This window comes from Pseudophryne corroboree, chromosome 1, assembly GCF_028390025.1.
Source record: "Pseudophryne corroboree isolate aPseCor3 chromosome 1, aPseCor3.hap2, whole genome shotgun sequence".
Taxonomy (NCBI): domain Eukaryota; kingdom Metazoa; phylum Chordata; class Amphibia; order Anura; family Myobatrachidae; genus Pseudophryne; species Pseudophryne corroboree.
Window position 1 is genome coordinate 1,083,913,693 of NC_086444.1, and position 72,089 is coordinate 1,083,985,781.

The following is a 72,089-nucleotide window of genomic DNA, read 5'->3' on the forward strand; positions in this document are numbered from 1 at the left end:
GTAAGCGTTGTTGCGACCCGGTGGGGAATTGTTGGAGCGACTCTTTCTAATATGCGTTTAAGACGCTGTTAAGAAAAGTCACTCAAAAAAACATAGTAAGACTATAAAAATAAAATAATAAAAGCTTCAGGCTGCTATTAACAGCAGCCCAGTGACCATGGTCCGGCTCCTTCTACACCAAACAAAAAACTGATTTGACTGAGTCAGTGGGCGGGATTATATGGTGAAGCCCCGATGCATCCTGGGAGGCCAGAAAGCTCGTTTGGTGCCATTTCCGCTGTCGCTCCGGCATATCCCATTGTTATCCTGTGGATAACCTGTGGACCCAGCCAGGGAAACGCACACTGTAGTGTCAAAGTCGAAAAATATTGAAGAACACACAGCACGTATAAACTGCACACACATGCCCACTGCGCGTGCACTTGTTCCGCCGTGCGTGCACATATCCGCAATTTGCGTATGGTCGCTCCCGCGGTCCTGCGCGTGGTGTGGGTATTTACGGCGGAGTTTGTGAACGCATGGAGAGCTATCAAAACATTACATATTTAATCCAAATAGTGCACATTGTACACATAGTCCCCCTGCACCACATCAGAAAGTATCAACAGTTTAAATGATTCCAGAACAAAGGGATTCACCTTTACAGGATAAGAGGGGACAGACTAAGGTTATAAGGTGGTGTTTGGTATCCAGCTGTAGGGTATTTTAAGGGTAACATTCCGGTGTTGGTTTGCGGAAGATCGCATGTTCCTGCGGATAGTTAGGTGCAGAATATAGATATAAACTGTATTTACTGTATATTAAGTATGCGGCGGGAATCCAGAGACCACCCACAAGAGCAGTTGGGAAAGACATCGCCTACCTTTTCAAATCAACCTATGACCTCTCCTGTACTGTAAAAGTGCATTCTTGTGTCCAATGGACAACGGGATTACAGTATCCATTGTATTGCTTTTGGAAGACTTGTATAAATAAAGCCTGCTGCAGCCCGGCCTGACATAAGACTCTCAACGTTATCAACCTGATAGCGGAGGACCAGACGGGGAGGCGCATGCGAATATTCTCACGTATGTACATTGACTGTAGCCATTTAATCTGTTGTATTGTAGTGCATAATTTGTATTGTTAACCCCCTTTCAGAAATATTACTCTGTGGTGTCGGAACCCAGTGATTAACTACAAATCGGTGTTGTGTTTTCCTTTTCCTGCTAAGGTTTAAGAGTGTATTAGTAACGAATCGCATTGCTGCATAAGGTTTAAAGTGAATCTCTGGGTGCGTGCACGCTGTGTGTACTTTGTACCCCCAGCGCGGCATTTGTACGCTAAAGCCGTACAGTGATACAGGACTCTGTACGCAATCAGTGTATAAAGTACAGAGCGTGTGTATTAAGTATAGCGGCCGCAGCGGCTAAAGGTTTAAAGTGTATTTAAGGTATAGCTTTATGTTTTAAGATAAAATCGACATTATCAATTGGGGGCATCGTCCGGTTTTTCCACATACCTGCAGCCTAGCAGGTTAAAGCAGACTTTATCTATCAGCAAAGGGCGGACAGGTATCCTACGTAAACCTTTTTCTGGCCGGTGGATACACTGGAAACCTTATTTTATTGCTGATTAGATGGCGTCTGCTCTGCATGGTTTGTAGGGGAAAAAGAGTGGGGGGAGGGGTTACAGGCTAGTGCAGGATCTAAGGGGGATAAACAAGATAGTTGAGAGCCAATTCCCCGTAGTGCCAAATCCAGCTGTCATTCTCATGCAAATTCCCCCTACTGCATAATTTTTCACTGTCATTGACCTCTGTTCTGCCTTATTTTCTGTCCCTCTGCACCCTGACAGCCAATACCTGTTTGCATTCACATACAGGGGAGTACAGTACACCTGGACTCTCCTACCCCAAGGTTTCATTGACAGCCCAAGTATTTTCTCCCAGGCTTTGCATGACTGTTTACAATCCTTTCAACCTGAGAGCGGATCAGTATTAATACAGTATGTCGATGACTTATTGCTGTGTTCTGATTCACTCGAATCATCCTTGAAAGATACGAAACAGCTTCTGTTTCACCTTTCTAATATGGGACACAAGGTTTCAAAGGATAAGTTGCAGCTGTGCCAGACCAGGGTAAAATATTTGGGACATTGCTTGACGCAAAGACTTAGACACCTCACCGCTGATAGAATACAGGCGATTCGCAACATGACTCTGCCACAAACCCAGCAACAGATTCGCACCTTTCTTGGAATGTGTGGGTACTGCTGAAACTGGATCCCAGGGTTCTCCATACTGCCTTTACCTTTGCAAGAGATGGTCTCTTCGAACAAACCAGATCGGATCTCGCACACAGATGAGTCCGAACTGGCATTTGAGAGACTCAAACAGTGCCTATCACAGGCACCTGCATTAGGCATGCCAGATTATGGGAAACCCTTTAAATTGTACGGTACGGAAAGTGCTGGGTGTGCGGCAGGTGTCCTAACCCAGAGACATGGTGATGCCAGCAGGCCGGTAGCTTACTACAGTGCACAGTTGGACACCGTAGCGCGGTCTCTCCCCACATGCTTGCGAAGTGTTGCAGCGATAGCTTTGCTAGTAAGTAAAAGCGAAGACGTAGTGTTAGGACACAACCTGACAATCCATACACCTCATGCAGTGTCAGCCTTACTGAACTCCGCCCAAACCAGACATGTCTCATCGGCACGGTTTACAAAGTGGGAATTAGCACTAATGGCCCCTGTAAACATCACCATAAAGAGATGCAGCGCACTAAATCCTGCAACTTATCTGCCAAGTGTGCCTGGACAGGCACAAAGGGTGGAGGATGAGAATGATGGTGAAGGAGGATTTAGTGCAGACACTGATACGCATGATTGTATGGAATACCTGAACCAGACTTTCACTGCAAGACCTGACAATAGTGACAACCCACTGGAAGGCGTAGATTTTACTTTTTACACTGACGGTAGTTGCCACAGACAGACGGACTCGGGAGACTTGTGCACTGGGTACGCAGTTGTAGACGAAAGAAGTATCATAGAAGCTGAGCCCCTGGGCCCACCGCACTCAGCACAAGTTGCTGAGCTGGTTGCCCTAACCAGAGCGTGTGAATTGGCCAAGGGTAAGTCAGCCAATATATACACAGATTCTAGGTATGCCTTTGGAGTAGTGCATGATTTCGGGGCCCTATGGTGCCTCAGAAATTTTATGACGGCAGCTGGCACACCTGTAGCGCATGCGTCCCACATAAAAAGGCTTCTAACAGCGATACAAGAACCAGACAGAGTGGCTGTTATCAAGTGCAAAACACACACTTACAACCAAGACCCAATCTCACTTGGCAACAGCCGGGCATACGAAGCTGCTAAAGCAGCAGCCAGCACCCCCATACAAACAAGCAAACAAACAAGCATCACATTACTGATGACATTCAACACAATCAACACACAAAAATTAATTGAAATGCAAAATTTGTGTTCTCCACAGGAAAAGGCGGTCTGGAGGTCAAAGGGGTATGGCCAGGAGTCCTCAAGACTCTGGTCAGGTGGACAGGGTAAGGCAGTGGCCCCCAGAGCATATCTTCCAAGCTTAGCTGAGGTGGCACACGGTCTGACTCATCTGGGTAAAGAGGGTATGTGTAAGCTGGTGAGAGCCTACTGGTGTGCGCCAGGATTCTCTTCTCATGCGGGTAAGAGAGCAATGACATGTCTTACTTGCTTGAGGAAGAATATTGGAAAGTCAATACCAACAGAACCATCCCATATCCCTCCGACAGACGGCCCTTTTCAGGTAATACAAATTGACTTCATACAGTTACCACCCTGTAGGAATTTAAAATATGTGTTAGTCTGTATTGATGTGTTTTCCAATTGGGTAGAAGCGTTCCCTGCTGCCACAAATACTGCTACGTTCACTGCAAAGAAAATTGTGCATGAATTTGTGTGTAGATATGGTATCCCTAGAATAATTAAAAGCGATAGGGGTACCCATTTTACAGGTGAAGTCTTTCAGGTTATGTGCAAACTGATGGGAATTAATAGCAAGCTGCATACTCCGTACCGACCACAGGCGAATGCGAAGGTGGAGAGAGTGAACAGCACTATTAAGAACAAGCTGAGCAAAGTGATGGCTGAGACTGGATTGTTGTGGCCAGAAGCTTTGCCACTTGTATTGTACAGCATCAGAACCACTCCCAGGTCCCCCCTTAACCTATCACCCTTTGAGATTCTTTTTGGCCGACAACCTCATGTAATGATAGACCCCCAGGATGATTTGAAATGCAATAACGAAGTGACTGTAAAATATTTGGTTAAGATGAGCAAGCAGCTGAGGAATCAAAATAGGAATCTAAAGCTGGTGATTCCTGACCTGGGGATTATGTAATGATTCAAAATTTTCTATGCTCAGGTTGCCTCATTGACAGGTGGGAAGGACCATACCAAGTCTTGCTAACCAGCACGACAGCATTAAAGGTTGCCGAAAGAGAGACTTAGGTCCACTCGTCCCACTGTAAAAAGGTCGCTGACCCAGAGAGAACCCGTGACAAAGAGCAGAGTGTAGAGAACATCGTATCACTGGAGTGTCTGTTCTGGGAAGGTTGAGAGGCAGTACTGTTGAGACGGCACCTGAGCGCGGAGAACAACAAGACCAGAGGCGGTTGTCGCACCAGTTTTTTTTTTATTATTTTCTCCATCTCCCACTACCCTCCCTCTCTCCTTCTCTTTCTCCCCCTTCTTGTTTCCCTTCTCTTCCCTTAACAAGATGGACTTACCCCAAGAGACTGCGTTCTGGGTTTTCCTGTTAATCCTGTTGTTGACCAGGACAGTCTGTTTCGGTGAGGGTCCCAGAGAGGTCGAGAAAGGATCTGGAATGGGTTCTGATGGCGGGGATGGATTTGTAGAATCTCAAGAGCAACACATCACTCGAGCAAAGGCGAGTATCAGAAAGCGATCTGGTAGCCAGGGAGCTCGGAGGCACTGTGAAGGGTTATTGGCTGAGGAAAATTGCATTTGTAGGAATTGTGAGAACATAGTCGAGGATGGGTGCATCCAGAGATGTCAGTCCAGCCTTAATATCAACATGGACCGTCATCCGTTGAGTGATTACCACTCACTAGTGGGTAAGGTCTTAAACCAGACAGAATGCTGGGTGTGCTCACAAGTACCTCAAGGTCAGAGCAAGTCAGGATTAGTACCGTACCCTTTAGCAATAGATGAGGTCCTCGTATTACGGGGTGGGAGACCGGTGGACAAGAAATGTAATATTTCTAGGCCCCCTAGTTTGAAGCTCCACCAGTATCATGTAGATAGATTCTTATTATGTTTCAATATTTTCAATTACCGAAAACCGGGAAATTGGGAAGTGACGTAGAATAACCAGACAATGACCTTTTCACACAGAGCTGATAGGATACCCATAGACTCGCAACTCGCCAAATAGCCAACAGTGGAAGGTATTTTCGGTATAGGTATACTCGAGGAAGCAAGACCATGTGGGTTGGAGAAGTATCACCAGGGTACTGTGCTCATATCATCCAGCCCGATACTTGTACTGAGCAGATGGGAGAACTAGGGATTGGGTTTTTCACTTGTAAAGTTTGTAATATGGTAATGTCATATTCTGTCCCCTATGTTCTCCCCGATTATGCCTATTTCATATGTGGGAGGAAGGCGTATAAGTGGCTTGCCCCGAGCTCAGAAGGATTGTGTTATATTGGAAGAGTGTTGCCAGAGGTTATGACCATAACCCATGATAAGATGAAAGAGGTTCACCGCAGTGCTCAGACTCCTTATACTCATACTCACTATGAACACATCGTCAAGAGACACCTCATAGAGAGGACAGAGCACGTAGCCTCTGATTTGATCCACGAATCCACCGAGATTCAATTCCTTCTTGCATTAGACATCACCCGTACTGCCAGAGGAATTATAAATTATAGGTATATCCATGCGCTAGCGAACCTGATAGATAATATCACTGAGATGTATGACGACACCTTCAGGTATACGGGAAGGGAGTTACAAGCTTACAAGACAGAACTGATCCAGCACAGGATGGTCCTCAATTATATCACAGCCGTGACGGGTGGGTACTGTGTCACATTGGCAACTCAGTATGGTGTGAAGTGCTGCACGTATATTACAAACAGCACTAACGACCCCACAGAGATTATCGATTAAAAGATGGATGATATATTGCAGTTGAAGTGGGAGTTCCGGAGGAGAGACAACCTTACCCTGACCGCTGTGGGTAATGAGCTGACCGGCTGGGTCTCATGGTTGAACCCACGAAATTGGTTCTCAGGTTTAGGAGAGTGGGCTCAAAATGTTATTATGAGTGTAGGAAAGTTTCTCCTTTGTATCCTGGGGGTTGTCATAATTATTGGCTTGATATTTAGGTGTGTTCGAATTCTAACGCGGCGCAAGCACGGCACAAAATTGATGAGTCTAAGGAGCGGGGGCGCTGAAACAGCAGCAGATTTAATTTACGACCCATCCATAGAGACAGTGTTATGACAAGGATTGCAAATGAATTCCATGGCCTGTTTCTTTCACCCGTTTTTCATTTGTCTCCCCCTCTGCCCAGATACACCCATCCGGAAAAGACATCGACCATACCCAAGAATGTTTATGAAAATGTTATGTGAATGTATTTTAGATATGTGTCTTATCGTCATCTCTACAACCTTCAGTTAATGACACACATAGTCGACAGGTGATATCCACATATACTAGCACTCACATATGTTCCCCCTCCATGTATCATCAACTAAATGTGCACCCCATTTGTTGGAACAAAAAGCCGAAAAGAGCTCGGTAGTGTTTGTTGGCCCACTTACAGACCCTTAATACGGGATAAGAAGGATTTAATGTATACTTCGCAATACCTCGAAGCTTATCTAGAACATATACGGCACGATGATACATGCCCCTCAGACATGGATTCATACATACATGCTTTTTACTATCCCACTAGGTCATACATTTCCCGCCTACAACTCTCCTCCTACCATCCAATCGTCTGTAGATATTGTATTGATATTTTTCTGTTTAGTGATTAGATAGTGGCAGTTATTGTTGACTGCCAAAGGGTGGACTGTCAAAGTCGAAAAATATTGAAGAACACACACCACGTATAAACTGCACACACATGCCCACTGCGCGTGCACTTGTTCCGCCGTGCGTGCACATATCCGCAATATGCATATGGTCGCTCCCGCGGTCCTGCATGTGGTGTGGGTATTTACGGCGGAGTTTGTGAACGCATGGAGAGCTATCAAAACATTACATATTTAATCCAAATAGTGCACATTGTACACATAGTCCCCCTGCACCACATCAGAAAGTATCAACAGTTTAAATGATTCCAGAACAAAGGGATTCACCTTTACAGGATAAGAGGGGACAGACTAAGGTTATAAGGTGGTGTTTGGTATCCAGCTGTAGGGTATTTTAAGGGTAACATTCCAGTGTTGGTTTGAGGAAGATCGCATGTTCCTGCGGATAGTTAGGTGCAGAAGCAGAATATAGATATAAACTGTATTTACTGTATATTATGTATGCGGCGGGAATCCAGAGGAGACCACCCACAAGAGCAGTTGGGAAACACCTACCTACCTTTTCAAATCAACCTATGACCTCTCCTGTACTGTAAAAGTGCATTCCTGTGTCCAATGGACAACGGGATTACAGTATCCATTGTATTGCTTTTGGAAGACTTGTATAAATAAAGCCTGCTGCAGCCCGGCCTGACACAAGACTCTCAACGTTATCAACCTGATAGCGGAGGACCGGACCGGGAGGCGCATGCGAATATTCTCACGTATGTACATTGACTGTAGCCATTTACTCTGTTGTATTGTAGTGCATAATTTGTATTGTTAACCCCCTTTCAGAAATATTACTCTGTGGTGTCGGAACCCAGTGATTAACTACAAATCGGTGTTGTGTTTTCCTTTTCCTGCTAAGGTTTAAGAGTGTATTAGTAACGCATCGCATTGCTGTATAAGGTTTAAAGTGAATCTCTGGGTGCGTGCGCGCTGTGTGTATTGTACCCCCAGCGCGGCGTTTGTACGCTAAGTCCGTACAGTGATACAGGACTCCGTACGCAATCAGTGTATAAAGTACAGAGCGTGTGTATTAAGTATAGCGGCCGCAGCGGCTAAAGGTTTAAAGTGTATTTAAGGTGTGTTTAAGGTATAGCTTTATGTTTTAAGATAAAATCGACATTATCAGTAGTATAGGTATCCTTAAATACATAACTCTGTCCCAGCCATTTTCTTCTATTCCTGTCAGTTGTAAAGTTTCCATCTTCATTCCCCATGCTTCTCTCCAGCACTATCCTCCCTTCATCTCTCTAGTGCCACTCTCCACTGTGTCCAGCATCAATTCTCGTCTCTCTAGCACTATACTCCTTGCATCTCTCCAGCGACATTTCACCTGTCTGTCCAGCGTCATTTCCCTGTCTCTCCAGTGATATCCGTCCTGCATCTCTCCAGCGTAATTTTCCCAGTCTCTCCAGTGCTATATCCTCCCTGCATCTCCCCAGCATCATTTACCCTGTATGACATGACGCGCCACCTCGCTGCTGTCTCTAAGGGGTCATCCCAGGACTGCCTGGCACTGAAATTGAAGAGTAATACTGTACTGTATGTAAAGGCAAGTGCCGGGTGGTTTGCACGGAATCGGTGGCCAATAAGTGGGGCGACCCAGCAGGCAGTGCAAGCCGGTCCCCAGATGTGCGTATTGGACTGGTCCAGCGGGAACATACACAGTGACCTGCTGGGCCAATATGCCCATGCACAGTGCTAAAACCACAATATCTCTCCACAAAACTTTTTTTATTATTTAAACACTTTGCATGGATTTGTGTTAGGCTTTTAACATGCACTGATCAGAAAACCATATATCAGAATCATTGTTTGTTTTCCACAAATAAACACCTACAGCTGCTAATCTCACCATGAATTTGTTCATAATTGTCTTGGAAATAAAAGACGTTGGTAAATACTAAGAGTAGAGTTCTACTGAAACACCTTATATTGGAAGGTGGTCTCACGTATCTAAGGGTTAAATTTACTAAGGTGGAAGTTTTTTTAGAACTGTTGATATTGCCTATAGCAACCAATCAGATTCTACTTACCATTTATCTAGCTGCTTATACAAGATAATAGATAGAATCTGATTGGTTGCTATGGGTAACATTACCATTTCTAAAACAAACTCCCACCTTAGTAAATTTACCCCTAGCCGTCTATAAAAGACCTCTTATAGTGAGATAATAATGGAAACATCTAAAACTACAAAACATATGTTAATAGATGTATGAGACACAGGCAGTGTGGTCCATGAACAGCTTATAGATTCTACATGGGTAAAAAATAACATACCGCACTCCTCTTTCAACAACTATATCAGAAAAAAAGAACAGCTTCAAGACCAAGGGGTCTATTTATCCAGTGCCAGATTAAGGTCCACATGGGCCTGGAGCTGAAATTTATGAAGGGCCTATTTTGTGAGCCACTGTAGTGGATGTGATCAGTGCTGCAGGGGTGTTACTAGTGATATAGGGGTTGTGACCAATGTTGTGGAGGTATGGTCGGCATAGGGGGTGCAGTGTGTGCTGTAGGGTGTGACTATAACCTGCCTTCAAAAGCCTCTATCCCCCCAATTTGTCCATTCTGTATTATGTGGAAATTGCAGTTTCACCTTATTTTAAGATAAGCTTTCATATATTTTATCTCCTGTATGTTTGTTACCTGCATTTTATATTGTAGATATTGGTGGTCATTCCGAGTTGTTCTCTCGCTAGCAGTTTTTAACAGCCGTGCAAATGCTATGCCGCCTCCCACTGGGAGTGTATTTTAGCTTAGCAGAAGTGCGAACGAAGGGATCGCAGAGCGGCTACAAAATAATTTTGTGCAGTTTCAGAGTAGCTTCAGACCTACTCCTAGCTTGTGATCACTTCAGACTGTTCAATTCCTGTTTTGACGTCACGAACACGCCCTGCGTTCGGCCAGCCATGCCTCCGTTTCCCCAGCCACGCCTGCGTTTTTATCTGGCACGCCTGCATTTTTCTGCACACGCCCTGAAAACGGCTGTTGGCATACCTCCTAACTTTACCTCCACAGAAGGAGGGACAGCAACGAATGCCTTCGGCGCGAGCCCGAATTTAGGGGCGTGACCTCACAGTAAGGGGGCATGGCCTATCAGTTAGGGCGTGGCCTCATGACAAACGCCGCTATTGAAAACCACGCAGCCCATTTTTGTCATTATGGAGGCATGGACAGTGCTCAGTGAGCTGCTGGCCATGCCCCCTGCCCCTCTCTGCCAGGAATAGACGCTGTACGCATGCACACAGCATCTATTCACCGCTGCTCTGATCGGTGACGGGGGGGGGGGGGAAATCTCCCAACTTCCCCCACCCGCGGGACACTGTGACCTGCGGGTGGAACAGCAGGACAGACCGTGAAAAACGGACTGTCCCACCAAAATGGGGATAGTTGGGAGGTATGTGTTGGGGGAGTCGGAAAGAAGCTGCAGTGGGAGAGGGATCATAGCCGCACCTGGAGGTGGTGGTGGTGGAGGGGGCTATGAAGTAGAGGAAATGGTGCCAGCCAGAGGGAAAGCGGTCAAGATCCCGCCGGACGGAATCCCGGCGGTCGAAATACCGACATCGGAATCCCGACCGGCACAATCCCGACATATTCTCCCTCCGTGGGTGTCCACGACACCCATAGAGGGAGAATATAATAGTGTGCCGAGTGTAGCGAGGCCCCGTGCCCGCAAGGGGCTGTGTTCCGCTCACCACCCCTGTCGGGATTGTGCTGGTCGGGATTCCGGTGTCGGTATTTTGACCGCCGGGATCCCGTACAGCGGGATTTCATACTGATCCCAGCCAGAGCAGGGGCGGAGACTGTTAAACTAGTGTGTGTGTGTGTGTGTAGAGATTTGGCAAAAAATGACAAGCTAGACAGCAATACATTACTAGATGGATAGCTAGATAGATAAATAATATATAGATAATATAATTAGGCACATGTTCAGTCAGAGGCAGTGCATACCTTTTCCAGAGGCACTGCAGGACACTGACATCCCTTCTCTGAGCAGCAGCGGCTGCAGCCAGTCACCTGTGATCAGTAGCTGCTGGGTAGCTCAGTCACAGCAAGTGTCAGGGCCGCCTTCACGGAGCAGAGCTGGGTTGGCTGCTGCATACAGTGCACACTTGCACAGCAGTTATTCAAGCGGTAATGGGGCGGTGGCGCGGACGTAGTTACCATTTCACGGCGGGATGCGATGTCCCGACGGGGCGACGGGGCCCTGGATGTGACAGGATGCGGGGGGGGGGGGGGGGAGGAGGAGATGAGAGGAGATGATGCAACGCCATCACGATGCTGCCGCGCTGGAGATTCAGATACTGTGCGGCGCAGGGAGGGCTTGTGAAGCCTTCCACTGCGCCGCTATTAGCACAATTATTAAGTCCGTCTTTTCAACCCCGGGCAAGAAAAGCAGGGGAAAGGGGTTTGCTGTTTCAGTGGGCGGGGCCTTAGGCTGCTGTAACAGGAAAGAAAAATATTCCTGTGTACAGCAGCGCAATGCAGCAGATGCTGTGGGCCTATTTTGATGGGGCGGCCTGGAGCTGCAGCTCCATCCGCCCCATTGTTAATCCGGCCCTGTATTTATCACCATCCGCATCTGATGATGCGGATGACAGGTGATAAACTAGACCAAACTCGCACTGAAATAATTGAGTACATCGCATGGACGTATCAATTATCGCATGCAGGGACAAAACATGCAGGCAAACTCTGTCCCTGCGATGCCTCCCCCGTAGCATCATCGGGGTATTTTTCATAAATAAATACTCCAATGTCCTGCTGCGCATGCGCCGCCGCCCATCGCTACCGCAGGGTTCCCCCCCAGTTGCTACTACCCCCGCGCTGCAAAAAGCACCCCCCCCAGATTTTATACTTACCAGTTGCACAAGCCGGTGTCCGCTGCTCCAGGAGGCTGCCGGGCGCCGGGTCCGTCTTCTGTGCTGTGACCCCCGATACTATAAAGCAGGGATGGGGAACCTTCGGCCCTCCAGCTATTGTTGAACTACACATCCCAACATGCCCTGCAACCATTTTAGCATGGCCAAATAGCAAAACTGTATTAAGGCATGCTGGTATGTGTAGTTCAACAACAACTGGAGGGCCGCAGGTTCCCCATCCCTGCTGTAAAGTGAGCTGCCATTTTGCAGCATCACTTTACTGCACCGGAATCACAGCACAGCACATGGAGGACCCGGCGCCCGGCAGCGCTCACCGGAGCACTGATCACCGGCTCCTAGGACAGGTAAGTATGGACACACAGAGCTGATCATTGGAGCCTGATCCCCGCACTTTCTCTCTACCAGAAATAGGGAGGGGACGCTCCTGATTGGACAGGAGAATCCTTCGCCCGAATGCAGCATCCTGAGAGGCAAAGGTATCTAAGGCATAATGTCTAATGAATGTGTTAATTGATGACCATGTGGCTGCCTTACAGAGTTGCTCAGCTGAGGGTGGGCTGCCCATGAAGGACCTACCAAATGAGAGTGGGCAGAGACATTATCCGGGATCGGGAGATCAGCTTGAGAGCATGCTTCTGAGATAGTCATCCGAAGCCATCTAGCCAGTGTTTGGTTATTGGCAGGCCATCCCCTCTTGTGAAATCCGTAGAGGCCGAAGACTGGTACGATCCACGTAGATCCTTAGAGCACGAACTACATCCAATGATGCATCTCCTGCAGAGAGGTCCGGTACCTGAAAAGCTGGAACTACAATTTCTTAATTAAGGTGGAACTTAGAGAACACCTTAGGAAGATGTCCAGATTTAGGGGGTCATTCCAAGTTGATCGCACACTGCAACTTTTTGCAGCCCGTGCGATCAACTAGACGCCGTCTATGGGGGAGTGTTTTTTTGCATAGCAAGGCTGCGATCACTTGTGCAGCCCTGCTATGCAAAAAAAGTTTTGTGCAGAACAAGACCAGGGTATGAGTTACTTACCCTGTGGAAAGAATCCGGCATTGAAGGTCCCGGAATTGACGTCAGACATCCGCCCTCCAAACGCCTGGACAAGCCTGCGTTCACTGCACCACTCCCAGAAAACGGTCAGTTGAAGCCCCGGAACGCCTTCCTCCTGTCAATCTTCTTGCGGTCGCCGCTGCGACCGCTTTCTTTGCTAGCGGCGTCACTGCCCAGCGACGGCTGTTGCCGGGCAACGACGTGCCTGCGCAATGAGGCCACAGCGCATGCACAGTTCTGACCCGATCGCATGGCCGCGACGAAGCACAGAATGCGATCGGGTCAGAATGACCCCCTTAGTTCCAAGAACTGCTCTATCTGGATGAAATACCAGAAATGGAGGACAACACGATAGCACCCCTAAATCTGATACTCTAGTTGTCTAGCTGAAGCAATTGCCATAAGAAACAACACTTTTAACTGTTAACCATTTGAGATCCACACGATTCAGTGGTTCAAATGGGGCAACTTGAGAACTAGCTCTAGGTCCCAGGGAGATGTAGGGGGAACAAAAGGAGGTTGAATGTTAAGCATTCCTTGGAAAAAAAGTGCGACCATCTTGTAGGTTTGCAACTTTCTTTTGAAACCAGTTACAGTTAATGCCAACACTTATACCTTCAAGGAAGCTAGTCTTGTCCATTCCAGCTTGAAGAAAAGCTAGAACTCTTGAAACTCTGAAAGACTCTGGATCATATTTCTTGACAGCGCATCATTGAAAATACGCATGCCATATTCAGTAATGGATGCAAGATGAGGATGGTTTCCTTGCTTTAAGCATCGTCTGAATTACTTCTTGCGAGAAGCCTCTCGCTTTTAAGATGGATGTTTCAAGAACCACGCCATCAAAGACAGTCGATACAGGTGTTCGAAGAGACATTGACTCTGAATAAGTAGATCTGGACGTTGAGGCATTAGGAACGGAGTATCTGTGGACAGCCTCTGCAGATCTGTGTACCAATTTCATCTAGGCCACACTGGACCTATTAATATCACGGAGCCCCCTTCCTGTTTGAATTTTCGAATCATCCTGGGCACCAGAGAGATCGGTGGAAACACGTATGCCAGATGAAAATTCCATTTCACTGATAGAGCATCCACGAAGATCGCTTTGGGAGCCTTTGTTCATATGCGGGTACTTTCTTGTTCTGACGAAAGGTCATGAGGTCTACTTCCGGCAGTCCCCACTTGTTTACCAGAATCTTAAAGACTTCTGGGTGTAAGGGTGCAAGAATGTCGTGCTGGCTGAGAAAATCCTCTTCCCAATTTAGGACTCCTGGTATGAATATTGCTGACAAGGCTGGATGATGAAGTTCTGCTCACCTTAACGTGCGGCTTACCTCCTTCATTGCACTTTGACTGCGAATGCCTCATTGGTGATTGAGGTACGCTACTGCCGTGGCATTGTCCGAGTGAATCTGAATTGGCTTGCCGTGAAGAATATCTTTTGCCTGGGTAAGTGCCATGTATATGGCTCGAAGTTCCAGAATGCTGATTGGCAAGCAACTTCTTCCCTGGTCCAGCGTCCCTGGAACAAGTACTGTTCTGTCACGGCTCCCCAGCCCTGAAGACTGGCGTCTGTTGTCAGAACCTCCCAATCTGAGATCCAAAAGGGTTAACCTCTGTCCAGATGGGATGTCTGTAGTCACCAGGCTAATGACAGACACACTTCCTGAGGAAGAATTATAGTCTCAGTTTTCATTGTCTGATGCTGTCTGTTCCACTTGGAGAGAATCAGATCTTTAATGGAATTGAGAATATTCTACCATATCAAATGTCGAGACCATTGACCCCAGAGTTCGCATTGCTGCATGGATGGAGACCCTCAGACTGTGTAGCAATCCCTGAATCCTTGTTTGTGTTTTTTTTTGTTTGTATTGTGGTTATTTTGTTCAGAGGTAGAGAGATTCTCTGAAGACTGGTATCCAATACAGCCCCCAGATGCGTCATCCGTTGTAACAGGACTAAGGAGGACTTTGCCCAATTTATGAGCTAACCATGAGCCTCTAGGCAGGCTGTTGTCACTTGAAGATGGCAGTGAAGAATTTCCTAGGACTGAGCCAGAATTAGCAATTCATCGAAATATGGGAAAATCCTTATTCCCTGATGATGCAAATCAGCTGCCATAACCACCATGATTTTTGTTAAATACCCTGGGAGCTGTAGCCAGTCCAAAAGGTAGCACCTGAAACTGGAAATGTTGCTAGAGGATAGCAAACCTGAGATAGCGCTGATAGGAAGATGCTATAGGTACATGTATGTAAGCATCCTGAATATCCAGGGACACCATAAAATCCCATGGCTCCATAGCCAGGATAATGGAACGCAAGGTTTCCATATGAAATCGAGGCACCCAAATATACTGTACTTGTTCAGAGCCTTGAGATTGAGAATGGGTTGGTTGGATGCATTTGGTTTGTGAACTAGAAACAGTTTGGAATAGAAACCTCGTACCCGCTGTGCTGTAGGAACCGGCACTATTATTACCCCTGACTGCAGTAGTTTCTGAACGGCATCTTTTAGGGCCCTGGTCTTCGATTCCACAGGAGATGGGCTGGTACAAAATAATTTTTGAGGAGGGCTTTTCTTGAAGGAAAAAGCGTAGCCATGAGACCCCGCTTCTTGCACCCAGGTATCTGTGGTGGACTGTAGCCAAACCTGTGCAAAAATAAAAAGTCAGCCTCCCACCCTGGGATCCCCCAGGTGGAGGCCCGCACCATCAGGCTGATGACTTCTGGTTAAATAAACTGGGCATCTGGATGACCAGGCCTGTTTCGTCATAGACCTACCCGATTTATCTGATTAAGACTGCTTGCTATAAATCTTTCCTCTTGATGTACCTTGAGCCCAAAAGGACAGGAAAGCAGGAAATCTGGGTTTAGCCTTAACTGAAGAAGGAAACTTCACTTTTTTAGAGGCTGCTTCAGACACAAGAATGTTATCAAATTATGTGCCAAACAGAATATTTCCAACAAAAGGCAAAGATTTCAGAACCTTCTTGGATTCCAAGTCAGCCTTCCATGCACGTAGCCAGACAGCTCTGCAAGCTGCTACTGAGGAGTATAATGCTTGAGAAGCTACTGTACCCATATCAAAGGCTGCTTCTTCCATAAAAGCAGCTGTCTGCTTTATAAATGCAATATGGGATATCTGTTCTCTCGTTGCTGTTGAAAGATCATCTTCCAAAGCTTCTGCCCAGCCTGCCACAGCTTTGGCTACCCAAGCTGAAGCCATCGATGGGCTAGTCACTGCCCCTGTCAAGGAAAGTTTTAAGAAACCCATCAATCTTTCTTTCAATTGTATCATTTAATGATGTCGAAGGCAGATGTAATGTAAATTTGCGCATAAGTCAGACTACGTGTGCATCTACTTTGGGAGGAATCTCCCTTTTTAAACTGTCCACAGTAGGAAAAGGATAATAGGAACCCCATTTCTTGGGAATTTTAAATTTCTTACTGGGTGTAACCCATGCCTCTTGCATTATTTCCTTCAGCTGATCTGAGTTAGGAAATTCTGCTTATACTGTTTTAGGACATTTAAAAATAGGAGCCTTAGATTTCAAGACAGGCCCTGTTGTCTCCTCTATTGACAGAATGGATTGACAGTATATCTACTGAGGAAAGTCTGTCCCCCTTGATGCAGATTCAGAATGGGAGGATTCAACTTCATCCTCTGAAGTGTCCTCTGATTCTGACATATGTGTAGACTGTGAAGCTGTAGCCCCATGTCTATCATATTTCAAATCCTTGGGTTTGTCAGCCTGTTTTTGCTGAAAAGCACCCAAGGCCTGAACTAAATCCTGGAGTTGATGTGGTATGATCCAAGGAGCATGTTGCTTATAAAGGTTAAGCGGGTACTCTAGACCTGGTACTGTAGTCAGTGGCGTCAGAAGGTGGGTGCGGGGGGTGCATCACCAAAATGCCTTCTGCTCTCACACTCACAGGTGCCGGGTGCTGAAGTGTGACAGTTGCTTGCAGCACTCGGCTCCTGTGATCCGGGCGCTGACACTGCACATCTACTGTTCAAAAGGGGCAGCCCAGCTTCTTCAGATGATGCTAGGCTGCCCCCGGAGTGATGTTACCTGCTTCCCCCTGTGAGGCCACACCCATCCGACTTAGGCCACGCCCATTTTCATCTGCGAGCGCGCTTCCGCGCGCAAGAGGATGCAGAGTGTGCACTGGGTATCACCAGACCCAGTGACGCCTCTGACTGTAGCTGACATCATACGCGCGGCTAAACTGGATAATTCCTGTGCAAAGGATGCCCAGGGAGGTTCCTGTGATATAACAGGTACCTGGCTAGAAACCGATTTACTGAGAGTTTTTATGGAAATCATAACAGTTTGCACATAACCCATCTTGTACCATGACCTGAGCAGTTAACCCCGCTTTGCATGACAAACATGATGTTAATGTAGGTTCATCTTCACCCTTGCCTTTCTTGGACATAGCAATAATGAACCACACACACAGTGTATAACAACGCATGAGTATGGCAGTCCTCACTTTAAATTTCTTAAAGTGAAGTACAATCAAACCCTACCCTGTAGGTAGGTAGGAAAAAAACAGTAGTTAGGAAAAATCATTACTGCATTACCTTATGGAAGAGGGCAGGGTATTCAGATGCACAGCGAATAATACAGCAGTAATTGTTCACAATCGCTCATTTTCATCAGGCACTTATTCAACTACTCAGTACCGCCAAGGTATGTAGGAACTCAGTGCTGAATCAGCTGCCTCGGAAGAGTGTGATACAGGTAGACTTAATCCCCGCTTCTGTATTTGACAATGTCGCTAACAGATGGCTGAGAGGACACAGACGCACCAGTGAACACAGCCGCACAGCAACTTCTGACTGAACTGTATTGTTTAAGCATCTCAGACAGAAGCGGAAATATCAGTTCATGGCGGGAAACTCGGAGGAAACTGGTCATGAACTGGGAGGGAGGGACATCCAGGGGATCGTCTTACTCCCCTCTGCTGACATCAACCCCAGGGATCGCGACCTCTACTGTTCTCCAGAACCTATCATCCCTGCGGCCTAGCGCTCGTGCACCCGAAGTGGCAGCCGTGTTAGTGACTGTCCGGTAGTCTCCACTCGAGACAGTAAGACTGTGTTATATGAGTCTTAAACCGCTAATCGGAAAAGATGCCTTACCTTCTCCCTTTTCTCCTGCTACAGCCTGGGATCATCAGTATGGACTTGCTAGCACATCCAGCTAGCGCCCCTGCCGAAATAGCAGTGTACTCGGAGGTAACAGTTGTCGCAACCCGGCTGAGAGTTGTTGGAGCGTCTCTATTATGCGTTTAAGATGCATAGAAAGATCACTCAGAAAAGGAAAAAAGACTATATAAAATTACAAAGCTTGTGGCTGCAATAAAAAATTTAAAAAATTAGCAGCTCAACTGTTTACAGTGGTCCGGCTCCTGATGCACCAAACAAAAAAAACTGAATTTCCTGAGCCGGGAGGCGGGGATATAGGGGGCTGGCTGTTGCATCCTAGGAGTCTGAAAAGCATAACTGTTTGGTGACCATTCCGCTGTCGCTACCTAATATCCCGAGGTATATCCTGTGGATACCTCTGTGGACCCTGAAGGAGAAACATTGCCTGTTTGCATGAGTATTGGCATAGCGTGCGACTCTGAATCAGCCCCATAATGGTGATAATTTTTGGTGTTCAAAACAAAGATGATCTTGTCATTGCTATTCGTGAAGTTTTGGACATTCTGGGTGTATAGGGCCCTCTAACTTATACTGGATGTCTTCTGAAACATACTACTTCCATTTTGTCCTCAATTCAGTTTTGTGGGGTAGTGGAAGGAACTTCGCTGTGACCTGATAATACATTTCTTATAAACATCATTTTCCAGTAGTTTAACCTTTGCCATTAATTGAGATACTAAGAGGGAACAACTACTCTACAGATACCAGGTGGTGTATTTCTGAAAGATGGACCGAATGCTTGAGAGCATATGTGGGGATGGCATTCAGGCTTAATTTGGCATCAACGTGAATTCTGATGGCTGTAAAAAAGTGTTAAGAACTACTTTTGAAAGGTTTCCAGTCAGATTGTCCTAGGCCTGAACTTGTGTCCTTAATAGAGTTAACAAAGATGATTTTAGATTATCTCAGTAATTCAGCTGTCAATACGGCTTTAATTGAATCTAGGATTTCTGCTTTGGTGGTAGTTGCCAGAGGAGTTACAGATAAAAAGATCTCTGGAGTGAAGGTACTGTATTATTTAGAACTGGGTTTGACAGTAATATCTGTTACGCAAATGGAGACAATAGTGCCTTTCTCCCAGGTAGTGGTTTCACATGTAAAAGGCTGAGATTGTGTCCTTCTTTTTGCCAGTAGGCAACAAGTAACAGGAGTTAAAAAAGACAGCTTTCCACTTCTATCAGAAGGAGATCGAGGAGAGGCAGACTGCACACCCACTCAATTACGGCTTTTGTGGAAGCCCACGTCCTGTTTTTCTGGATCAAATCTAGTTCAAACCTCTGGGTATTTGGGTGACAGGGGTCACGGAGAGGTGCTACATCCTGAATCTCACAGTGACTCAGGCCAAATAATTTTTCAATTGAAAAGAGAAGTGTCTGGCTCTCAAACTGGCCATATCTATACTTCTCTCTTTGGAAGCAATTTCTCCAGTACTAATGAGGAACAGAAAACCATGAACTTCTGCTTATGCCTTGAAAACCATGTTTCAACTGCAGCATTTGATATTGGTGGTCAAAGGCATAGAGGACAACAAATGTTTGCCTGCAAAGGATTTCCAAGATTCATATCTACTTATGAAACATGCATCATTACTTACTCACATTTGGACTCCAATATGCTCGTTTTCAGTTCAGTGTTCCTTTTCCAGTCTTGCTACAGTGCCAAGAATCTTTACAAAAATCACTGTGATAATTTTGTACTTACTGTGATCTCAATTTGTCACCATTGGCCAATATTCAGATGACCTTCTTATTAAAGGCAATAGACCAGAAAAGCATGGTTGCATCCTGAATTATTGCAAATCCAACCTGGATGCTATTTCGGTATCAGGCAGCAGACCATGGCCCTCATTCCGAGTTGTTCGCTCTCTAGCTGCTTTTAGCAGCATTGCAAACGCTAGGCTGCCGCCCTGTGGGAGTGTATCTTAGCTTAGCAGAATAGCGAACAAAAGGTTAGCAGATCTGCTACTAAATAATTCCTTGCAGTTTCTGAGTAGCTCCAGACCTACTCCTAGATTGTGATCACTTCAGTCCGTTTAGTTCCTGCTTTGACTACACAAACACGTCCTGCGTTCGGCCAGCCACTCCCCCGTTTCTCCAGCTTCTCCTGCGTTTTTAACTGGCACACCTGCGTTTTTTAGCACACTCCCTGAAAACGTCCAGTTTCCGCCCAGAAACACCCACTTCCTGTCAATCACACTACGATCACTTGAGCGTTGAAAAAACGTTGCTCGAGCTTGTGTAAATCTACAAAGTTTTGTGTAAAATTACTAAGCGCATGCGCGCTGCTTACCATGCGCATGCGCATTTTCCACCTAATCGCTCTGTTGCGAAAAACGGAAACGAGCGAACAACTCGGAATGACCACCAATGTCAGAACTCTAAAGATCTTAGTGAACAGAATATTGGGGGTAATTCTGAGTTGATGGCAGCAAGTTTGTTAGCAGTTGGGCAAAACCATGTGCACTGCAGGGGGTCAGCTATAACATGTGCAGAGAAAGTTAGATTTGGGAGGGTTATATTGTTTCTGTGCAGGGTAAATACTGGCTGCTTTATTTTCACATTGCAATTTAGATTTCAGATTGAACACAACCCACCCAAATCTAACTCTCTCTGCACATGTTATATATGCCTCCCCCCCCCCTGCAGTGCACATGGTTTTGCCCAACTGCTAACAAATTTGCTGCTGCGATCAACTCTGAATTACCCCACATTGGTGGTCATTCCGAGTTGTTCGCTTGTTGACGATTTTCGCTATGCTGCGATTTGTTGATAAATGTGCATGCGCATGGTACGCAGCGCGCATGCGCTTAGTTATTTAACTAAAAACTTAGCAGTTTTGCTGTTGTCTTTGCGGCGCTTTTCAGTCGCACTGCTGATCGGTGAGTGATTGACAGGAAAGGGGCGTTTCTGGGTGGTAACTGAGCGTTTTCCAGGAGTGTGCTAAAAAACGCAGGCGTGTCAGGGAAAAATGCGGGAGTGTCTGGAGAAACGGGGGAGTAGCTGGCCGAACGCAGGGCGTGTTTGTGACGTCAAACCAGGAACTAAACGGACTGAGGTCATCGCAATCTAGGAGTAGGTCTGGAGCTACTCAGAAACTGCAAGAAAATATTTAGTAGCAATTCTGCTAATCTTTCGTTCGCTATTCTGCTAAGCTAAGATACACTCCCAGAGGGCGGTGGCCTAGCGTGTGCAATGCTGCTAAAAGCAGTAAGCGAGCGAACAACTCGGAATGAGGGCCATTGGCTCTTCTGAGTTCTGTGCTCCTCTGTATGAATTTTATGGGAAAGATTGTTTTCTCTTTTTGAAGCAATACAGTTTGCCACATTTCACAGCCAGACATTCTGAAGAGTTGGACAAACTCCAACCTACTGGCTGCACATCTCATCAGGTTGTCACCTGAAATTAATTAGTTTCTGAAACTGTACAGTGAGAACTTGAATAAAGGTTGTCCCTTTTCTATCATCAATAGGATGATCTTAACAACAGATGCAGATCTTCAGTGACATGGGACAATGGGGGTTATTCAGATTTGTTAGCAAACCAAAAAGGTAGCAATTGGGCAAAACCATGTTGCATTGCAGGTGGGACAGATGTAACACATGCAGAGATATTTAGATTTGTGTGTGTTATAATGTTTCTGTGCATAGTAAATACTGGCTGCTTAATTTCTACACTACAATTTAGATTTCAGTTTGAACACACCCCACCCAAATCTAACTCTCTCTGCACATGTTATATCTGCCCCACCTGTAGTGCAACACAGTGGCGTGCAGTGAGGTTAGTGGCTGGTGAGGCACTGCAGTCAAAATGTCATTATGAGTACAGACGGTGACTCCTACCACTGCCAACTTAATCCCCGTTACTGCCGCTGCCCCTACCAACACTTCAACAGAAATAATCTATAATCTATGTGATCATAGTAGCGGTAGGTACTGGTTGGGAGTAGTAGTAAGGACAAACATAATTTCAGCGGGATCTAGTTGGCATCCCAAAGTACGAATGCCGGTCATCAAGAGACCAGTGCCAGAATCCTGAACATAAGTATGATGAGGAGGGTTAGGCTGCTAGGGGGAAGGGGAGAGGAGTAGGGTCAGGCTGTGGGAGGGGAGGTTAGGGTTAGGCTGCGGGAGGGGTAGGTTAGGGTTAGGCTGTGGGAGGGGGAGGTAAGGGTTAGGCTGCGGGAGGGGGAGGTTAGGGTTAGGCTGTGGGAGGGCGAGGGTAGGGTCAGGCTGCGGGAGGGCGAGGGTAGGGTCAGGCTGCGAGAGGGGAGGTTAGGGTCAGGCTGCGGGAGGGGAGGTTAGGGTTAGGCTGCGGGAGGGGAGGATAGGGTCAGGCTGCGGGAGGGGAGGTTAGGGTCAGGTTAGGGGAGGTTAGGGTCAGGCTGTGGGAGAGGACGGGGAGGTTAGGGTCAGGCTGCGGGAGGGGAGGTTAGGATCAGGCTGTGGGAGGGGAGGTTAGGGTCAGGCTACGGGAGGGGAGGGTTAGGGTCTGGCTGCAGAATGGGAGGGTTAGGCTACGGGGAGGGAGGGTTAGGCTGCGGGGCGTGGTTGGGTTAGGGTTAGGCCTTCGGGGGAGTTGGGGTTAGGCTGGGGGGGGGGGGTAGTGTCAAAGTCAGAAAAATGTCTCAATGCACGTTGCCATATTTGCACCGCACACTGGTCCGCGCTGCGCGTGCGTACGCTCTCCCGTGGAGGCGCATACCCGCAATAGCGTGCACTCGCAGGCGCGGTATGCGTATTTACGGTAGAGTTTATATAGTCGTAGCGTGCGACTCATTCGTTACATATTTTCACAATTAATGTAGTTTATAGATCATGGTCCCTTTGATAGATTCTGAAAGTTTGGTTAAAATACAATGTCCCAGAGCTGAGGAATCCCTCTTTATATCGTACGAAGGGTCTAACAGGAATCATACAGCAGTGTTTGGTACCCATCGGAAGAGTATTTAATTAGCAATATTCCGGTGTTGGTTTGGAGCGTATTAATCGCTCGTGCGAATAGTTATGGACATAAGAAGTTTATGTCCATTTCTATTAATTACACATACTCAGGTATGCGGCGGGAAACCCAGTTTCCCACCCACCTGAGCTGTTGGAAATCGTCACAGCCCACCTGTATGAATCACCCTATGACCTTTTGTTATGATGCAGGGCCGAATTCCTTCGGCCAATGGACAATGGGATTGTAGGACCAGGAGATTGCATTGTGTGTGGGGCATAAATAGGCAGGCCGACCACATCCAGCTCTCACTCTCTCATCAACGGTTATCTGCTGATAGCCGGGAGCTGGATATCGAGGCGCAGGCGATCATACCCTTTGTGCGTAAGTTTCTCTCCGTTATCATTGTCTTTCTGTGAGCCAATCTCTCTCTCTCTCTCTCTCTCTCTCTCTCTCTCGCTCTCTCTCTCTCTGTCCTGTTCTCTCATATCTCCCCTAGACTAGGCTAGTATTGTATTGTATTAGATAGTATTGTATTGTATTGCATTTAGGTCAGTGTAGTATTGTCTTTTTGTATTTATTGTTTAGTTCTGTGGTTAGGAAGTCTCTGTTATATTGTAATGTATCATTTGTACTGTTATCCCCTTTTACAAGTATATTAGATATAATACAGTTAATAGGCTTTGGAACCTAAACCAGCATCTGTGTATTTCCTATAGTGTTAAGTGTTCACTTGAGCGTCGGTGACGCTCAAGCAGCTTTGTAGTTAGTCAGGTTACACAAGGTTGCACTTACACCCTGTACTCACATTAAGGTATTCAGTGTATTTCATTGGTATAAGGTTTTATCATAAAGGTATAGTGTTGTGAGCGTCTGCATCGCTGGTGACCTCCTCGTGGTCTCGAGCGTAAGCTACGCCATAGCGAATCATTACCCTAGACATAACCAATAACGTGTCCTGTGATCGCTGGGCCGTGAGCGAACGTGACGCTTGAGCGTCTCGCCTACGGCTGAGCGATCGTTACGCAACTAGCGTACCATTACGGTACTTCTTAAGTAAACAGCGTACAGTGTTCTTAGCTTCATAAAGGGTTGTTATACGACAAAGGAATTTAGCATTGTCAATTGGGGACTCGTCCTATCCTTCTCATATCTGCACTAGGTAGATCAGCAGACATTATCCCTCCAGCAAAGGGTGGGAGGTTGTCTCATAGTGCTGGCGGGATAAGCGTCTGCTTCGCTTAGATAAAGAGTGCTGAAGGAATCCGGGAACCGGAAGTAAGAACAAAACGCTTGTGTCTTTTTAAAACTGTTTATTTTTCTTTTGTCTTGCGTACGCACGCATATATCTGCATTTCTGTTTCATTTTCGTATATCACTATTCCTGTTTGCCAATTTTTTAGTTGATAGAAAGTGCTAAAAAAGAGATTTGCTGTTATTTAATAGTAGAGGTAATAGTTAAAGTATAGAACAACACACGGTTTGTCTGAGATACAAGGCAGTCAGTGTGGATTGCGGTAGATGATCAGGGATCATTTACATTGATAAAAGTATATATTGTGTTACGGTGGATCCTTTGCATTGCGTACACGTGTCGCTAACAAAGACTAGCGTACGCAATCCAAAAGGCAGACGCACGCAGCGTACATTACGCAACGTAGCGTCCGGTTACGCTCACGTAGCTCAAGTCACGATAAAGTGAAGTAACGCAAAGGCGATAATTAACGCGAAGCGGTAAATAACGCAAATCTATTTTTGGAAAATCTGAAATTTAGTTTAACAGATCCTGCTCCTAATTGGTAACACTTTTGGCCTAAAGACAATTTCTGCGCAGAAATAGATATAGAAACAAAAGTGTACATGTGTTGAGTGAGTGTGTTTTGTATACAAAAGTTTATATAACTTTAAGGTGGAACCAAAAGGAAAGCCGGGTACTCGTCAAGGGACATACGTGTAAGTGACATATACGGTGGCCAGGGAGGCATCCCTGGTTAAATAATATTTGAGCATTAGAGTATAGCGGACCATAAGGTAACAAGACCAGGAGGTCATAAGGTAACAAGACCAGGAGGTCGTAAGGTAAAAGGTCCGCTATAAAAGTCCAGTGGCACAACGCCTGGGGTGTTGGTGCAGAACCCATATAGGCCATAAGCTCTTGCTGAAGGAATCGCGGCCGGAAACATCGATTCCATTGATCTTTCAGTACATGACAAGTAGTGCTTGTGTACTGAACGATTGGACCACACGTAATTGTGTGCAGTAGTTAGTAATCTGACCTAATACCATTAGAGTAAAGTGGTCACAAACGCTATCTGTACATTCTGACGTGATTTGTGTAATTTTTTATTTTTGGAAGGGAAGTTCGCTGGTCACTCAGGAACTATCTAACAACCCCAACTTTACTGGAAAGAGTAAGTGTCCTGCGGGTAACCCTCATATGTTCCAGTAAACTGAAGGTTCCATAGGGGCCCTGTATCGAGTACGCCAGCACCATATCGGTGTGATCAGGTCGTATTGGTCGAGGTGGGCGAGTGAGTGGGGTACTCGGTAAACCGCCACCGCCGGCCTACTGTGGAGTAATTTGGTTGTCTGTAAAGGCTTGCTGAAAACCTTGATACAGAGATCCAAGGAGGACTAAGCAACACCTGCAGACTATGGGGGCCAGTTGCTCAGGTAGGGGGCGATCAACCCTGGTTCAGGTTGATTCTGTGAACCGACCAATTGGGTCGGCACGATATGTAATGTGTGAAAAATATGGAATTCACACCGAATCTTTATGTGATGAATGGGAGAGAATGACTGTACAAGACAGGGACAAATTCCCAAGAATAGGTAGCTTCAGTCCAGAAGTGTTACAAAATTTAAGGAGGAGGATATGTCTCGTAAAATCAACAAAGAGACGAATTCAACATCATGATTGTTTACAGTTATGGCACCAGGAAGGTGAGATACAGAGAGGTTTGGCTCTGGCGGCAGGATCTGGGGCAGTCAGGAAGTTGATTGCCACAGCTCCTCCTCCACCATACATTGCAGGAGAGAGGTTGATTGCGGAGAGAAACGCACTGGGTTGTAAAACACAAACTCTTAGTAACACTGTAAATGTTAATGATGTTAACCAAATAACTCATGCAAGTATTAACCCGTGCAAGATGTACCCTGTTTTGAACCTTCCTCAGGAGTGTGATCAAGAAGACGATTCAGCAACAATTTCAGCTCTCTCTCTTGCAGCCACCATAGCAGAGACCACAGTAGGCACAGCGACACCCACGAGATTAGTGAAAGCCCCTAGCGGAGGGATAGGTGAGGTCGTGTCAACGGGTAAGTACGGCACCATGCACTACACTGAAACAATTGTACCACAACAAGCTGTAGAATCTACACAGGAAGAGGCTGTTAGAATTGCTCCTGTAAGGGTAATAGCAGTTCCCAATGGAAAAACAGATGTGTCTGGAGCCACTCCCATAAGGAACATTGCCATGTACACTCCATTTTCCAGAATGGAATTAAGAACAATAGTGTCCGAATTTCCTGACCCCAGGAAGGATTTAGTTGCTAGCCAAAAATACATCAGGGATCTAGGTAACACTGTAGAACCCAACAACAAGGATTGGCAGATACTGCTAAGAGCTTGTTTACCTTCCAATGTTGATGCAACTCAGTTTTTAGCTGATTGTGCATTGGATAAAGATGTACCGCTTACAGACGTGTACAACAAGGATAATGTAAAAATGATAAATTTACAGCTAAAAGAGTATTTCCCAGCCGTTGTTAAATGGAATAAAATATTTTCCATTAAGCAAAAGGAGTCCGAAACGGCAACAGAATATTTTCACCGGGCACTATTAGAAATGGCAAAGTACACGGGTATAGAAGACATAAAGACCAACCCAAACCATCGGGAAGTAGCAGTATCTGTACTGATGGATGGTTTGAAAGAAACATTAAAAGCTAGGGTACAGACCACGCAGCCATGTTGGCGAGGTCTGTCAGTGTCCACATTGAGAGAGGCTGCTATTGATCACGACAGAAACATCACTAGGCACAGGGAATCGCAAAGTGATAAGTTGATGTCCGTAAGTATACAGGCGCTGACCACAAGGCAGCCTGCGTATGTACCACCGAATCCTGTGGGTAAGGCAAGTGTAATAACATGTTTTTCTTGTAACAGACCGGGACACTTTGCACGAGAATGTAGAACAAAGAATGTACAAAGATCTTTTCAACCCCCTAGACAACAACACAACACACGACATTGGGAGCAGGGTCCACAGAGGCGGAGTTTTGAGCCACATACAGGGGAAACAAAAAGATATCCCCCGAACAGAGATTGGCATGCCTCTGGTAGTTCCCAGCTAACTCCCTCACAAGTAGTTGCTGCCAGCGGGATTCAGGGAGGTCAGCATACCCAATAGGGGTGTGGCCATACCTGTAATCTGCACCCAGTTAAGTTGATTGCTAGTCTTGGAAGCGAACCAGAAATTGCAATCAATGTGGCTGGTAAAACTTTAAACTTTCTTGTAGACACAGGGGCGGCCAAGTCAGTGATAAATTCGACAGTGGGCATGAGAACCACTGGTAGGACAATTCCAGCCATGGGAGTAACAGGAGTAGTCCAGCACTACCCTGTTAGCAAACCAGCCGAGATTACAATAGGGCCTTTGCATACCAAGCATTCCTTTTTGCTGGCTGCATCGGCACCAACTAATCTCCTGGGGAGAGACTTACTATGTAAAATGGGTTGCGTCATTTATTGTACTCCTGAAGGTGTATTCTTGGACATTCCTGAGAATCACGCTCAGGAAGTACGAGACATGTTAGACTCCCCATCAAAATTAATGTCACATTCCATTATGACAAATAGGAATCCATCCCAAGTAGAAGAGATGATATCTCAGATACCAGAGTCACTTTGGACAAAAGATGGACAGGACACTGGATTAATGGCAAACGTAGCTCCAGTAGTTGTACAAGTAAAAGATGGTAGGATAGCTCCAAAAATCCCACAGTATCCTCTGAAGCCAGAGGTGGAGTTAGGAGTTTTCCCAGTAATAGAGCGCTTGCTACAACAGGGCATTCTAGTAAGAACGTCCAGCACCGCAAATAGTCCCATCTTCCCTGTTAAAAAGAGTGGGGGGAGGGGTTACAGGCTAGTGCAGGATCTAAGGGGGATTAACAAAATAGTTGAGAGTCAGTTCCCCGTAGTGCCAAATCCAGCTGTCATCCTAATGCAAATTCCTCCCACTGCCAAATTTTTCACTGTTATTGACCTCTGCTCCGCTTTCTTTTCGGTACCTCTGCACCCTGACAGCCAATATTTGTTTGCATTCACATACAGAGGAGTCCAATACACGTGGACTCGGTTACCCCAAGGTTTCATAGATAGTCCAAGTATATTTTCTCAGGCTTTGCATGATTGTTTACAGTCTTTCCAACCAGACAGTGGATCAGTATTGATACAGTATGTGGACGATTTATTACTGTGTTCAGATTCACTGGAAGCATCTCTGAAGGATACGAAACAGCTCCTGTTTCATCTTTCAGACACAGGTCACAAGGTTTCCAAAGACAAGTTGCAATTATGCCAAGCTAAGGTAAAATATTTGGGACACTGTCTAACACAAGGACTGAGACACCTGACCGCTGATAGAATCCAAGCCATTAGAGACATGACACTGCCACAAACCCAGCAACAGATCAGGACGTTTTTAGGAATGTGTGGGTATTGCCGTAATTGGATCCCAGGGTTTTCCATATTGGCGCTACCTTTGCAGGAAATGGTCTCTTCAAACAAACCTGATCGGATTTCGCATACAGACGAATCCGAAACAGCATTTGAGAGACTCAAACAGTGCCTAACGCAGGCACCAGCACTAGGTATGCCAGACTATGGGAAACCCTTTGAACTATACGGAACAGAAAGTGCTGGGTGCGCAGCAGGTGTACTAACACAAAAACACGGTGATGCCAGCAGGCCAATTGCATACTACAGCGCTCAGCTAGATACGGTAGCGCGATCCCTCCCCACATGCTTGCGTAGCGTTGCGGCGATAGCATTGCTAGTGACAAAAAGCGAAGATGTTGTGCTAGGCCACAACCTCACAATCCGTACACCGCATGCGGTATCTGCCTTATTGAATTCTGCCCAAACCAGACACGTCTCATCAGCAAGGTTTACGAGATGGGAATTGGCATTAATGGCCCCAGTAAACATCACCATAAGGAGATGCAGCGCATTAAACCCTGCAACATTTCTCCCAGGTGTGCCTGGTCAGACACAAAGGGTGGAAGGTGAGAGTGATGGGGAAGGAGGATTTAATGCAAAGGAAGATACACATGATTGTATGGAATATTTGACCCAAAATTTTACCGCAAGGCCTGACATCAGTGACAATCCACTGGAAGATGCAGAACTCACGTTCTACACGGACGGTAGTTGTCACAGACAGTCAGACTCGGGAGACTTGTGTACTGGATACGCAGTCGTAGATGACCAAGACACCATAGAAGCGGAACCGCTAGGCCCACCTCACTCAGCCCAGGTTGCTGAACTGGTCGCCCTAACCAGAGCATGTGAATTGGCTAAGGGTAAGTCTGCCAATATCTACACCGATTCTAGATACGCGTTCGGGGTAGTACATGATTTCGGAGCGCTATGGCGTCTCAGAAATTTCATGACGGCAGCTGGTACACCGATAGCGCATGCAGCTCACATAAAAAGGCTTCTAACAGCGATACAGGAACCCGACAGAGTGGCTGTTATCAAATGTAAAGCACATACATATAGCCAAGACCCAGTATCCCTTGGTAACAGCCGAGCAGACGAAGCCGCAAAGCTTGCAGCTGCTACCCCCATACAGACAAACACCACACAGTTGATGGTATTTAATACCATCAACACACAGAAGTTGTGTGAGATGCAGAATTTGTGTTCCACACAGGAAAGAGCAGTCTGGAAGGCAAAGGGATATGGCCAGGAGTCCTCAGGGCTCTGGACGGATGGACATGGTAAACCAGTGGCCCCCAGGGCATACCTTCCATGTCTGGCTGAAGCAGCTCACGGGCTGACTCATCTAGGCAAGGAGGGGATGTGCAAATTGGTAAGAGCATACTGGTGCGCCCCAGGATTCTCCTCTCATGCGAGTAAAAGAGCAATGTCATGCCTTACCTGTCTGAGAAAGAATATTGGAAAAGCAATACCTACAGAACCATCCCATATCCCACCTGCCGGCGGCCCTTTCCAGGTAATACAAATTGACTTCATTCAATTGCCCCCATGTCGAAATTTGAAATATGTACTTGTTTGTATAGATGTTTTCTCGAATTGGGTCGAGGCTTTTCCAGCAGCTACAAATACCGCTATGTTTACAGCTAAGAAAATTGTGCAGGAATTTGTATGTAGATATGGTATCCCTAGAATCATTGAAAGTGATAGGGGTACCCATTTTACAGGTGATGTCTTTCAAGGAATGTGTAAATTGATGGGTATTGATAGCAAGCTGCACACTCCGTACCGTCCACAGGCGAGTGCGAAGGTCGAAAGAGTGAACAGCACTATTAAAAATAAATTGAGTAAAGTAATGGCAGAGACAGGATTGACGTGGCCAGAAGCTTTACCCATTGTTTTGTATAGCATCAGAACCACTCCCAGGTCCCCTCTTAATCTGTCTCCTTTTGAAATCTTGTTTGGTCGACAACCGCATGTCATGATTAACCCTCAGGATGATTTGAAATGTAACAATGAAGTAACTGTAAAGTACTTGATTAACATGAGTAAACAGTTGAGGAATCAAAATGATAATCTGAAGTTGGTGATTCCTGATTTACCAGATAGTAATTGTCATGACATTGAACCTGGGGATTATGTAATGATACGAAATTTTCTACGCTCAGGTTGTCTTATTGATAGATGGGAAGGACCATACCAGGTCTTATTGACTAGCACCACAGCATTGAAGGTTGCTGAGAGAGAGACTTGGGTCCATTCATCCCACTGCAAAAAGGTTGCCGATCCAGAGAAGTCCCGTGATAAGGAACAGACGGTAGAGGTTGTATCACTGGAGTGTCTGTTCCAGGAGGATTGAGGCGGCACCTGAGCCTTGAAGATCGAAAGCAGCTGTCGACTCCCCTCTCCCTTTTATTGTTTTTCTCCACTTCCCATCCCCTCTCCCTTAAAATTTCTTTTTCCCCCTTCTCATTCTTCTCTATTTCCTCCTCAAAGATGGACTTGCCCCAAGAGACTGTGATCCGGATTTTGATGTTAACCATGATGCTGACCAGAGCAGTCTGTTCCGGCGAGAGTACCATAGAGGTCGAAAGAGGTTCTGGAATGGGTTCCGATTATGATGATGGAGGCGTAGTTTTCCAAGATCAACCAAACCAACAAGCAAAGGCGAGTATCAGAAAACGATCCGATAGAAGAAATTGTGATGGATTGTTAGCTGAAGAAAATTGTATCTGTAGGCTCTGTGATAATCTGGTTGAAGATGGATGCATAAAGAAATGCCAATCTAGTTTTAATATCCATATAGACCGGCATCCATTGAGTGACTATCACTCCTTAGTGGGTAACGTGTTAAACCAAACAGATTGTTGGGTATGCTCTCAAGTACCTCAGGGTCACAGTAAATCAGGGCTAGTACCATTTCCTTTAACGTTAGGGGAGGTACTTGAGCTAAGTGGTGGGAGACCGGTGGACCGGAGGTTTAACATCTCCAGCCCTCCTAGTTTGAAGCTCCACCAATACCATGTGGATAGGTCCCTCTTATGTTTTAACATCTCCAATCCCAGAAAACCGGGAAATTGGGAAGTGTCATGGAGCAACCTTACCATGACCTTTTCACACAGAGCAGATAGAATGCCTACAGATACAGAGCTCGTACGCCACATAGCTAGTAGAGGAAAATCTTTCCGGTATCGATATACCTTAGGAAATAGGATTACTAGAGTTGGAGAGGTATCACCAGGATACTGTGCACATATCGTACAAACCGATACGTGCATTAAGCAGTTGGAAGAATTAGGGTCAGGAGATTTCACCTGGAAGGTTTGTAACATGGTCATGTCCTTCTCCGTCCCTTATGTTCTCCCCGATGACGCATATTTCATATGCGGGAGAAAGGCGTACAAGTGGCTTGCCCCAAACTCTGAAGGATTGTGTTATATTGGAAAAGTATTGCCTGAAGTGATGACTGTTACACATGACAAAATGAAGGACATACACCGTGGTGCCCAAGCTCCTTATACTCACACTCATTACGAGCACCGAGTTAAAAGACAACTGTCAGAAAGGTTAGAGCATCCGGCCTCTGATCTTATCCATGAATCCACCGGGATTCAGGTTCTGGTAGCGTTAGATTTCACTCGCACCGCTCGGGGAGTGATGAATTATAGATACATTTCCGCACTCGCCAATTTGTTAGATAATATCACTGAAATGTATGATGACACGTTTAGATACACTGGAAGAGAACTTCAAGCTTACAAAACAGAACTAGTTCAGCATAGGATGGTTCTTAATTATCTTACAGCAGTAACAGGCGGATATTGTGTTACATTGGCAACACAGTACGGCATAAAGTGTTGCACGTATATCACAAATAGCACCGAGGATCCGGTAGAGGTCATAGACCAAAAGATGGACGATATTCTCCAATTGAAGTGGGAATTCCGTCGAAAACACAATCTCACCCTTGCTGCTGTAGGTAATGAGCTGACTGGTTGGGTGTCATGGTTGAACCCGCGAAATTGGTTCTCCGGTTTGGGAGAGTGGGCTCAAGGAGTCATAATGGATGTTGGAAAGTTTCTACTATGTATCTTGGGTGTCGTTATATCGATTGGATTGATATTTAGATGCGGGCAGGCTTTAATGAGGTGCAAACAAAGTACAAAAGTGATGAGCTTGAGGAGTGAGGAAACCGTAATTAACCTGGATTTGATTTATGACCCAATGATAGAAACCAGGATGTGATGAAAATGCGATTATACGGTCCGTTTCTTTCACCTGTTTTTCTGCTTTTCTCCAAGATACAAAGACCCCCTTGGACGAGGAAGCTGACGAGACGAGATGTATACAGACAACGGATTGACCAAAGAAGAAGATTTGACAACTTTAAATATGGACACTTGATGAACTTTGCCATGGATCCCCAGTTTCCCTAGTATTTTTAAACTCACGCTAGCCCAACATTTTTGTAAATCTGATGGCACTGACAAAGCTTGTTGCTCATGCCTAAGGAGCAAAACAGCGCAAAGAAGACGACTCTCAACAGATACCGAACACAACTTCAACAACAGATGTACATTTCCCTGACATAGAATATCATTGCATTTTTCGTAAGTGTTCTTTATCTTCATCTCTACAACCCTCAGGTAACGACACACATAGACGATAGGGAATACAGGCACAGATATCAGCAACCACATACCTCCCCCATTCATGTATCATCAACTAAAATGTGCATCCCCATTTTGTTACAACCACAGCCGAAATGAGCTCGGTAAAGTTTGACAGCCCATCCACAGACCTGTACCACAGGATAAGAAGGAATTCAAATGTATACTTCGCAATACCTCGAAGCTTGATTTACAACACGTACGGCACGATGATACATGACCCCCCAAACATGGATTCATACACACATGCTTCTGCTATCTCACTAGGTCATACCCTCTTCACACCTTCTCCTCTCTCCTCCCCTACCCAACCATGGAAATCAATTAACCCCTGACTTACATTTTTCTCCTTAAATGTTTTGTGGCAGTTATTATTGACTGCCAAAGGGTGGACTGTCAAAGTCAGAAAAATGTCTCAATGCACGTTGCCATATTTGCACCGCACACTGGTCCGCGCTGCGCGTGCGTACGCTCTCCCGTGGAGGCGCATACCCGCAATAGCGTGCACTCGCAGGCGCGGTATGCGTATTTACGGTAGAGTTTATATAGTCGTAGCGTGCGACTCATTCGTTACATATTTTCACAATTAATGTAGTTTATAGATCATGGTCCCTTTGATAGATTCTGAAAGTTTGGTTAAAATACAATGTCCCAGAGCTGAGGAATCCCTCTTTATATCGTACGAAGGGTCTAACAGGAATCATACAGCAGTGTTTGGTACCCATCGGAAGAGTATTTAATTAGCAATATTCCGGTGTTGGTTTGGAGCGTATTAATCGCTCGTGCGAATAGTTATGGACATAAGAAGTTTATGTCCATTTCTATTAATTACACATACTCAGGTATGCGGCGGGAAACCCAGTTTCCCACCCACCTGAGCTGTTGGAAATCGTCACAGCCCACCTGTATGAATCACCCTATGACCTTTTGTTATGATGCAGGGCCGAATTCCTTCGGCCAATGGACAATGGGATTGTAGGACCAGGAGATTGCATTGTGTGTGGGGCATAAATAGGCAGGCCGACCACATCCAGCTCTCACTCTCTCATCAACGGTTATCTGCTGATAGCCGGGAGCTGGATATCGAGGCGCAGGCGATCATACCCTTTGTGCGTAAGTTTCTCTCCGTTATCATTGTCTTTCTGTGAGCCAATCTCTCTCTCTCTCTCTCTCTCTCTCTCGCTCTCTCTCTCTCTGTCCTGTTCTCTCATATCTCCCCTAGACTAGGCTAGTATTGTATTGTATTAGATAGTATTGTATTGTATTGCATTTAGGTCAGTGTAGTATTGTCTTTTTGTATTTATTGTTTAGTTCTGTGGTTAGGAAGTCTCTGTTATATTGTAGTGTATCATTTGTACTGTTATCCCCTTTTACAAGTATATTAGATATAATACAGTTAATAGGCTTTGGAACCTAAACCAGCATCTGTGTATTTCCTATAGTGTTAAGTGTTCACTTGAGCGTCGGTGACGCTCAAGCAGCTTTGTAGTTAGTCAGGTTACACAAGGTTGCACTTACACCCTGTACTCACATTAAGGTATTCAGTGTATTTCATTGGTATAAGGTTTTATCATAAAGGTATAGTGTTGTGAGCGTCTGCATCGCTGGTCACCTCCTCGTGGTCTCGAGCGTAAGCTACGCCATAGCGAATCATTACCCTAGACATAACCAATAACGTGTCCTGTGATCGCTGGGCCGTGAGCGAACGTGACGCTTGAGCGTCTCGCCTACGGCTGAGCCATCGTTACGCAACTAGCGTACCATTACGGTACTTCTTAAGTAAACAGCGTACAGTGTTCTTAGCTTCATAAAGGGTTGTTATACGACAAAGGAATTTAGCATTGTCAGTAGGATTAGAGTTACACTACATTACCTTCTGGCTGCTGCTATCTGGAGTCAACCTTCAGCCTGAAGTCCTGGTACTTTAGTTACATGCAGCCTAAGCTCCAGCAGAGTCCCTCCAGGCACATCCCGCTATGGAGTCTCTGCAGCCGGCGGACTGTAAGTCTACTCACCCATCCTGGTCTTCTTTAATGCTGCCTCTGGGAACCCTGCAGCGGCAGCTTGCTATGCACCACATAGCAGGCCCCGGCACTGAAATCCGCCGCTGTCTACATTGTCCACGCCGCTGCCTGTCAGTTTGACAAGTGCAGCGGCAGTAACATAGGTGGACCCAGCAGCACAGGGTAGCAGAGCGGGGACCTCTGGTGCAGGACTTCTCTCCCGCCGTATGATGCGCCCACCGCGTCCGCGGCTGTAAACTCCAGCTGGGGGTATGCGATGTATTATCGGCCGCCACTGTAAGCTCGCGGGGAGGGGGGGGGGTCCACGGGCGGGCGGGCGGCCAGCTAATGCTCGCATCAGCCAGCCAGCCCCGGGAGTTAGGTGCCCAATCACACCAGCCATAGTGACAGGGTCGTGCTTTCGTATGGGCTTAAAGCACGCCCCTGTCACAGAGGCACTGCTATTAGGTGCCGCATATGGGTCTTTTTTCAATGGGCTTTTACTGCCCGATGTTTGGCCCCGCCCCCCATTTCCGGCCCTCCCTTATTGGCAGCCGGAGGCACTGAGAGCAGTGCCTCCAGACAGTGAATTCTATTTTTTTTTCCTACTACAAATGATTTAAATAATATAAAGGCAAAAGCAGATACTTATGACACAGAATCTGTGTCATAAGTATCTTCTTTTATATTATTTTAATCATAAATGACAGGGGAGGCACTGCCTCCCCTGACTGCACGTCCCTGGTGCAACATGGTTTTGCCCAAGAGCTAACTATTTCTTTTGCTAACAAACCTGAATAATGCACAATGGGGAAGATGTATTAACCTGGAGAAGGCATAAAGAAGTGATAAACCAGTGATAATTGCAAGGTGATAAATGCACCAGCCAATCAGCTTCAAAATTTTTTTTTTACCGTAAACTATTTTTATTAGCTTCAATATTTAAATTACCAGGAGTTGATTGGCTGGTGTGTTTATCACCTTGCACTTATCACTGGTTTATCACTTCCTTATGCCTTCTCCAGGTTAATACATCTGCCCCAATGACCGTTCAATGCGGTTTTCAGGGTATTTGGTCCAGGGCCAAAATTCCGCTTTCAATCAATGGGGCAAATGTATTAACCTGGAGATGGCATAAGGAAGTGATAAACCAGTGATAATTGCAAGGTGATACACGCACCAGCCAATCAGCTCCTAACTGTTAATTTACATATTGGAGCTGATTGGCTGGAGCATGTATCACCTTGCATTTATCACTGGTTTATCAATTCCTTATGCCTTATCTATGTTAATACATCTGCCCCAATGTACTAAAGCTCATGGCAGAACGAAGCACTTTGAGCATGGCCCAATAAGCCTCAGTGACATAGTGGAGACATGTACTAACTGATATTGGGGCAGGTGTATTAACCTGGAGAAGGCATAAGGAAGTGATAAACCAGTGATAAGTGCAAGGTGATAACGCACCAGCCAATCCGCTCCAATATGTAAATTAACAGGTAGGAGCTGATTAGCTGGTGCATTTATCACCTTGCACTTATCACTGGTTTATCACTTCCTTATGCCTTTGCCAGGTTAATACATCTGCCCCACTGTATGCAGAACATCTGATTTACCCTATAACAGTAATATACTGTAGGGCAGGGGTGTCAAACTCAAATTCATCGGGGGCCGCATCAGCAGTTTGGTCCCCATCAAAGGGCCGGTTGTATCTGTAGGTCTATCCAAAATTTACCGCTCCACCTGCCTTATATGTGCCCAGCCATCTGCCCCCTTTTAAAGTGCCCAGCCATGTGCCCCCTTTTATAGTGCCCAGCCATGTGCCCCCTTTTATAGTGCACAGGTCCCCATTTTACACATTGCGGCAGGCACAGGTCTCCATTTTACACATTGCGGCAGGCACAGGTCCCCATTTTACACATAGCGGCAGGTACAGGTCCCCATTTTACACATTGTGGCAGGCACAGGTCCCCATTTTACACATAGCGGCAGGTACAGGTCCCCATTTTACACATTGTGGCAGGCACAGGTCCCCATTTTACACATTGCGGCAGGTGGTGGAAGGAGGGAGAGAGAGAGAAAGAGAGGAAGGGAGAGGGGCTGACTTACATTTGAAGCGGTTCTCGCCGCTCTTCAGCCGCCTCTCCCTCCTCGTCTGCGCGGCTCCCTTCTCCCTCCTCCGACGGGGTTTCGTTGAATGACGCGTTTGCGCCGTGACGTCACGACGCAATCGCGTCATTCCGCGAAACCCCGCCCCCCCCCGAGCTGGGCACTCGGGAGAAGGGGGTTTCATGGCGGCGGCAACGCGGGCCATCAGACGAGGTCTTAGCAAAAACAGAAAAGCAGGAACCTGCGGCGCTACTTGATAGTAAGGACTAAAATGAAAGTTAATTATTTATTTAATTAGCAATGTACTTAGACAATGATCAGCAGTGATTTTTATACATATAAAAGTTGAAAGAAAAAAAAAAAAAAAAAAAAAAGAATTTTTTATGCTAGTTTAAGCTTTGGATAATTATCCCAACATTAAAAGGCTTGCTGTGTGTGGCTCAAGTTTATAAATCAATTGAAATAATTGAGTAAATAAATTGATGCGTCCCTATTTTCTGTATCCTGATGTGGAAATGGTTAAATGACTATACATATATTACAATAGACATGATGGATAAAATAAATTAAATGGTATAAAAACAATGAGAATTTGATGAAATGGATATAATGTTCTTTACGCTTGGTGATTTCTCCAAAGTGGAGAAAGGTCCTGTGTGTTGAATCCTAGATGAGAGAGCGCGCTCCCTCTCCTTTCTCCGGTAAAGAAAAAAGGATAGAAGAGGTGGGGGAGGGGTTGGTTCTCTTCCTACGGATCCGAGTGTAAGCAGTGAGAAATTTCCGTTGTGTCCAAAATAAAGTCAAAGTTCCCACTTACATATATTCGTCCCGTTCGGGACTCCTGGTGCTTGTGCAGCTTAGAGCGGTGTGTCAAACTATCCCCGCGGTCGCGATGTTAACTGCAGGCGCCTGCAGTGCTTCTTCCCCGATCTTCTCTGTGTTTGCGGCCAGCGCTTGCCAGGGGATCGGGAACTCCTGGTTTGGGGATAGCTGTGAGGGGGTGTCCAACGCGTTTCACTCGGCTTCAGAATGCCGGGCTTCCTCAGGGACTATGTGATGCATAAAATTGCAGTCTTTCATTTAAGGAGGCCGGTTCCTGTCTATTGGTGTGTCCGGCTGTCAGTCAATTAAACTGTTTCCTTTCTTTGTGTGTGCCGCAAAAGACTTCTTGTTGTTAATTATGAAGAATATAATGAATGTCAAAATGTTTTGGTTTAACAAATGGGAATGTAGCATAAGTCCAAAAAATGGGAGTTAAATGATTTAGTGAAAGCACTTATTTGCCCGGCTGTCGGTCAAAAAAGCCGTTTTCCTTTCTTGTCCGTGATACCTTATATAATGTTTGTTACACACAAAGAGTACATGTTTAAAAATATATAATAAAATATAGAAAAATGTGTCACAGTAGTCAAGATCTTTGAGTAAGCAGGTAGTGTGATGTATTAAACCCAAGTTTATTATTGTTATATCTATATATGTGTGGAGGGAAAGTAACAATTTCTTTTTCTCCTGTGATCAGAGGTTTGTTTGGAAATAGGTTGCAACAAATTGTATACATTTGTTGCTAAAAGGTAAAGGAGTTTTATGAAGTGCTGTTGGAGAGCAGAATTGGTTAGATTTACTTGGATGTTTGGGAATGTTTACAGATACTTGGAAAAGAAGTTTTGAGCTGGGGGGGTGGGATTTGGGAGGGGGTTGGAGTCCTCTTTAGAGTAGTTAAAATCCTGTAGTTTGTTGCCATGAGGAGGGTGTATCAGTATTCTTGTTATATGGTAGGTTGATTTGTGAAGGTGGAGAGATGTTTTCCACTGTTTGAAGACTTCTTTTGGTTTCTGGTGTTCACGTTTGTCTAGGTGGTCCTGTCCAAATCTGCCATCTATGGTGCGGTTTCCTTAATCCCATTTTTTTGCCATATCTCACGGCTAAAGTGCTTTCTCTCGTTATTTTACTGTACCTAGGCTTCAGAAAAGGTCCCCCCTTTCTTACTGGCTAGGCCCACTCCATTTAACTTCCAAGTTCGAAATGGGATCGGGTGGTCTGTGAGTGGTATGACAGTATCGGTTGTATTTAGGCTTGCTTTTCGCCGTGGGATGGTTTAGGGCAGGATAATCCGCACCAGAGGTCAGTCTTTCAGGAAACTTCCTATTTCGAAGTCGATGTTAAGTCCTTTTGGGGATATTGTTTGCATGTTGTATATCCATTTTGTTTCTTCTCTAGACATACTTCTAATGTAGTCTCCTCCTCTCCAAGGAATTTCTACTTTCTTTATTGCTATAAAGTTGAGTAGTGTCCCATCATGGTTATGTGTCCTTCGGAAATGGTCTGGGACACTGTGATTTTCCATTCCTTTTTCGATATTTCTGAGATGCTCTCCTATTCTTGTTTTTAGGCTCCTTGTGGTTCTTCCTATGTATTGTAAATTACAGGGGCATGTTAATAGGTATATCACTCCTTTCGTGTCGCAGGTCATTTTCTCTTTTATATTAAATGTTTTCTGGTTTGTATTTGATGTAAATGATGTAGTCGGTTTTGTGCTTCTTGCCTTGCATGTCTTACATGCTTTGCATTTCGTGCAGTGGTAGAAGCCTGGTGTTGTGTCATTGAGCCAGGTTGTTGCTGTTGTTTTGTTGTTATTTGCAGGTATAAAGCTGGAGATTAAGTTTTGTTTGATGTTTGGTGCTTTTCTGTAAATGATTCTGGGTCGCTCCTGTATGAATTCCTGAATTTCATCATCTTTCTTGAGTATGTGCCAGTTCTTCTTGAGTATTTTTTCGAAAGTTCTGTATTGGCTGTTGTAATTAGTGATGAAGGTCACTTCTCTCTTTTTTTCAGAGTTTTTGTCCTTATATTTGAGCAAATCTTCTCTTTTCATTTCCCTAGTTTCTTCTATGGATTTTTGAACGGTGTTTTCATTGTAGTTCCTCTCTAGAAATTTCTTCTTCAAAATGCTGGATTGTTCTTCGAAAGATCTGTTGTCCGAACAATTCCTTTTAATTCTTCTGAATTGTCCTCCCGGAATGTTCTTCAACCAGTTGTTGTGATGATTGCTGGTGGCTGGTATGTAGTTGTTACAGTCTACAGGTTTTGTGTAGGTTTTGGTGTGAATCTTATTCTCATTAATGTAGATTGTTAGGTCTAGGAAATTAATTGTTTTATTGCTGTTTGTTTCCGTAAATTCGAGGTTTAAATTGTTGGTGTTGAGATGTTTTGTGAAATCAGCCAGTTCGCTTGATGTTCCTTTCCAAATGACGATAATGTCGTCGATGTAGCGTTTCCATAGTGCTATGTGTTTTAGTAGATGATTGTTTTCCCAGATGTAGTCCTCTTCCCATTGCGCCATAAACAGGTTCGCGTAACTCGGTGCGAATTTTGTACCCATCGCGGTCCCGCGGACCTGTCTAAAGTGGGTGTTGTTGTACCAGAAGGTGTTGTGGTTCAGAATGAATCTGATGCTTTCTACTACGAATTTTATCTGATCCTCTGGTAAGTCCGCCTTTTTTTCCAGAACTTGTGTAATAGCTTTGCATCCGTCTTGATGGTCTATGCATGTGTACAGTGCCTTTACATCATAGGTTACCAGGGTGAAATTTTCCTTCCATCCTACTTCGTCCAGTAATGTCAGAATATGTGTGGTATCTCGGAGGTAACTTTTTTGTGAGGTCACCAGAGGTTGTGGTCACCCTGGTAACCTATGATGTAAAGGCACTGTACACATGCATAGACCAATGGCGCAATGGGAAGAGGACTACATCTGGGAAAACAATCATCTACTAAAACACATAGCACTATGGAAACGCTACATCGACGACATTATCGTCATTTGGAAAGGAACATCAAGCGAACTGGCTGATTTCACAAAACATCTCAACACCAACAATTTAAACCTCGAATTTACGGAAACAAACAGCAATAAAACAATTAATTTCCTAGACCTAACAATCTACATTAATGAGAATAAGATTCACACCAAAACCTACACAAAACCTGTAGACTGTAACAACTACATACCAGCCACCAGCAATCATCACAACAACTGGTTGAAGAACATTCCGGGAGGACAATTCAGAAGAATTAAAAGGAATTGTTCGGACAACAGATCTTTCGAAGAACAATCCAGCATTTTGAAGAAGAAATTTCTAGAGAGGAACTACAATGAAAACACCGTTCAAAAATCCATAGAAGAAACTAGGGAAATGAAAAGAGAAGATTTGCTCAAATATAAGGACAAAAACTCTGAAAAAAAGAGAGAAGTGACCTTCATCACTAATTACAACAGCCAATACAGAACTTTCGAAAAAATACTCAAGAAGAACTGGCACATACTCAAGAAAGATGATGAAATTCAGGAATTCATACAGGAGCGACCCAGAATCATTTACAGAAAAGCACCAAACATCAAACAAAACTTAATCTCCAGCTTTATACCTGCAAATAACAACAAAACAACAGCAACAACCTGGCTCAATGACACAACACCAGGCTTCTACCACTGCACGAAATGCAAAGCATGTAAGACATGCAAGGCAAGAAGCACAAAACCGACTACATCATTTACATCAAATACAAACCAGAAAACATTTAATATAAAAGAGAAAATGACCTGCGACACGAAAGGAGTGATATACCTATTAACATGCCCCTGTAATTTACAATACATAGGAAGAACCACAAGGAGCCTAAAAACAAGAATAGGAGAGCATCTCAGAAATATCGAAAAAGGAATGGAAAATCACAGTGTCCCAGACCATTTCCGAAGGACACATAACCATGATGGGACACTACTCAACTTTATAGCAATAAAGAAAGTAGAAATTCCTTGGAGAGGAGGAGACTACATTAGAAGTATGTCTAGAGAAGAAACAAAATGGATATACAACATGCAAACAATATCCCCAAAAGGACTTAACATCGACTTCGAAATAGGAAGTTTCCTGAAAGACTGACCTCTGGTGCGGATTATCCTGCCCTAAACCATCCCACGGCGAAAAGCAAGCCTAAATACAACCGATACTGTCATACCACTCACAGACCACCCGATCCCATTTCGAACTTGGAAGTTAAATGGAGTGGGCCTAGCCAGTAAGAAAGGGGGGACCTTTTCTGAAGCCTAGGTACAGTAAAATAACGAGAGAAAGCACTTTAGCCGTGAGATATGGCAAAAAAATGGGATTAAGGAAACCGCACCATAGATGGCAGATTTGGACAGGACCACCTAGACAAACGTGAACACCAGAAACCAAAAGAAGTCTTCAAACAGTGGAAAACATCTCTCCACCTTCACAAATCAACCTACCATATAACAAGAATACTGATACACCCTCCTCATGGCAACAAACTACAGGATTTTAACTACTCTAAAGAGGACTCCAACCCCCTCCCAAATCCCACCCCCCCAGCTCAAAACTTCTTTTCCAAGTATCTGTAAACATTCCCAAACATCCAAGTAAATCTAACCAATTCTGCTCTCCAACAGCACTTCATAAAACTCCTTTACCTTTTAGCAACAAATGTATACAATTTGTTGCAACCTATTTCCAAACAAACCTCTGATCACAGGAGAAAAAGAAATTGTTACTTTCCCTCCACACATATATAGATATAACAATAATAAACTTGGGTTTAATACATCACACTACCTGCTTACTCAAAGATCTTGACTACTGTGACACATTTTTCTATATTTTATTATATATTTTTAAACATGTACTCTTTGTGTGTAACAAACATTATATAAGGTATCACGGACAAGAAAGGAAAACGGCTTTTTTGACCGACAGCCGGGCAAATAAGTGCTTTCACTAAATCATTTAACTCCCATTTTTTGGACTTATGCTACATTCCCATTTGTTAAACCAAAACATTTTGACATTCATTATATTCTTCATAATTAACAACAAGAAGTCTTTTGCGGCACACACAAAGAAAGGAAACAGTTTAATTGACTGACAGCCGGACACACCAATAGACAGGAACCGGCCTCCTTAAATGAAAGACTGCAATTTTATGCATCACATAGTCCCTGAGGAAGCCCGGCATTCTGAAGCCGAGTGAAACGCGTTGGACACACCCCCTCACAGCTATCCCCAAACCAGGAGTTCCCGATCCCCTGGCAAGCGCTGGCCGCAAACACAGAGAAGATCGGGGAAGAAGCACTGCAGGCGCCTGCAGTTAACATCGCGACCGCGGGGATAGTTTGACACACCGCTCTAAGCTGCACAAGCACCAGGAGTCCCGAACGGGACGAATATATGTAAGTGGGAACTTTGACTTTATTTTGGACACAACGGAAATTTCTCACTGCTTACACTCGGATCCGTAGGAAGAGAACCAACCCCTCCCCCACCTCTTCTATCCTTTTTTCTTTACCGGAGAAAGGAGAGGGAGCGCGCTCTCTCATCTAGGATTCAACACACAGGACCTTTCTCCACTTTGGAGAAATCACCAAGCGTAAAGAACATTATATCCATTTCATCAAATTCTCATTGTTTTTATACCATTTAATTTATTTTATCCATCATGTCTATTGTAATATATGTATAGTCATTTAACCATTTCCACATCAGGATACAGAAAATAGGGACGCATCAATTTATTTACTCAATTATTTCAATTGATTTATAAACTTGAGCCACACACAGCAAGCCTTTTAATGTTGGGATAATTATCCAAAGCTTAAACTAGCATAAAAAAATTCTTTTTTTTTTTTTTTTTTTTTTTTTCTTTCAACTTTTATATGTATAAAAATCACTGCTGATCATTGTCTAAGTACATTGCTAATTAAATAAATAATTAACTTTCATTTTAGTCCTTACTATCAAGTAGCGCCGCAGGTTCCTGCTTTTCTGTTTTTGCTATTGCCACAACGAGGAAAACTTGAAAAGAATTCCTCTCAGGCACCTGGGCTGCACTGATATAACTCATCTTCCACAGACCAAACCCTAATCAGAGGGAGCGCAGACCACACCACCCTCCTTGAAAAACATCAGACGAGGTCTGGTGGGCCGGATTTGGCCCGCGGGCCTTGTCTTTGACACCCCTGCTGTAGGGTGACAAATGTTTATTTCAAGGTCTGTCACAGTAAAATGAGAAGCAAGACATTCACTGTAGTTCCTATAGCAATTACTTCATCTGCAACTATGAATTGGGTGTTTTACAGGGACACAAAATGCAAGTCCAGCCACCACTATACCAAATCAATGCACAAACACTGGGGCAGATGTATTATCCTGGAGAAGGCATAAGGAAGTGATAAACCAGTGATAAGTGCAAGGTGATAAACCCACCAGCCAATCAGCTCCTAACTGTCAATTTGAATATTAGAGCTGACTGGCTGGTGTGCTTATCACCTTGCACTTATCACTGGTTTATCACTTCCTTATGCCTTCTCCAGGTTAATACATCTGCCCCACTGTACTTACAAAATAGTTTTCTTCACTAAAGTTAGTCCATGTCATAATGCATTACAAGGAACAGTTATATAAATCCATTGAGCTATTGATTAAAGGGCTCACCTCATGTAATCTGATATTGCCTAATAATTGGCTATGCTCATGCAGTAAAGTGATTAATTGTAACTGTGCATGCGCATAAAAATAGAAATCCCCTATGACGCAGGCATTACACAATGGTGCTGTTGGAATCGGGATCAGAAATTAGTCAGCTGGGCGGTGACTGGGAAGTGGCTAGAATCAAATGGAAAAGATCAGACTTGTGGACGTGTTATGGGACTATTGGGGACATGTACTAAGCTGCTCTGTATAGGTTTATAGTATGCAAATTATAAATGTTACGTAATGCTGATTGGTTGCCATGGGCAACTTCTCCACTGGCTCACTTCTCTCCACTTTTATCACTGCTGCTTAGTACATGTCCCCCTAAGGCAGCTATGCAGCAGAGTGAACTGTTGGAGCACACCAGTGAGGTAGATTTATCCAGGAGCTTTGGTGTATTTGTAGTGCACAGACATTGTACAGCTGTACTCACAGGTACACATATAGATAGTGGAGATGGAGCGTAGCATACAGTGGACCAGTCAGTGATGTATGTAGGCACTGGCAGGGGGATATTACAGGGTCCCCCACGAAGCTAAGTAGCAAACAGCCGTGTACCAGTGTGGCACTAAAACACAGTGACAAGATGTGCAGACTAAGTATCAGCGGCCATCTTTGTCAAGGAAGATGCTTCAGATATGGAGGGAAGTCCAGTAGCCACTCCATATTCCAACAGGAAGAGCTGTTAAACCAGGAGCTTTGGTTGTATTGTATAAAGCTAAACAAGCACCTTCAATTATTTCATGTACACATCTGCAGCCAGGGCATAGATCAGGTGCTGGAGCACATTGCTCTATACTGTTATGTCAATATAAGCATTTGCAACAGTGGATTATGAAGCCACAATTGTCAGAGCAGAATTTTGGTTTTGCATCTATTATTCTATAGCTATAGTCAGGCTCGGACTGGCCTGCCGGGGAACCGGTGGGTCACTATCATATTTAGCCACGCCCACTTCTGTCGGGGGCGGGGCTTGCCAGTCAGGAGTTTGCGGAAGAGCCGAGCGTCGGCTGTGCCGCACAACACCATGCGCCGTCAGGATGATCATGCTGCGGTCCGGAGGAGACGGCACGCATGCCCTGGAGGCTGGAGCTGGTGAGTGCGTGCAGTCACCAGTGGGCGGGTCGCGGGTCCCGGGCTCCCAATCAGCAGCAGACATCACATTTCCCTCCCGGGCGGCCGATGCAGTCTACTGGCTCTGAGTGGCTGACTGCAGCAGGTACACGTACCATACAGCATGTGAGGGGGTGACGCTTACCACCCCCTGCCCCCGCCAGCACACATTATAACCGTGCGGTGTACCTCTCCCCCCCGCCGGCGTACGTGTCCACCGCAGCTCACCCCACACATGGTCACTGTGCACCGCTCTTCCCTGCCGGCACACATGTCCACCGCTCACCCTCTCCACCCCTGCCAGCACTCATTATCACTGCACAATCCCCCCCACCTGCCAGCACCCGCAACAACCAGCCCTGGATCACAGCAACAATGGAGGCAGAGCATGATCAGGACTGGTACAGCGGATCAGCCCTGCTACTAATTGCGGTAGGAGAGTCCTCCTCTCCAGTGCCCAATAGTGCTGCATTATTATATTAGATGTGCCCCCCTAAGATTGTATATAAAGGACCCCTGTATAGCGTCAGTGTGTGGGTATGGACCCCTTTATAATGTCAGTGTGTGTCTGGACCCCTGTATAGTATGTGTGTGTGTGTGGACCCCTGTATAGTGTCAGTGTGTGTGTGTATGGACCACTGTATAGTGTGTGTGTATGGACCCCTGTACAGTGTCAGTGTGTGTGTGTGTGTGTGTGTGTGTGTGTGTGTGTGTATGGACCCCTGTACAGTGTCAATGTGTGTGTGTGTGTGTGTGTATGGACCCCTGTATAGTGTCAGTGTGTGTGTATGGACCCCTGTATAGTGTTATTGTGTGTATATGGACCCCTGTATAGTGTCAGTGTGTGTGTGTGTGTGTATGGACCCCTGTATAGTGTGTGTGTATAGACCCCTGTACAGTGTCAATGTGTGTGTGTGTGTATGGACCCCTGTATAGTGTCAGTGTGTGTGTGTGTGTGTGTATGGACCCCTGTATAGTGTGTGTGTGTGTGTATGGACCCCTGTACAGTGTCAATGTGTGTGTGTGTGTGTGTGTGTGTGTGTGTATGGACCCCTGTATAGTGTCAGTGTGTGTGTGTATGGACCCCTGTATAGTGTTATTGTGTGTGTATGGACCCCTGTATAGTGTCAGTGTGTGTGTGTGTGTGTGTGTGTGTGTGTGTGTGTATGGACCCCTGTATAGTGTCAGTGTGTGTGTATGTATGGACCGCTGTATAGTGTCAGTGTGTGTGTGTGTGTATGGACCCCTGCACAGTGTCAGTGTATGTAAGGACCCATGTATAGTGTCATTGTGTGTGTGTGTGTATGGACCCTTGTATAGTGTCAGTGTGTGTGTGTATGGACCCCTGTATAGTGTCAGTGTGTGTGTGTATGGACCCCTGTATAGTGTGTGTGTGCCCCTGTATAGAGTCAGTGTGTGTGTGTGCCCCTGTATAGTGTCAGTATGTGTGTATAAGAATTCAGCCAGAATTTTAAATTACAATTTAAGGGGCACCATTTTTTTTATTTTTACCTTTAACCCTAGTTACGCCTCTGCCCTCTTCCTGTTATCCAGTGTCTCCCTGTCACCCACTATCTACCTGTTTCCCTCTATCACAGTGTCACACACTATCTCCCTGTCTCCTATGCTTCCCCAGTCACCCACTATCTCCCTGTCACTCAATATCTCTGTCACAGTCTATCTCCCTGTCACCCTCTCACCAACTATCTCCCTGTCACACCTGCATCCCCAGCCACCCACCATCTCCCTGTCACCCACTCCCGGTCACCTCTATTATCTCCACAGGGGGTGGGGGGTTTAGGGGAAAAATATTGTCTAGGGAATCAAAATAGTTAGGGCCAGAGGTTCAATCCAAATTTTTATCCTTTTGTCTGTTTGGGCGTTATCGTTCACACAACGCAAACCACGCAAGTGACCCAAGCATTCCTTGACGCCACTCACCCCTGCTCAGTGCCGGCTCCCTGTTGCTGCCCACTCAGTGTCTGCCAGGACGGCTTATACGCCGGCACCCGTCCCTGCTGTTACTCCTCCATAGTGCTGCCACCTCTGCTGCTCCTCTCCTTGCTGCGGTGGGCTGCTACCCGCCGACGGCTGCTGGAATGTGTGCCGCCTGTGACCCACTTGCCCCTGATGCTGCCTTACTGTCGACGCTGGTGTTCCTGCTCCTGTTCTGGCTGCTTCTCCAGCTTTGAGAACCCACAGGATCTCTTGGCCGGGTGAGTGCCCATATTAGGGTAAAGGTGAAAAAATAACCTGGGGCACATCAAGATTTGGATAAGGGTAATGGTATAATATTTAGTTTGTTTAAACAAAGTGTCTGTTAGTACAGGTAACAGATATGGCGTAGAAATAGTACATTTAAAAGAAATAAAAATCAAAGTCAAAATAAAATAAAAACAGTAAAAACAGTTTTTGGTACCACTGTGTCAAATAATGTACAATGTAAAAGTACAGTATACAAGCAGTTTTGCAGCCCATAAAGATTAGTTTTGAAATGGAGAGAGCAGCATAGGTAGTCAGGGCTGACTGATGGTCCTGCTCCTAATATGTTAATGCAGAGTAATACTAATATGGGCACTTACATCTACCCAGCGGGGGTTAGCAGCCCAAGTTCATAATGCAATTGTTCAGTGGATCCTTTTGTCTGCTATCGCTATCGCAGTGTAGCAATAGCAATATCGCTACACTGCAGGAGTCATCTGTGTAACAACATCATTGCCTCTGGGAAGAGACGCCACTTAAACCAAATCCACACAGATGGATAGACAAAAGTCTCCAGTGAACTATTGCATTATGAACTTGGGCTGCTAACCCCCGGCAGGTAGATGTACAGGTAAGTGCCCATATTAGTATTACTCTGCATTAACATATTAAGAGCAGGACCATCAGTCACCACTTACTATGCCGCTCTCTCCATTTAAAAACTAATCTTTATGGACTGCAAAACTGCTTGTATACTGTACTTTTACAATGTACATTATTTATTTGAGACTGTGGTACCAAAAACTGTTTTTATTGTTTTTATTTTATTTAGACTTTGATTTTTATTTCTTTTTTATATGTACTTACATGTTACACTTTTAAATGTACTATTTCTACGCCATGGCCCTCATTCCGAGTTGTTCGCTCGCTAGCTGTTTTTAGCAGCATTGCACACGCTAGGCCGCTGCCCTCTGGGAGTTTATCTTCGCTTAGCAGAATTGCGAACAAAAGATTAGCAGAATTGCGAATAAATAATTCTTAGCAGTTTCTGAGTAGCTCGAGACTTACTCCTACATTGCGATCAGCTCAGGCCATTTCGTTCCTGGTTTGACGTCACAAACACGCCCTGCGTTCGGACAGCCACTCCCCCGTTTCTCCAGACACTCCCGCCTTTTATCCTGGCACGCCTGCGTTTTTCCGCACACTCCCAGAAAACGGTCAGTTTCCGCCCAGAAACACCCACTTCCTGTCAATCACACTACGATCACTTCAACGATGAAAATTCTTCGTTCAGACGTGAGTAAATCTACTAAGTTTTGTGCTAAAATACTTAGTGCATGCGCATTTTTGCCTTAATCGCTCAGTTGCAAAAATCGGCAACGAGCGAACAACTCGGAATGACCCCCCATATCTGTTACCTGTACTAAAAGACACTTCATTTAAACAAACTCTAAATATTATACCATTTTTTTTCTTTATATACTATGCTGGGTGGCTCTTATAACGGCTGGCCACTCCTCTCTGGTCAGGTAGCCACACCCCTTCCAGCATATGGCAACGCCCCTTAGTGGGCCCATATGATTGCATTTCCTTGGTGGGCCCTTCATGCCCCAGTCCGACACTGGCTATAGTAAGTTCATTTCTGCCTTACTGTGTATTCTCCTCTGTGAACAGCTAGGCAGCCGTGTGTGCAAGATGATGAGAAATCATATACCGTAGTTCCTGCTCACTCAGAGTCACTTACTGCATGCCATGTAAAAGCGTCCATGTGGCTGTAGTCTTGGGTTATGTCCAGACTAAGATATTTTGAACATACAGTATCTGATGTACCTTGGATACATTCTTTAACACCTACTCTATTCACTTGAAGTTAATTCTAAAATCTTCTAGGGGACACTCACAAGTGTGAAGGAGAAAATAAGCCTGTGATGTTTTTGAAAAGAGAAAATAAAATCAAATAAATAAATACAAACAAAATCCTTTAATCCTTTATGTGCTCCATGAGCGACGTCGCCTAGTGGTCTCCCTCCCGGGCTGGGGCTGTCGGCGGGAGTGCGTACACACTGAGCGATATGACGACCATATCGCTCAGTGACGTCACGCCGCGCCTGTGCTGTGCAGGCAGCTTTTGGACGACTTGGGCCGCGCATTGCTCGTCGTCATCAGCATACACACTTGCTATTTATATTGTAAACAACGTTGCTCAGGAAGGGTGAAAATGAGCAATGTCATTTACTTTCTCGGGAAGTGTGTATGCACCTTAACCAAGATAGATATTTACCCTGCTCTCCATCAGCCTCCATGACTGTCTTATTTTCCATAATTCAGGTGTGGTATAGTAGGCTCAGTCAGCCAATCAAAGTGCTCCATAGAAGCTGAGCTCCCAAAGTAACATACAGTTGTGGAGTAATCACATGATCGCTCATCCAACTGCCTGTCCAGATGCTTGAAAGTAACTAATAATGGAACAGCAAAGGGAAGGGGAGCAAAACCACTGGGTGGCAGTCCATGACGGGTGGTCTTCTGGTTGCCGAATTTCAGGATCCCGGCGCACAGTATACCGGCGCTGGAATCCCAATACCCGGCATACCGACACATATTCTCCCTCGTGGGGGTCCACGACCCCCTGGAGGGAAAATAAATAGCGTGGCGCGCGTAGTCACCGTGCCCGCAGCGTGACGAGCACAGCGTGCCCGCAAGGGGCTCATTTGCGCTCGCCACGTTGTCGGTATGCCGGCGGTTGGGCTCCCGGCGCCCGTATGCTGGTTGCCGGGAGATCGGCCGCCGGCATACTATACTACACCCGTCCATGACAGTCCACTGTTTTCCACTTGTTAAGTGTTATACAATAAATTGCTTTAGAAATGCATTAAGTTTACAGTTACAGAACATTTCAGATCTGCTCACACAAGTGTTGGGTAAACTGTCTCACTGATTAAATATTGTAAACCCTACAGTGTTCCTTATACTAAGCATGCAAGCTTTGCATTGCTTAGTTTAAGTACTGTATATTGCACCACTGTGATTACAAAGGAAGAGCTTATATCATGCTGGTTTGTGTTTCCTTATTTACTGGTCAAGGACTATATTGCTTAGTATGGCTGCCCACACAAGAGGTTGGTCCTGTTCTCTCTAAGCCAGGCTTTTTCAACTGGTGTGCTGTGGCACACTAGTGTGCCGCGACCAGTTGTAAGGTGTGCCGCGGAGCCAGAGCAGCTTCCTGCACCTTCAGAGTGAACTGTTGTCCCGGGCTCTTCTTAGAGCAGGGCTGGCCAAACCGGTCCTCGAGATCTACCAACAGTGCATGTTTTCCAGGCCTCCTGGAGATCTGTAGAATTGTCAGTTAGGAATGAATGCAGCACATCTTAATTAGTAATGACTACACCTGTGCACCAGCTAGGTGGTCTGGAAAATGTGAACTGTTGGTAGATCTTGAGGACTGGTTTGGCCATCCCTGCCTTAGAGGATCAGTCATGCTCCGGCCGTGCCGTATGCCTTGAAGGCGCGGCGGTGTGATATCATAGGTCACGGCCGCTGCATCTCACCAGCCAGACAGCCCACCCACCTGCACACACATCTTCCAGTTCCTGCCTGCATACACAGCTTTCCTTGCTCCCCAAATCCACACCTGCCCAACTGCCTGCTGCTCAGTATTCGCAGCACTCCACTATGAACAATCCCCCGCCACTGAGGGACAGGGAGGACGACAGCTGACCGGTAAGGGCTAATATTTGTTTTTTTGTTTTTTTTTTCTCCTGTGGGGAACAGAAGGATTTATGGGGGGAACAATGTGGGTAATTCATGTGCGGAGCAATAGGACTTATGTAGGGCGCAATGTGATTGTTTTTTTCTGTGTAGGTTAATGTATGTGTATATATATTTTTTTTTTTACTAGGACGGCTAATGTGTGTGTGTGTGTGTGTGTGTGTGTGCGTGTGTGCAGTGTTTTTTTTTTTTTTTTCCTGTGGGGAGCTGATGGCGTGCCTTGGCAATTTTAAAATATTGTTCTGTGTGCCGCGAGAAAAAAAAAGGTTGAAAATCACTGCTCTAAGCCCTGAGCAACAGTAGGCAAACAAAGGCCGATAGAGACTTCCTACTCACACCATGAGGCCAGACTTGCGAAGATATTAGATGTTTGCAGCACTGACGTGCGGTAAGGTAAATGGCTCAGGAGGCACTGGCTAGTACCAGAGCCAGATTTACACACAATATATGAGCCCAAGGGTTCATGTGGGCATTATACACAGGTGCAGCAGTATATACTGCTGGAAATTTGGTGAGTTTTGATCAGAGATGTGCGGAAAAGGTATTCAGGTGAGGTACTGCCTTGACTGCCATAGACTTTATACTCCAGAGTTTTGACTATAAAAATTATTAATACAAATAATACAAAAAAGATATTTAAAAATATATACTTTGTATTTTTCATATACTTTATACTAGGTGCTTCATCACGCTTTACGAGTGCTCTTCACACCATTGCAAGGGGCTATGCCCCCTTAACCCCTGCACGCCTTTCTGGGGTTCAATATTTGTATTACTGTATATGGAGTATTACCTGCATTCCCAGTTTTGTTAGTGGTTTAATATTGCACAACGAAAGGGCATCCGATGGTGAAGGAGGCGTAACCACTTGCGATGGTGTGAACAGCGCCTGCAGGGCACGATGTACAGAATGTAGCGGGGGGACCGCATCTGGGGGAGGGTGTCTGTAGATGCTGCGGGTGGATGCGCGCGGGGGGGAGTGCACGGATAAGGGAGGGGGGTCGGGAGGTGCTGTGGGTGGGGGAGGGGCGGGGCAGTGGGGGCTGCGGATGGGGGAGGGGGTCCAGAGGCGCTGCAGGTGGGGGAGCAGTGGGGGTGCTGCGGGTGGGGGAGGGTGTCTGTAGATGCTGCGGGTGGAGGGGGTGCATGGATGGGGGAGGGGTTCGGGAGGTGCTGTGGGTGGGGCGGGGGGGTGGGGGCCGCGGATGGGGGAGGGAGTCTGGAGGCGCTGCAGGTGCGAGAGCGGTGGGAGTGCCTTGGGTGGGGGAGGGGCAGATGCAGGGCTGTCGCGGATGGGGGAGGGTTTCCGGAGGCGCTGCAGGTAGGGAAGGGGCAGGGGTGCCGTGGGTGGGGAAGGGGCAGGTGCGGGTGTGCCGCGGATGGGGTTCCGGAGGCGCTGCTGGTGGTGGAGGGGTGGGTGCGGGGGTGACGAGGGTGGGGTGGAGGTAGGTATAGTATATATGTAATACAGAGGCAGCATACAGTAGTATATATACAGTATAAGATAGGGGGGAGGTGGGTTACCCTGTATGTGCCGGTTGATTACGCTTTCCAGCCGCTCCAGCCTCTGGATGATCCGCAGGGTGTCCCCCTTGTCCTCAGCCTCCAGCCGCCTGCTACTGCTGCTGCCCCGGCCGCCGGTGTCGGGGGAGCTCCGGTGCAGTGCCCGCACATAGCGCCCGGCCATGTATTTGTTGACCCAGCCCATGTAGAGCAGGCAGAGGATGTTACTCATTCCGCTCAGGATCACGCAGGTGGACAGGAGCGGTTTGGTTTTCCTGGTACAGACCATCCTCAGCTACCTCCATATAGCGGGGACCGGGGGGGCCGCTTCTCATCGCAGTGACCGTCAGCGGCCCCATGGGAGAGCGGGGACCCAGCGGCAGCCAATCATCGCGCTGCTAGCAGCACAGCCGGCCAATCACAGCGCGGTCTTCGGCCATGTGTCCAATGGCTGGCGGCGGGGACGGTGCTTGTACTGAGCCTCAACCTGCTGCCGCTCTCTCTGCACAATGCTGCGCTCACTATAGTGTATATATAATATCGTTTACTGTTGCTATATATACTGTTATATTGTATCACTATAATATATATATATATATATATATATATATATATACACCTATTGCCTATATATTTGGCCAGATCTGTGACTCTATGACTGACTCCGCCCAGCATTGTTACTCCGCCCAGCGTTAGAAAATGAGTCACAGAGTCACAGATCTGGGTTAATATATAGGAGATAGTCAAAACTGTGGAGCATACAGGAGTATGACAGGAAAGGCCCTGCCTCACGTCACTGGTTTGCAGTGATATCGCATAGAGGCCTCATTCGGATGCAGCCTGCAAAATGGCTGAAGAATGCAAGTTGGTCGATGTTTTCTTACTGTGCATGTATCTGAGCCACAGTGCGCACACGCAGAGAGTGAAATGCGATGGCGCTCGCAATGAGGGAGCAGTCGCAAAGTGAGTGACAGGTAGACAGTGTTTGGGGGTGGGTACCAAGAGTCGTCGGCCAAATGCAGGCATGTCATGGCCGCAGGGCCGGTGCTAGGGTGTTCGGCGCCCCCCTGCAAACTATAAATTTGCGCCCTCCCATATTCCACAAAGGGTCAGCGCGCGCCTTTGGCGCGTGCCGGGAAAAGGAGTGTGGTCTCACAAGTAAGAGGCATGGCCACACAACAGTGCCCCCATTTAAAATTACGCCACACAGTAGCACAATCTTATTCATCTTATACGTAATGCCCCACCTGTAGTAGTAGCGTCCTTATATGTAATGCACCCCAGTAATAGAGCATCCTTATACATAATGCCCCCCAGTAGTAGTAGCATCCTTATACGTAGTGCACCCCCAGTATTAGAAGCGTTCTTATACGTAATGCCCCCCCAGAAGTGGTAGCATCCTTATACGTAGTGCACCCCCAGTAGTAGAAGCGTCCTTATACGTAATTCCCCCCTAGTAGTAGTAGCATCCTTATACGTAATGCCCCCAAGTAGTAGTAGCTTCCTTATACGTAATGCGCCCCCAGTAGTAGTACCATCCTGATACATAATGCCCCCCCAGTAGTAGTAGCGTCCTTATACATAATGCCCCCCCAGTAGTAGTAGCGTTCATATACGTAATGCTCCCACAGTAGTAGCATCCTTTTTTACGTAATGCACCCCCCCAGTAGTAGTAGCATAGTTATACGTAATGCCCCCCCCAGTAATAGTAGCGTCCTTATACGTAATGCCCCCAAGTAGTAGTAGCTTCCTTATACGTAATGTGCCCCCAGTAGTAGTACCGGCCTTATACATAATGCCCCCCCGAGTAGTAGTAGCGTTCATATACGTAATGCCCCCCCAGTAGTAGTAGCATCGTTATACGTAATGCCCCCCCAGTAATAGTAGCATCCTTATACGTAATGCCCCCCAGTAGTAGCATCCTTATACGTAATTCCCCCCCCCGGTAGTAGTAGAATACTTACATGTAATGCCCCCCCCCCCAGTAGTAGCGTCATTATACGTAATGCCCCCCCCCAGTAGTAGTAGCGTCCTTACATGTAATGGCCCCCCCAGTAGTAGCGTCGTTATACGTAATGCCCCACTGTAGTAGCGTCCTTACATGTAATGCCCCCCCAGTAGCAGTAGCGTCCTTACATGTAATGCCCCCCCAGTAGTAGTAGCGTCTTTACATGTAATGTCCCCCCAGTAGTAGCGTCGTTATACGTAATGCCCCCCCTGTAGTAGTAGTAGCGTCCTTACATGTAATGCCCCCCCAGTAGTAGAGTCCATAATGCGCGCGCATACAGACATACCTAACACAAAGACACACATACTTCACACATACACACACACACACACATATATATATATACACACACACACACACAAACATTTCTCTCTCACCCTCCACTTACCTAAGTCTGGCAGGCCGCCACTGTAATTACTCTCCCTCTCTCTGTACAGCAGCCTGGTCCGTGTAGCTCCACCCCTTCGGTCCCATTTAGCTCCGCCCTCTTCCATCCCGTGTAGCCCCGCCCCCTCCTCTGAGCCGTATACAGCCGCTGTCACACAGGTGAGGGGAGAGGAGTAGGTCTTCATGTTGCCAGCGTCACTGCCTGTCATACAGTGACAAGCACAGCAGCTGGTAGCAGCAGCAGGGGGGACAGGACGGCGCAGCAGCATGGAAGGGATACAGAGTAGGGAGAGCGCCTCTCTGCACTCAGAGTTGGACTGGCCCACAGGGGCACAGGGGAAATCCCCGGTGGGTCCTACTGTCGGTGGGCCCTCCTCCTCATTTAGGGATCAGGTTCCAGACTGTGCACTTGAATTATACATTATAAATATGTTACCTTATAATGCAAAGGACTATGGTGTATTTCCTACAGTGCCTTCCTGGTACAGTATCATGCATGTACTAGCAGTATTTAAAGTATACAGTATAGTTATCAAGGGGCCCATCCAATGCACTCTCTACTGGGTAGCCAAACCAGTATTGTAGCTGAACACCTCCCCTCTGGACACCAGCCACACCCCTAAGCATGGGTGCCTACCACTGCATTCCCCCGGTGGGCCTTTCATGCCCCAGTCCAACACTGCATCCCTTCGCTGAGCGGGTAGCGCCGGGCCTGCATGGCCATTCAGATGGTGTTTTCTGGCCGTGCAAAAAATCAGCAGTTGCAATCTTAATTGCTACTGGAGAGCCTTCTGTGCCCTGGGAGACACCTCAGCTTGCATATCTACAGATCCACTCAGAATCTGTGTGATGACCCGACCTGCAACGATGGTACCGATGTATCAGCAATTATACGCTCTCGAACAGAAAAGAGGAGGCAGTAGCGGGCGTCCTTATGCTCAGGTTAGCTTCTGCCCATGTTAGAATATAGGCCCTCATTCCGAGTTGTTCGCTTGCTAGCTGCTTTTAGCAGCATTGCAAACGCTAGGCCGCCGCCCTCTGTGAGTGTATCTTAGCTTAGCAGAATAGCGAACGAAAGATTAGCAGAATTGCTACTAAATATTTTCTTGCAGTTTCTGAGTAGCTCCTAGACTGCGATCAGCTCGGTCCGTTTAGTTCCTGGTTTGACGTCATAAACACGCCCTGCGTTCGGCCAGCCACTCCCCCGTTTCTCCGGACACTCCCGCGTTTTTCCCTGACACGCCTGCGTTTTTTAGCACACTCCTGGAAAACGTTCAGTTACCACCCAGAAACGCCCCTTTCCTGTCAATCACTCACCGATCAGCAGTACGACTGAAAAGCGCCGCAGGATCCACAGCACAGCTGCTAAGATTTTAGCTAAATAACTAAGCGCATGCGCCCTGCGTACCATGCGCATGCGCATTTAGCAGCAAATCGCAGCATAGCGAAAATCGGCAACGAGCGAACAACTCGGAATGACCACCATAGTTGCAATTGCAGACGGCAACGATTACAATAGCAATCGCATCAACAACCACACCTGAATGAGGCCCAGTGTGATCAGCAGCACCAAAGGATAGGACTGGGACAAGTGACAGGCAGAAGAGGAATTTGCTTAAAGCAGAGCCAAAATAATTACATTTGTATTCTTGCTTCAGAGTAGTAGCAAGGGTATTGTATTGTCAGTAAGAAAATTTCAGTCATTTACATCTATTCCTGTCCCAGTGCAGCTCACAATCTAGATGAAGGACACTATTACCATCTTACTTGCTAGGATCTGCTGCCTTTTCCCTCCAGAGAAGGCTGCTTTCTCAGGATAAGCAGCAGCTGGGAGGTGGATCAAGTCAGTGGCAAACGCAGGATTTGCATGGGTTTTTTTTCCAGAACTGGGCGGAGCCAATCACGGGGGTGGGGACTGAGGTGACCCAGTATATGCTGGGTCCGTAAAACTAGTGTGTCTGTGTGTGTGTGTGTGTGTGTGTGTGTGTGTGTGTGTATATATATATATATATATATGCTTGTGCCATTATGCCACAGTTTACACTGCACCACTGGCTGTTGGAGTGATGCAGGTCGTTGATTAAGTGGATGCATTAAAATCATTTATACTAAAGTCCTGGAGTGCCATGTCCTGTCTTGGACATTTGTTTGTTCTGACTCTTCTACATATACATATATATATATATACAAACAATGTAAGAACAGAAAGTATGAGCGCAAACAGACGGTAATATACTTTCTTAAATATGTGTATACATATATAAACACACATAGAAAGTCCAGTAGAACTAAAATGTCCACAGAATTAGATGAGAAACAATGTTCCTTAGGTTTTTTTTTTTTTTTTTTTTTTTTTTTTTTAAAAACCATTGTACTCTTTTAATGCACTATTGGCGCTCCCTGTTTCTTCAATTTTTTGTCAGGATATATATATATACATATATATATATATATATATATATATACACATACACACACACATACATATACACGGGTGGTCTTCAGTATGCCGGCGGTCGGGCTCCAGGCGACCAGCATACCGGCGCCGGGAGCCTGACCGCCGGCATACCAACACTTATTCTCCCTCGTGGGGGTCCACGACCCCCCTGGAGGGAGAATAGAATAGTGTGGCGCGCGTAGCGTGGCGAGCGCAGCGAGCCCGCAAGGGGCTCATTTGCGCTCGCCACACTGTTGGTAAGCCGGCGGCCGGCCTCCCGGCGCCGGTATGCTGGTCGCCGGGAGATCGTAGTGAACCCATATACACATATACATAGCATATTAAACATGCATATATATATATATATATATATATATATATATATATATATATATACACACACACACATACAGTACACATATATATATATATATATACACACACACATGTATATATATATATCATATGTGTGTGTGTGTTTATATGTATGTATGTATATACATGTGTATATATGTAGGCACATGGATATATATGTACTATAATTAAAATAAAGTAAACTTTTATTGCACTTGCAAGTGCCACCAGGAAGACAGCAGGCTGTAGAGGACGCTAGACAGTCATTAATAATACTCATGCAGCTAAAAAAAAAAAAAAAAAAAAAGATTTTTTTTTTTTTTTTTTTAGTGGAGGGGGGTTTCTAGGTACTCGGAAACCCCCCCTGGGTGCGCCACTGCAAGTTTCTGCATTGCTGATGCCTTGCCCAATCAGAGGAGAGGAGCACAAGAGCTATTAAAACTATCTGCGGAAACTATTACCTGGCCAGTAATAGACTAGGAAAGAGGTAATTATATTACATAATAACCTCTACTAATACCATACTTATTACTTACCTACATTGTAAGTCTCCTCTCCGGGAGAAGCCCGGAGAGGAGACGCTGCAGGTGTCTTCGGGGGGCGGGGCCGGAATGTGACATCACTAAGCCCCACCCCCGCATCGGGAAATGCCGCGATCCGCGGTTCCGCGTGAAGGGGGCGGAGCCAAAATGACGCGATTTGCGTCATTTTAACCCCTTCTCCACCCGACGGAAGGAGGTTATCTCTCTATCCTGCTCGCATCACTAGGGTGCGAGCAGGATGCGGGAGACCTGCCCACTCTTCCGGGAGTGCGGGGGGCTACCCCAAAAAACGGGAGCCTCCCGCAGCTTCCGGGAGAGTAGGTAAGTATGACTAATACCCCTTTTCCAGCAAAGTCCTGGGCCGTGTCGGACTGGGGCATGAAGGGCCCACCGGGGAATGCAGTGGTAGGGGCCCATGTTTAGGGGTGTGGTCAGTTTCCAGAGGGGGTGTGACCAGCCACTACATTAGATTGCGTAACCATTAGTGAGTGCATGGGCTGGGCCCCTTTACAAATATATAAATACTGCTAGTGCGTGCATGATAATGTACCAGATAAATATTGGCAATGCACTGTAGAGAATACATCATAGTCCTGTGCAGTATAAGGTAACATAAGTATAATGTATAATTCAAGTACACAGTCTGGAACCTGATCACTAGAGGAGGAGGAGGGGCCCCGGGCAGTGGGGTCCACCGATGGTTTCCCCTGTGGGCCAGTCCGACCCTGGTCACGGGTCTGACCCAGGGTATGGAACACATTTCCAAGCAGGGTCAGACCCGGGACTTTACCCCTTGTCCACTGCAGCGCCGACCCGGGATATTGTCGGATCGGCACCGTTTACATTGCACACGGGTGCAGTGTCATTTGACTGGTGCCTGGAGATGACATCATCTCCAAGCGCCAGAACCCCCCCCAGAAGTTTGGGGCCCCAGAGGCGTGGCCTCTTTTGTTAGGCCATTCCCCCTAATGGAAGTTGACCACGTCACGCTGGGGTCAAGCCGAACACTCTAGAAGCTGCTGGACTGCCCTCAGCCACCTTTACCCGGCCGGTACTGGCAGGGGCGGATTGGGATCGAAAACCAGCCCGGTAAATTTCTGGAAGCAGCCCTAATACGGGTGTGGTCTGTCGGGGGGGGTGGAGTTTGTCAAGTGAGCAGTATTACTGCTCAGAAGGCCTGACTAAATGCAGAGATGGAAAAGCAAAATTTTAAGGGCGTGTCTTCATGGGGAAGGGGCGTGGCCACATAATAGTGCCAATTCACACTACACCACACCACACAGTAGTGGCGCTTATACACATTGCACCAGGAAGAACCTCTTATACACACTGTGCCAGGTAGAGCATGTTATTCATATTGCGCAAGATAGAGCACGTCTACACTTTGCGCCAGGTAGAGCACATTATACACATTTCACTAGGTAAAGCACATTATACACTTTGCGCCAGGCAGAGCACATTATACACATTGCACCAAATAGAGCATGTTATACACATTGCATCAGGTAAAACACATTATACATATTGCACCAGGCAGAGCACGTTATACACATTGCCAATCTGCCGCTACACAGGCAGATAAAAGGCCTATCAGACTGACTGATTTTATCTGATGTTGCAGGGTGAGGGTAAGGGTTAGGCTCCAGGAAGGGTCAGAATTAGGCTGCGGGGGGAGGTCAGGGTTAGGCTAAGGGGGGGAGGTCAGGGTTAGGCTGCAGGGAGGAGGTTAGGGTTAGGCTGTTGGGGGAGGTTAGTGCTAGGCTGCGAGAGGGGAGGTTAGGGTTAGGCTGTGGGAGGGGAGCTTAGGGTTAGGCTGCGGGGAGAGGTTAGGGTTAGGCTGAGGTTAGCAGAGCAGCAGCTCTGACGGCGGCTATTTTTTAAATGCTTCACTGAGCTTCTGTGCATGCGCAGAAGCTTCAGTTAACGCTACCGCGATTGCGGCTGCCGGCCTGCATAGGGGGGTGATGGCCAGCCAATTAGAGGACAACCAGACCGGCCAAATGGAATCCGGTCCGGCGTCCCAGCATACCAATCTGCCCCCGGGTGCTGGTGTCTGCATAGCAGGGCAGACAGGAAGCAGTCGGGATCCGGCAGTCAGAATACAGACGCCGGGATCCCGACATCAGCCTGAATGCAGACACCAGCATTTAGAATAGGGGCAACATCCCGTCGACGGAATCCCAAAAACCGGGATCCTGAACAAATTGGCACCGCGGCGCTGCACAGGTAAGCCGCGAGGGCGGGGTGGGGGGGAGGTTAGGTTTCGGCTCCGGACCGGGGGGTTAGGTTTAGACTCCGTCGGGGGGTGGTTAGGGTTAGGCACAAAGGGGGGAGGTTAGGGTTAGGCTGCGGGTAGGGAGGGTTAGGGGGGTGGGGAGAGGGTAGAACACCCTTAACGGTCTTTTGACCTCCAGGATCCCGGCGTCAATATTTCACACGCCGGGATACCATATGCCGGGATCTCATACTGATTCCGGGCAGACACCAATGCTAACAGCGTGCACTGTGTCCCCCAACCTCCCTACTGCCCACGGGACACTTCGGTTCGGGAGGTATGGGCTCTCAGCATGCTGTAAATGAGTCCTGGGGCAGATGACCTGGGTTACCCGTTTGCAATGCCCCTTAAGAAATACAGGCAGGGGGACGTGGCCTAGTGGTTACCGGGAGCGTTTGCATCTGAGCTAAGCTCCTGCATCCCGGACTGTCTGCTGCCGTCACCACGGGTGTACTTCTGCTCCCAAGCTCTCCCAGCGCTCTCCGGCCTAAAGCGATTGCATACCTCCAGTTCTAGCAGCTGCGGACACCACGTGACCAGCCGCATACCTTCCAACAAGACCCTTTCCAGGAGGGACAGAATGCTCTGCTTCGGGACTTCTTTTAATTTATGATTGCATCACCTGTGGTGAAAAACCTTTCTTATCCATTAACCTGTCCAAAACAGGTGCCAGCAATCATAAATTAAAAGTCCAGAAATAGTGCATTTTGTCCCTCCTAGAAAGGGTCATGTTGGGAGGTATGCATCCGGCAGGTGTGGCCTGGTCAGCTGGGTGAAGCCACGGTCTTTTCCTGCGGGGCTGACTCCGGCCGCGGAGCTCCGAGTCCTGTGGGTGTCACAAGTGTCCTCCTCAGGCACTGCAGGAGACGGCTGGTGGCTCTTTGGGCTCACTGGCCCAGAGCATTGATAAGGACACCACCGGGGCTCATCTACAGAGAGCTGCAGTCCTGGAAGACTCCCTGGTCTCTGGGTGTGAGGGGATGGCCTTCTTGAGGTCTCTGCAGCTGCACTCTCAGGCTGACCTGTTCACCCTGAAGCAAGGTGGGTGCCTAGGAATATCTGGAGTACCCCCTCCCAGCCCTTGGTGTGACACATACCAGACAAACCACTTTTTTACTGTTTTATGGGTGTGATTCCGAGTTGATTGTAGCTGTGCTAAATTTAGCACAGCTACGATCAGGCACTCAGACATGCGGGGGGACGCCCAGCACAGGGCTAGTCAGTGCCGCCCCCCCTCCACCCGCAAAAATGCGAAAGCATCGCACAGCGGTGATGCTTTTGCATTTGAGGAGTAACTCCTGGCCAGCACAGCTCCTGCGGCTGGCCGGGAGAACCTCTTCACTGCCCGGGTGACGTCACATGCAGCCGCCGCAGCTTCCCCCCCCCCCCCAACGGTCCCGCCCCGCCTGCATTGACCGAACCGTGCCCCCTTAGACGCCGCCGTCCAGCCCCCTCCAGCCCAGCGACTGCCTCATCCTGTCAATCAGGCAGAGGCAATCGATAGGCAACGATGGCCTTCAGCCGTCTGGCATGCCCCGGCGCACTGCGACGCCGACGCATGCGCAGTTCCGACCCGATCGCTGCGATAAACTGCAGCGAGCGATCAGGTCGGAATGACCCCCAATGTCTTTGCACATTTTCACTAAAAATTACTGTATCCTGATTTGAGCTGGCATTAGACCGCCATCTGGTGGTCCCTCAGCACAAGTGCCTGCATAACTTTACTGTTTACTCGGTCTCCCAGTCATTTATTCCAGAGTCGGTGTTGCTCCCAGTTCTTTATTTCTCAGCTGTATGTGCTGAGTCAGCTTTCTCTCTTCCATTAAGTTGTTCTCTGATTCTCAAACACATCTGTGTTACCATTAACGTGCTGGAATGTGAACCTTCATGTGTTCGAATTACCTGCCTACCATCTCCTGTCACCCGTACTATAAGATATAACAGTTTTGATCCCAGTTGAGCCATCTTCATTTGTTATTAGGTGATATCCTCTTACTACGTTTTTGAAACTCAGTCTTCCTATGCCTCCTAAACGTTACAAGGTGGCCAAATCCATCTCCCATGTGGCCTTTTCTAAACCTCCTAAACCTTCCCCTCAAGCCAAAACAGCTGGGGCACCTACTTCTAGAAAAGACTCTCCTGCCTCTTCTTCTACAGCCAGCACCCCCTCTCCAATCTCAGGAGACAAAGCTTCAGAGCCGATTGGTGACAATGATGCTCTCACGGTGGGTTCCATGAAGTATCTCCTGTCTCAATTTATAGAGTGGACTTTCGTGCCACCCTTCAGGCGTGTCACCAGTCTATAGGTGACCTAGGGGAGCGTACTGATCAACTGGAATCTAAAATGGGGGAAGTAGTCGATTCCAGTGCTCCAGCCTGGAGAGCCTGAGGATGTGGTGGAACTCATTTCCCCCACCACTTACTCCCCCTCCCATTAGGCAGAGCCAGGACCACGCTAGGGTTTAGGCACCCCCCTAGTGCAAAAAAAAGGGGTGTGGTCTCTCAAGGATTAGTGTGGTCACACAATAGTGCCCCCAATTACGGCACACAGTAGAACAATCTTATTCACATTACACCGCACTTAGTGTTCCTGATTCATATTATACCACATAGCAGTACCCCTTATTCATGTTACACCACATAGTAGTGCCCCTTATTCACGTTACAACACACAGTAGTGTCCCTTATTCACATTATATCAAACATTACTGCCTTTATTCATGTTACAGAAAAAACAACACTAGTCCAGGCGCTAATCAATTAATCATAATACTTATTTATAATTTATAATATAATTTAAGCTGCAACCTCCGTCCAGCTGTACCTGTGTTCGTACAGCTAAAACTGATTATAAGGCAGGGAGCTCCCTTGTTCTCCCTCCTCAACAACCAAAGAACTACACAGGAAAAAAGAAATGACTGATTGCTCTATATCACCAGGTGCGTATATGAATAAAGACACATTAAAAATCACCTCTCTGGTTTTTATTTTAGTTCAAAATAAATATATATATATATATATTATAACAAATGAAAATATATAAAAAAACTCAATATGCATGCATATTCATAATGAGCTCATTCTAAAACTGTGACACTAATTCTCTGTTTAAGCATCCAGTGCTCAGATCTGTTGTTAAGAACAGTTATTTCTTCCACTGATGTATTGTGAATAAAAAGTAACTTGTATTCCCACGGCAATGAGTGGTGTTTTTCCAAATATATTGGGACACAGTCCCTTTACATATGGACGCAGTTCCTGTTAGTATACTGGCCACAGTCCGTAGACTGTCAATTTAATGACAGGTATAAGCCGCTTACCGCCGTAACCGTGAGCACGGACGTGCTGGGGAGATCCTCGCTGTGCACAGCGGCGGTGTTTAGCTCTCCCTTTCCCCGTCTCTCCTTCGTGGTGATAGCGGTACTGAATGGTCTTGCTGTTCACCCTGACAAGTGACACCCCACTTTTGGATCTACCCTGCCGGACTGGGAGCTAAGGACAACCAACGAGACTTCACACACCTGCCGCCTAAGCTGGACCGCAATCAGAGGAGACGCGGTCAGCCAGGTGGAGAGTCTGCTTTGCAAGTGTCCGCATACAAGCGGCCCCAGCACGCTGAGGGGTAGAGACCATTCAGTACCGCTATCACCACGAAGGAGAGACGGGGAAAGGGAGAGCTAAACACCGCCGCTGTGCACGTGAGGATCTCCCCAACACGTCCGTGCTCACGGTGATGGCGGTAAGCGGCTTATACCTGTCATTAAATTGACAGTCTACGGACTGTGGCCAGTATACTAACAGGAACTGTGTCCATATGTAGAGGACTGTGTCACAATATATTTGGAAAAACACCACTCATTGCCGTGGGAATACAAGTTACTTTTTATTCACAATACATCAGTGGAAGAAATAACTGTTCTTAACAACAGATCTGAGCACTGGATGCTTAAACAGAGAATTAGTGTCACAGATTTAGAATAAGCTCATAATGAATATGCATGCATATTTAGTTTTCTCTATCGTCCTAGTGGATGCTGGGGTTCCTGAAAGGACCATGGGGAATAGCGGCTCCGCAGGAGACAGGGCACAAAAGTAAAGCTTTCCGATCAGGTGGTGTGCACTGGCTCCTCCCCCTATGACCCTCCTCCAAGCCAGTTAGATTTTTGTGCCCGGCCGAGAAGGGTGCAATCTAGGTGGCTCTCCTAAAGAGCTGCTTAGAAAAGTTTAGCTTAGGTTTTTTATTTTACAGTGAGTCCTGCTGGCAACAGGATCACTGCAACGAGGGACTTAGGGGAGAAGAAGTGAACTCACCTGCGTGCAGGATGGATTGGCTTCTTGGCTACTGGACATCAGCTCCAGAGGGACGATCACAGGTACAGCCTGGATGGTCACCGGAGCCTTGCCGCCGGCCCCCTTGCAGATGCTGAAATAAGAAGAGGTCCAGAATCGGCGGCAGAAGACTCCTCAGTCTTCTAAAGGTAGCGCACAGCACTGCAGCTGTGCGCCATTTTCCTCTCAGCACACTTCACACGGCAGTCACTGAGGGTGCAGGGCGCTGGGAGGGGGGCGCCCTGGGAGGCAAATGAAAACCTATTTTGGCTAAAAATACCTCACATATAGCCTCCGGAGGCTATATGGAGATATTTAACCCCTGCCAGACTCCGTTAAGAGCGGGAGACGAGGCCGCCGAAAAAGGGGCGGGGCCTATCTCCTCATCACACAGCGCCATTTTCCCTCACAGAAAGGCTGGAGGGAAGGCTCCCAGGCTCTCCCCTGCACTGCACTACAGAAACAGGGTTAAAACAGAGAGGGGGGCACTAATTTGGCGTTAGAAATATATAAAAAAGATGCTATAAGGGAAAACACTTATATAAGGTTGTCCCTATATAATTATAGCGTTTTTGGTGTGTGCTGGCAAACTCTCCCTCTGTCTCTCCAAAGGGCTAGTGGGTCCTGTCCTCTATCAGAGCATTCCCTGTGTGTGTGCTGTGTGTCGGTACGTGTGTGTCGACATGTAGGAGGACGATGTTGGTGAGGAGGCGGAGCAATTGCCTGTAATGGTGATGTCACTCTCTAGGGAGTCGACACCGGAATGGATGGCTTATTTAGGGAATTACGTGATAATGTCAACACGCTGCAAGGTCGGTTGACGACATGAGACGGCCGACAAACAATTAGTACCGGTCCAGACGTCTCAAAAACACCGTCAGGGGTTTTTAAAACGCCCGTTTACTTTAGTCGGTCGACACAGACAGGGACACTGAATCCAGTGTCGACGGTGAATAAACAAACGTATTCCTTATTAGGGCCACACGTTAAAGGCAATGAAGGAGGTGTTACATATTTCTGATACTACAAGTACCACAAAAGAGGGTATTATGTGGGATGTGAAAAAACTACCATAGTTTTTCCTGAATCAGATAAATTAAATAAAGTGTGTGATGATGCGTGGGTTCCCCCCGATAGAAAATTATGGGCGGTATACCCTTTCCCGCCAGAAGTTAGGGCGCGTTGGGAAACACCCCTTAGGGTGGATAAGGCGCTCACACGCTTATCAAAACAAGTGGCGGTACCGTCTATAGATAGGGCCGTCCTCAAGGACCAGCTGACAGGAGGCTGGAAAATATCATAAAAAGTATATACACACATACTGGTGTTATACTGCGACCAGCGATCGCCTCAGCCTGGATGTGCAGAGCTGGGGTGGCTTGGTCGGATTCCCTGACTAAAAATATTGATACCCTTGACAGGGACAGTATTTTATTGACTATAGAGCATTTAAAGGATGCATTTCTATATATGCGAGATGCACAGAGGGATATTTGCACTCTGGCATCAAGAGTAAATGCGATGTCCATAACTGCCAGAAGATGTTATGGACACGACAGTGGTCAGGTGATGCAGATTCCAAACGGCACAAAGGTGTATTGCCGTATAAAGGAAGAGGAGTTATTTGGGGTCGGTCCATCGGACCTGGTGGCCACGGCAACTGCTGGAAAATCCACCGTTTTTACCCTAAGTCACATCTCTGCAGAAAAAGGCACCGTCTTTTCAGCCTCAGTCCTTTCGTCCCTATAAGATCATATCTGCCCAGGGATAGAGGAAAGGGAAGAAGACTGCAGCAGGCAGCCCATTCCCAGGAACAGAAGCGTTCCACCGCTTCTGACAAGTTCTCAGCATGGCGCTGAGACCGTACAGGACCCCTGGATCCTACAAGTAGTATCCCAGGGGTACAGATTGGAATGTCGAGACGTTTCCCCTTCGCAGGCTCCTGAAGTCTGCTTTACCAAGGTCTCCCTCCGACAAGGAGGCAGTATGGGAAAAAATTCACAAGCTGTATTCCCAGCAGGTGATAATTAAATTACCCCTCCTACTACAAGAAAAGGGGTATTATTCCACACTATATTGTGGTACTGAAGCCAGAAGGCTAGGTGAGACTTATTCTAAATCTAAAAATTTTTTTGAACACTTACAAAGGTTCAAATCAAGATGGAGTCACTCAGAGCAGTGATAACGAACAGGAAGAAGGGGACTATATAGTGTCCCGGGACATCAGGGATGCTTACCTCTATGTCCCAAATTTGCCCTTCTCACTAAGGGTACCTCAGGTTCGTGGTACAGAACTGTCACTATCAGTTTCAGACGCTGCCGTTTGGATTGTCCACGGCACCCCGGGTCTTTACTAAGGTAATGGCCGAAATGATGATTCTTCTTCGAAGAAAAGGCGTCTTAATTATCCCTTACTTGGACGATCTCCTGATAAGGGCATAGTCCAGGGAACAGTTGGAGGTAGGAGTAGCACTATCTCGGATACTGCTACAACAGCACGGGTGGATTCTAAATATTCCAAAATCGCAGCTGATCCCGACGACACGTCTGCTGTGCCTAGGGATGATTCTGGACACAGTCCAGAAAAAGGTGTTTCTCCCGAAAGAGAAAGCCAGGGAGTTATCCGAGCTAGTCAGGAACCTCCTAAAAACAGTGCATCATTGCACAAGGGTCCTGGTAGAAAATGGTGGCTTCCTACGAAGCAATTCCATTCGGCAGATTTCACGCAAGAACTTTTCAGTGGGATCTGCTGGACAAATGGTCCGGATCGCATCTTCAGATGCATCAGCGGATAACCCTATATCCAAGGACAAGGGTGTCTCTCCTGTGGTGGTTATAGAGTGCTCATCTTCTAGAGGGCCGCAGATTCGGCATTCAGGATTGGATGCTGGTGACCACGGAGCCCAGCCCGAGAGGCTGGGGAGCAGTCACACAAGGAAAAAATTTCCAGGGAGTGTGATCAAGTCTGGAGACTTTTCTCCACATAAATATACTGGAGCTAAGGGTAAATTTATAATGCTCTAAGCTTAGCAAGACCTCTGCTTCAAGGTCAGCCGGTATTGATCCAGTGGGAAAAACATCACGGCAGTCGCCCACGTAAACAGACAGGGCGACACAAGAAGCAGGAGGGCAATGGCAAAAACTGCAAGGACTTTTCGCTGGGCGGAAAATCATGTGATAGCACTGTCAGCAGTGTTTCATCCCGGGAATGGAAACTGGGAAGCAGACTTCCTCAGCAGGCACGACCTCCACCCGGGAGAGTGGAAACTTCATCGGGAAGTTTTTTCCACATGATTGTAAACCGTTGGGAAATACCAAAGGTGGACATGATGGCGTCCCGTCTGAACAAAAAACGGGACAGGTATTGCGCCAGGTCAAGAGACTCTCAGGCAATAGCTGTGGACGTTCTGGTAACACCGTGGGTGTACCAGTCGGTGTATGTGTTCCCTCCTCTGCTTCTCATACCTAAGGTGCTGAGAATTATAAGACGTAGAGGAGTAAGAACTATACTCATGGCTCCGGATTGGCCAAGAAGGACTTGGTACCCGGAACTTCAAGAGATGTTTACAGAGGTCTTATGGCCTCTGCCGCTAAGAAGGGACTTGCTTCAGCAAGTACCATGTCTGTTCCAAGACTTACCGCAGCTGCGTTTGTTGGCATGGCGGTGGAACGCCGGATCCTAAGGGACAAAGGCATTCCGGAAGAGGTCATTCCTACCCTGGTCAAAGCCAGAAAGGAGGTGACCGCACAACATTATCACCACATGTGGCGAAAATATGTTGCGTGGTGTGAGGCCAGGAAGGCCCCACAAAGAAATTTCAACTCGGTCAATTCCTGCATTTCCTGCAAACAGGAGTGTCTATGGGCCTCAAATTGGGGTCCATTAAGGTTCAAATTTCGGCCCTGTCAATTTTCTTCCAGAAAGAATTGGCTTCAGTTCCTGAAGTCCAGAACTTTGTCAAGGGAGTATTGCATATACAACCCTCTTTTGTGCCTCCAGTGGCACTGTGGGATCTCAACGTAGTTCTGGGATTCTTCAAATCACATTGGTTTAAAACCAGTCAAATCTGTGGATTTGAAGCATCTCACATGAAAAGTGACCATGTTCTTGGCCCTGGCCTGGACCAGGCGAGTGTCAAATTGGTGGTTTTTTTCTCAAAAAAGCCCATATTTGTTTGTCCATTCGGACAGGGCAGAGCTGCGGACTCGTCCCCAGTTCTCTCCCTAAGGTGGTGTCAGTGTTTCACCTGAACCAGCTTATTGTGGTGCCTTGCACCTACTAGGGACTTGGAGGACTCCAAGTTGCTAGATGTTGTCAGGGCCCTGAAAATATAGGTTCCAGGACGGCTGGAGTCAGGAAAACTGACTTGCTGTTATCCTGTATGCACCCAACAAACTGGGTGCTCTTGCTTTTAAGCAGACTATTGCTAGTTGGATGTGTAATACAATTCAGCTTGCACATTCTGTGGCAGGCCTGCCACAGCCAAAATATGTAAATGCCCATTCCACAAGGAAGGTGGGCTCATCTTGGGCGGCTGCCCGAGGGGTCTCGGCTTTACAACTTTGCCGAGCGGTTATTTAGTCAGGGGCAAACACGTTTGTAAAATCCTACAAATTTGATACCCTGGCTAAGGAGGACCTGGAGTTCTCTCATTCGGTGCTGCAGAGTCATCCGCACTCTCCCGCCCGTTTGGGAGCTTTGGTATAATCCCCATGGTCCTTTCAGGAACCCCAGCATCCACTAGGACGATAGAGAAAATAAGAATTTACTTACCGATAATTCTATTTCTCGGAGTCCGTAGTGGATGCTGGGCGCCCATCCCAAGTGCGGATTATCTGCAATACTTGTACATAGTTACAAAAATCGGGTTATTATTGTTGTGAGCCATCTTTTCAGAGGCTCCGCTGTTATCATACTGTTAACTGGGTTTAGATCACAAGTTGTACGGTGTGATTGGTGTGGCTGGTATGAGTCTTACCCGGGATTCAAAATTCCTCCCTTATTGTGTACGCTCGTCCGGGCACAGTACCTAACTGGCTTGGAGGAGGGTCATAGGGGGAGGAGCCAGTGCACACCACCTGATCGGAAAGCTTTACTTTTGTGCCCTGTCTCCTGCGGAGCCGCTATTCCCCATGGTCCTTTCAGGAACCCCAGCATTCACTACGGACTCCGAGAAATAGAATTATCGGTAAGTAAATTCTTATTTTTTCTCTGACGTCCTAGTGGATGCTGGGACTTCCGTAAGGACCATGGGGAATAGCGGCTCCGCAGGAGACTGGGCGCAAAAAGTAAAAGCTTTAGACTAGCTGGTGTGCACTGGCTCCTCCCCCTATGACCCTCCTCCAAGCCTCAGTTAGATTTTTGTGCCCGAACGAGAAGGGTGCATGCTAGGTGGCTCTCCTGAGCTGCTTAGAAGTAAAGGTTTAAATAGGTTTTTTATTTTCAGTGAGTCCTGCTGGCAACAGGCTCACTGCATCGTGGGACTAAGGGGAGAAGAAGCGAACTCACCTGCGTGCAGAGTGGATTGGGCTTCTTGGCTACTGGACATTAGCTCCAGAGGGACGATCACAGGTTCAGCCTGGATGGGTCCCGGAGCCGCGCCGCCGGCCCCCTTACAGAGCCAGAAGAGCGAAGAGGTCCGGAGAAATCGGCGGCAGAAGACGTTCCTGTCTTCAGATAAGGTAGCGCACAGCACTGCAGCTGTGCGCCATTGCTCTCAGCACACTTCACACTCCGGTCACTGAGGGTGCAGGGCGCTGGGGGGAGAGCGCCCTGAGACGCAATAGAACAATATAAAAACCTTATTTGGCTAAAGAAATGCATCACATATAGCTCCTGGGCTATATGGATGCATTTAACCCCTGCCAGTTTTCCTAAAAAAAGCGGGAGAAAAGGCCGCCGTGAAGGGGGCGGAGCCT